The 60,948-nt window shown below is 37.7% G+C and overlaps 7 protein-coding genes, 3 long non-coding RNA genes and 1 pseudogene across 47 annotated transcripts in view; 7 read left to right on the forward strand and 4 right to left on the reverse strand.

Moving 5' to 3' along the window:
• LOC103440782 (uncharacterized) overlaps positions 1-403 on the forward strand; it is a 4,580-nt gene extending 4,177 nt beyond the window's left edge. Inside the window, exon 12 of the mRNA XM_008379483.4 lies at positions 1-403. This exon is cut by the window's left edge and continues 147 nt beyond it. The gene's annotated coding sequence lies outside the window, so the exon portion shown is untranslated.
• Positions 404-2,885: 2,482 nt separating this feature from the next.
• LOC103440783 (protein phosphatase 2C 50-like) lies at positions 2,886-6,472 on the forward strand. 4 transcript variants are annotated; one of them, XM_070826666.1, is made up of 6 exons: positions 2,886-3,044; positions 3,169-3,241; positions 3,642-4,906; positions 5,024-5,341; positions 5,458-5,563; positions 5,792-6,472. In XM_070826666.1, the coding sequence occupies exons 3-6, from the start codon at positions 4,010-4,012 to the stop codon at positions 6,127-6,129; spliced, it is 1,659 nt and encodes a 552-aa protein (XP_070682767.1). In that variant the 5' UTR covers positions 2,886-3,044; positions 3,169-3,241; positions 3,642-4,009; the 3' UTR covers positions 6,130-6,472. The 4 variants fall into 4 exon arrangements, with proteins under 4 accessions (XP_070682767.1, XP_008377708.3, XP_070682766.1 ...); XM_070826665.1 differs by having other exon boundaries at positions 2,960-3,044; positions 3,620-4,906; XM_008379486.4 differs by lacking the exon at positions 3,169-3,241 and having other exon boundaries at positions 2,953-3,112; positions 3,620-4,906.
• A 659-nt stretch (positions 6,473-7,131) lies between these two features.
• On the reverse strand, positions 7,132-12,479 carry LOC103440784 (aminopeptidase M1-like). 2 transcript variants are annotated; one of them, XM_008379489.3, is made up of 19 exons: positions 12,195-12,479; positions 11,676-11,821; positions 11,464-11,566; positions 11,014-11,203; positions 10,835-10,928; positions 10,519-10,672; positions 10,296-10,400; positions 10,095-10,211; positions 9,766-9,879; positions 9,470-9,652; positions 8,984-9,302; positions 8,783-8,904; positions 8,608-8,705; positions 8,301-8,478; positions 8,095-8,209; positions 7,945-8,012; positions 7,761-7,835; positions 7,565-7,642; positions 7,132-7,457 (listed from the first exon to the last, which is right to left on the reverse strand). In XM_008379489.3, exons 1-19 carry the CDS (start codon positions 12,408-12,410, stop codon positions 7,272-7,274), a joined length of 2,661 nt encoding a protein of 886 aa, XP_008377711.3. In that variant the 5' UTR covers positions 12,411-12,479; the 3' UTR covers positions 7,132-7,271. The 2 variants fall into 2 exon arrangements, with proteins under 2 accessions (XP_008377711.3, XP_028962608.2); XM_029106775.2 differs by having other exon boundaries at positions 11,676-11,830.
• Positions 12,480-19,413: 6,934 nt separating this feature from the next.
• Positions 19,414-22,117, forward strand: LOC139198354 (uncharacterized). Of its 4 annotated transcripts, XR_011583780.1 has the most exons (6): positions 19,414-19,775; positions 19,877-19,969; positions 20,036-20,144; positions 20,244-20,310; positions 21,156-21,235; positions 21,639-22,117. It is a non-coding gene; the product is annotated as an uncharacterized lncRNA (long non-coding RNA). The 4 variants fall into 4 exon arrangements; XR_011583778.1 differs by lacking the exon at positions 21,639-22,117 and having other exon boundaries at positions 19,416-19,775; positions 21,156-21,372; XR_011583781.1 differs by lacking the exons at positions 20,036-20,144; positions 21,639-22,117 and having other exon boundaries at positions 19,418-19,775; positions 20,229-20,310; positions 21,156-21,372.
• Positions 22,118-24,208: 2,091 nt separating this feature from the next.
• On the forward strand, positions 24,209-51,451 carry LOC114826474 (aminopeptidase M1-like). 2 transcript variants are annotated; one of them, XM_070826667.1, is made up of 19 exons: positions 24,209-24,534; positions 24,909-25,054; positions 25,164-25,266; positions 25,588-25,777; positions 25,863-25,956; positions 27,199-27,352; positions 27,475-27,579; positions 27,657-27,773; positions 27,987-28,100; positions 28,214-28,396; positions 28,564-28,882; positions 28,960-29,081; positions 29,159-29,256; positions 29,384-29,561; positions 29,648-29,762; positions 29,844-29,911; positions 30,021-30,095; positions 30,214-30,290; positions 51,145-51,451. In XM_070826667.1, the coding sequence occupies exons 1-19, from the start codon at positions 24,319-24,321 to the stop codon at positions 51,329-51,331; spliced, it is 2,661 nt and encodes an 886-aa protein (XP_070682768.1). In that variant the 5' UTR covers positions 24,209-24,318; the 3' UTR covers positions 51,332-51,451. The 2 variants fall into 2 exon arrangements, with proteins under 2 accessions (XP_070682768.1, XP_028962612.2); XM_029106779.2 differs by lacking the exon at positions 51,145-51,451 and adding an exon at positions 30,398-30,702 and having other exon boundaries at positions 30,214-30,291.
• LOC114826477 (uncharacterized) lies at positions 31,579-33,699 on the reverse strand (annotated as a pseudogene).
• On the reverse strand, positions 31,579-39,671 carry LOC114826475 (pentatricopeptide repeat-containing protein At3g06920). 25 transcript variants are annotated; one of them, XR_011583554.1, is made up of 10 exons: positions 39,539-39,666; positions 37,808-37,885; positions 37,365-37,426; positions 36,534-36,607; positions 33,557-36,381; positions 33,060-33,114; positions 32,867-32,973; positions 32,636-32,783; positions 32,328-32,522; positions 31,579-32,031 (listed from the first exon to the last, which is right to left on the reverse strand). XR_011583554.1 is itself a non-coding variant. In XM_070826668.1 (5 exons), the coding sequence occupies exons 4-5, from the start codon at positions 36,550-36,552 to the stop codon at positions 33,749-33,751; spliced, it is 2,652 nt and encodes an 883-aa protein (XP_070682769.1). In that variant the 5' UTR covers positions 36,553-36,607; positions 37,365-37,426; positions 37,808-37,885; positions 39,539-39,666; the 3' UTR covers positions 33,377-33,748. The 25 variants fall into 25 exon arrangements, 5 of the variants coding, with proteins under 5 accessions (XP_070682769.1, XP_070682771.1, XP_070682770.1 ...); XR_011583548.1 differs by having other exon boundaries at positions 32,137-32,522; positions 33,060-33,172; XR_011583565.1 differs by having other exon boundaries at positions 31,579-31,976; positions 32,137-32,522; positions 37,338-37,426.
• LOC114826476 (uncharacterized) lies at positions 43,477-51,451 on the forward strand. 6 transcript variants are annotated; one of them, XR_011583567.1, is made up of 15 exons: positions 43,511-43,955; positions 44,284-44,467; positions 44,586-44,654; positions 44,746-44,844; positions 45,336-45,415; positions 45,503-46,337; positions 46,827-47,506; positions 47,846-47,930; positions 48,055-48,106; positions 48,221-48,270; positions 48,457-48,504; positions 48,607-48,801; positions 48,881-49,134; positions 49,332-49,442; positions 51,164-51,451. XR_011583567.1 is itself a non-coding variant. In XM_029106787.2 (13 exons), the coding sequence occupies exons 1-12, from the start codon at positions 43,699-43,701 to the stop codon at positions 48,781-48,783; spliced, it is 2,616 nt and encodes an 871-aa protein (XP_028962620.2). In that variant the 5' UTR covers positions 43,477-43,698; the 3' UTR covers positions 48,784-48,801; positions 48,881-49,266. The 6 variants fall into 6 exon arrangements, 1 of the variants encoding a protein (XP_028962620.2); XR_011583569.1 differs by having other exon boundaries at positions 43,516-43,955; positions 48,881-48,921; XR_011583570.1 differs by lacking the exon at positions 51,164-51,451 and adding an exon at positions 49,590-49,722 and having other exon boundaries at positions 43,516-43,955; positions 48,881-48,921.
• A 744-nt stretch (positions 51,452-52,195) lies between these two features.
• LOC139198196 (uncharacterized) lies at positions 52,196-52,721 on the forward strand. The gene is made up of 2 exons (XR_011583469.1): positions 52,196-52,304; positions 52,432-52,721. It is a non-coding gene; the product is annotated as an uncharacterized lncRNA (long non-coding RNA).
• A 1,783-nt stretch (positions 52,722-54,504) lies between these two features.
• On the reverse strand, positions 54,505-56,525 carry LOC139198236 (uncharacterized). The gene is made up of 2 exons (XR_011583571.1): positions 56,400-56,525; positions 54,505-54,692 (listed from the first exon to the last, which is right to left on the reverse strand). It is a non-coding gene; the product is annotated as an uncharacterized lncRNA (long non-coding RNA).
• LOC114826478 (uncharacterized) lies at positions 55,838-57,631 on the forward strand. Its single transcript, XM_070826673.1, has 4 exons — positions 55,838-56,168; positions 56,727-56,951; positions 57,082-57,166; positions 57,293-57,631. The coding sequence occupies exons 1-4, from the start codon at positions 55,896-55,898 to the stop codon at positions 57,307-57,309; spliced, it is 600 nt and encodes a 199-aa protein (XP_070682774.1). The 5' UTR covers positions 55,838-55,895; the 3' UTR covers positions 57,310-57,631.
• The last annotated feature ends 3,317 nt before the right edge of the window (positions 57,632-60,948 follow it).

Genomic DNA, 60,948 nt, shown 5'->3' on the forward strand with positions numbered 1-60,948 from the left:
GGTTCATATTCAAAGAAACTTGGCATATCTTTCAAATTGGCTGCCGCGTAGCTTGCAATATAAACATTTTAAGTGTACAGTAACTGTAACTATTGAAGAACTTCATAAAAGCCCGGAAAAAGAGGCGAGTGAGAGACTTCAGTAATTAGGTCTTGTGAATTAGAATTTTAGAATTAATGTAGCCTGAGAATTCTGGGAACCGGCTGTCCTGACTGCCCAGGTTGGCAGTATTGTGCAATGCCTTCTCTCGTGGCAGTTTCTGGTTGAAGTACCAAGTATTCATGGCCAAATTACCAAGAAACTCAGTAGCCATTTGACAAGTAACTTTTCTCTCTGTTGTGTTTGTTTAAGGCTTTTAAGGGATGGACTTGAAATTTGCTATGAAATGAAATATTTGTGTAAATATATTGCTTCAATTTTCATACCTCCATATTATATATCATATGCCTCTTACTCTGGCCAAAATGGAATTTTACAAATGTATGTATAAGGTTTTTTTGTTGTTGTTGTTAAATATGTCAATTCCTTGAACTTCGAGGTTGTTACAAGTGGGAGAGACTGTACTGCGGTGACATGACAGATTTTCTCCGCTGGAGTGTCTTGGGGCATGTTTGGGTGAGGGAATTCCAAATTCCAAGGGATTTAGACAAAGTGAGGCAGAAAATTGGTCACAAAAAGTTGCACATGAGGGATTAGAAATGCACCGTATGAGCAGTACAATGGAGTGTAAGAGGGATTTGTAGGACTCATGTAGTTATTTCTAATTCCTCCTATCTAACTTTTTATGATCCATTTCTTCATCACTATGCCTAAATCCCTCACTCAAATATACCCTTGAAGAATTTCGAGCCTTCTTTTCTCTCCTAGCTTTCCTGTTCTGTTTTTATTTATTTGACCGATATTCTAACTGAACTTAAATTAGAGAAGAGGTGTCAAACCAAGATGTTTTGTAAAAAGACATTGTGTAAACCAACTTGGTTACGCTTAAGTTTGCTACTTTCATTTTTCTGTTTAAAATTGGAGATTTTCACACATAAAAATGGGAAGCCTTTTGTTGCCTTTTTTTAAAATATTCTTGAAAATCCAACATGTTCTTCCAATCGTAGAAAAAGATAAATCACAACGAATTTTCAGTACCAAAAAAATAAATAAATAAATAAAAGGAAAATTAATGAAAATGGTTTGAAAATTTTGAGTTTTAACGATAAGGTTAAGTGAATAGTACTAGGATTGACTTTTTAGTGTAAAAATGTGATTTTTTGTTAAAGTGAACAGTACCTAAAGCTTTTCGTTAAAATTTCCAATAAATAAAAGCCATTTGGGCTCAGCAGGCTATAACTCTCTCTGGCCCACTAAAATCTGAGACCCAATAGGAATTCACTAGACAAAGTCCACCAAGTGGGCCTTAATTTTAAGCTCTGTAATTCGCGTCAGTCAGTGACGTCGTTTTATTACACAGGTCAGCAGTTATCCGGATTGGGACATCATCCCTTTAGGTTTCAGGATGTTTTTGTCAAGAAAAAATAAAAAATTTACACTGGACATTATTTTAATTTTCCATCTGTTTTCAGATCAATATTTATGGAGAAACCTTTTCCAAATCGATATTTTTTTAATCAACTTACATAAATTGGGATTTTCCGTTATTTTAACGTTTCAGTTCAATATTATGTATCTCTATATGAGACCGAATGATCGTTAATTATTTAGTTAATTATTTGCTTTAGTCAACTAGATACAGCAAACTCTGAATAATTAAGCTCAAAATTGTCAGCCTCCTCCCAACCTAATAATACAGTTAGCAAGTTGAAAGGAAATATAATGAAAATAAAAATTAAATCTAAGTTTGGATGGACGGTTTCACTTTTCATAAGACGTGAAAGTTTTTCACAATTTTGGATTAACCAAACACACGAAGGGAAGTGATTTCTCACCTCGAACTCATTTCTTTAAAAACCAAGTGCAAATCTTAGAAGAGGTTCTAAGTTCGAATATCCATTATCACTAATCCACGCAATATATTTTAAATTTGTATATAACCACTATGTATTTAGGCCTAAAATTTGAAGCATATTTTCTCAAAGTTGGTATTCAGATCATATCGTGATTTACTATGGCTACCGTAGGATAATTTGTTTTTCCTCTTCCTTTTTTGGTTTGTTTGTTAAATCAGATGTTGGAATTTAGAAAATGAAAAGCCTTTTCTTAAATGCATTGCGTAAATGCTCTCAATTACTCAAACTACAAACCCCTTGCGATTTTCATATGCTTCTTTTTAATGTTTTACAAAATAATTAACCCACCTTCCATAAAGGTAAGATGGAGTTTGTTGGTAATACAAAATTTTAAACCAAGTGAGTGCTTCATTTTATAAACCAATACAAATACTTACAACTTTAAGTCTTTTTTTTTTTAATTTTTATAAATTTATTATTATTAAAGAAGCGAAAAAAGTTCGAAACTATTATAACCCAACACTCTATTAAAATTTTTGTCTACACTTTATAAGATCTATATGAGTATTAAACATTACCGATCTATCAAGATAAAAGAATAAATTATGATAAGTTTGTTGCAATTCCTAATCATTGTTGCGTATAATATCCGCCAACATTAATAATGAGATTTCTGCCATTTATAAAAACATATTAAAACATTGGAAGAAACAAAAGAAATTTATAACAAAATTTTTTAATTAGGACAACAAGTACACAAGATAAGACTGTCTAGGCAGGATACCAGAGAAAGATCCTCCCTCTTATTAACAAAAATTTATAGACTTATAAAAATAAAAAAATTAAAAAAAATCCTTTGAAGCATTTTCCTTTTGATAATAATTTAGGATTAGAGAATTAAAAGGGAAGGATCATGGGATGGGTGGAGATGCTTTAATATGCTCTTCAGGATTTGACATGTGTAACCTTTTTCTCACTCTTCAAATTCACTCCCCTGTCTGTCTCTTGTCCTTTTTAACTCCATTATTTCTTATTATTTTTACTTTTTCTGGTATATTTCTCTCTCCACTCCCTTTCTTGCGTTTGCAGGTCTCAACTCTCTCCAGCTACATTTATTAATATTAAAGCAGTCATCTTTGAGCTGGGTTTTTTAATTGGTAAGCTTCCCATATCTTGTTTTCTTGATTTCTTTGATACTTTTCATGGATTTCAGCTGTTTAAATAAAGTTTAGAGAGAGGGAGGGAAAGGAGGGAGGGAAGGAAAGACTACACGGTTGACAAATAAGGTAGTGATTCTTCTTCTTTTACCTTCTTGCCTTTTCCTGCTTGATAATTGTCATAATTATTTGTAGAGAGAGAGGGAGGGGAGAAGAGAGAGAGAGAGAGAGAGAGAGAGAGTTGAATTACGAGAGGCAGAGATAGGTTGCCCCAGATCCAGGGAAGTCTAAGTTAATATTGATGGGAAAAAGTTGCTTTCTTTGATAGGGTTGGGTTTTCATGTGACCCTTGGGGCTTTGCCTTAGTTGGGTTTCTTTCTCATGACCTCCTTTTCTGTCTTTTTTCTTTCTTGTGCTTTGATAAGTGGTTGGTTCTAAATTTAATCTGATTTTTGTACTTTTTTCTAATTTTACAGTTTTTTTTTCTTTTCATTTGTGCATTTAAAGCTTGTATCTTTCTGGGTTGTAGTTGATGAGAAGAGTGAAGAGAAGAAGTTGAAAAGGGCTCACAACCTGTCAATTTAGTAATATTAAAGTCCAATTTCCAAAAATGGAAGTGTGGATCCATTGTTGATGACCAGATCTGACTACTCATTTCATTTTCCACCACCCTTTTTAGCTCATCCATACGTTCACATCTCCTGAATTTTGAACCGTCTTTTCGCCTTTATTCGGGTGCCCTCAGGCATGGAAAATGGCCCGTTAGAACCCACCGTTCACATTCCGAAATCATTCTCAATAGGGGGAGAAAGTCTTCGATTAATTGAGAAATGACAGGTTGTGTGATGTTGGAGGGATTGGAGGGTAACTTTTTGTACTGCCCAGATAAGGATTTTCATGGAGGATATGTCTCCGGCGGTCGCGTTGCCATTTAGAGTAGGTAACTCAGTCTGTGATAACCCAACCATAGCTGCCCACATCGATATCACAAGCCTTAAGCTAATGAAAAACACGGCGGGGTTTTTATCTGGTTCTGTCACCATGGGTTCCAGTGAGACAGTTGCAGCTGGTGAAGAGGATTGTAATTGTAGTTGCTCAGGTAATGATAATTTTGGAACAGTTTCTGCGCCGAAAGAGGACAAGGGAGGGGGAGCTCCTTTGTTGGATATGATATCTCAAGACGAACGCAATTGGGTTTCTTCTGCTGATTTGGTAGGCCGTGAGAGTGAGGACGATGATTCTTTATCATTGGAAGGCGATCAGGTTCTTGATAGCTTTTGTTCAGTCTCAGTGGCGAGTGAGTCAAGTAGCTTGTGTTTAGAGGACTTCCTTGTCTACGAGATTGGTCCTGATGCAGGCACACTGAGTTCTGTAGACACGGAGCAGAGCATTTGCTGTGTTGATGTTGTCGATAAGGCTACAGATTTAGGTGATTCAAATTTTGAGACAGAGATCACAAGTGACCCCCTTGCTGTGACAGGGAACCCTGAGGAAGAAATTGGCGATGGGTCTGATCCAAAGCCATCTGCAGTTGTTGATCAATTACCTGTGGAAACGGGGGCCAAAGAAACAGTCAGCCGCAGTGTTTTTGAGGTAGACTATGTGCCGCTTTGGGGGTTTACATCCGTGATTGGAAGAAGACCAGAGATGGAAGATGCACTTGCCGCTATACCACAATTTTTGAAGATTCCAATTCAAATGCTGATTGGTGACCGCATACTTGATGGCTTGAGCAAGTGTTTACACCAAACTGTGCATTTCTTTGGAGTCTATGATGGTCATGGAGGCTCTCAGGTACCATTTCCTAATCCTTACGTGTTCCATGGGCAACTTTTTCCTTCTGCATAACATGCGCATAATGTCTTTCTACCGGTATTTTATTTTCATGGAATCGGCTTTAATTTTGTTTAGGTTGCAAACTATTGTCGTGATCGCGTTCATTTGGCTTTGGTTGAAGAGATAGAATCTGTTAAGGAAGGCCTAGTTAGTGTAAGTATCAAAGACAATTGCCAAGCGCAATGGACAAATGCATTTACGAATTGTTTTCTTAAGGTTGATACTGAGGTTGGAGGGAAGGCTGGTGTTGAGCCCATTGCCCCAGAAACTGTTGGTTCCACTGCTGTTGTTGCCCTTATTTGCTCGTCTCATATCATAGTAGCAAACTGTGGAGATTCGAGAGCAGTTCTGTGTCGTGGTAAAGAACCCATGGCATTGTCGGTGGATCATAAAGTAAGACATTGTCTAACCGAAGTCTTGTATCTTATAGTTTATTACTGATTGTGGAAACTGATCTGCATTTGTTGTATTTTGTCGTAAATTCTTGTGTATGGAACAATCGGTTGTAGCCAATTCGGGAAGATGAATATGCAAGGATTGAAGCAGCTGGAGGCAAGGTCATACAATGGAATGGCCATCGTGTGTTTGGAGTTCTTGCTATGTCAAGGTCTATAGGTATGTGCTTCACCATGGTTTTTTCTTCTGTTCTCGTAGAAACCTTTGTAGTACTTCACCGAATGCTATATATACAATAGATTTGATGCTAGGTCCCAAATATGATGGTACGTTTAGATGCACAAAGACGTTTCGGTGACCAAAGTACATAGAAAAGCTTTGTCCTACTCTAAAGCTTGAGCAGTTCAACAGTAAAGTTGAATTTCAACTTTTGTTTTGGGTTTGCAGGCGATAGATATTTAAAACCGTGGATCATTCCAGAACCAGAAGTGATGTTTATTCCCCGGACAAAAGACGACGAATGCCTAATTTTAGCCAGTGATGGTCTATGGGACGTTATGTCAAACGAAGAAGTGTGTGACCTTGCTCGGAGAAGAATACTCCTCTGGCACAAGAAGAATGGCGCAGATGGACTTCCGCAGGAAAGAGGCGAAGGAATTGATCCCGCTGCCCAGGCAGCTGCGGAGTTTCTTTCAAACCGTGCCCTTCAAAAAGGAAGCAAGGACAACATTACTGTGATTGTGGTAGATTTGAAAGCTCAAAGGAAGTTTAAAAGCAAAACATGATCGGTTCCTTCATCTCCCATTTGATCTGTAGCTGTATGATATAAGAACTTTCGTATGATCTGATTTATCGTGTTGCCCGTTTGTTTTTCGCCCGGGCTTCATTGCTTAATCCGAACCGCACGCAGTCTGTATGTACCATAGAACATCTGCTGTACACTGCCGAGCTGTGGCTGTGTAAATCTCAGCTGCTTTGTAGAAGGAAAAAAATATAGGAATATGGTGGCAGTGTGATGCTTTTAAATTGTATTCATTATGCCTCCGAGTTAAAAGAAAAAGCTCAGTGGGGGTATTTACTTAGTCTATTATTTCAATCTTAGTGCTTATAAAATTACTAAATTTGGAACTTGCTTGCCACCTGTAATGATCTTGCATGAACAAAAAGGAATCCGGATCCTCGTCGGGTCCTCTTTGTGAGGATCTCAGGGATACGTCAATCCCGTTCGTTCATCGTACATCGTGTGGTCAGAAATTATTTTAATTTTTTTATTTAAAATTAAACACAAATAATATTTGACAAAAATTGACCGCACGATGTACGACGAACAGACACGATTCACGGATTCTCGGGATCCTCACCGAAAGGATCCTGTTGGAACAAAAAGGGATTTTCATGTTGCTGTTTTCTCCTTCTGCACTCATCTCATTGTTTTTATTATCTTATCGTTGATTTTTCTTAAATTTACTCGAGAAGAATGAGGGCAGGGGAAAATGATAGTGCGGCAATCACCGCTTAAACAAAAAAGTAAGCAGAAAGAACCATAACAATTACCTATCCAATCAAGCGGAGTAACCTAATGTGATTAAAATGAGATTCAAGTAATGGAGAAATTTTTAAGTGAAGACGACATGGTGGTACACTAAGTGTCACAATAAAAGTGGTTATAATTTTTTTTTTCAAGTATCCAACCACTTATGAGACTTGGTATACCAAGACATGTACCCGGTGCATTTAAAAATCTCTCCGAGTAATGGTTGCATTTTTCATGAGAGTGCAAGTCATAATCAAGGCAAACCAGGTACTTTTATTATTTACATTATGTCTCTTTATTCTTTGTTTTGGCAAATTTAAGTTACATAAGCTTTGGAAATACATTCCCAGAGATGATCTTCGTTAGAAAACAGCAGCAGCCAAACGTGGAATCCTAGTATTTCCGGCGTGCCAACTCCGTCACGACGTCGGCAAGGTCTTTCTCGCTCTGAACACTCTGAACCCAATTGGCGTTGATTTGCACCCGCTCAATGCTCTGCTTCAAGGTTCTGGTTATCGCAGGGTTGGGACGGGGTTTGAAGAACTCATCTACTTCCTTAACCTTGTCAAACGAAGCAAACTGCATGGGAATGTAGGAGGAAATGATAAGGCATTAGTAATCTAAGTTGCAAAACAAAAAGACCTCGAGGATAAGAAGGAAAGTTTGTAGAGAAAGAAAGAACGAACCGGTGAAACAATTGAACTGACAAAGCGAGTGATTAGAAATCCAGACCCCCAGGTCTTTGAGATGTGCTCCCAGTTATCCTGTGTTTCGGGCAATCCAAATGAAAAAATGAATCACAGTAACGAAAGTGGGAAGAAAGATAAAATCTATGAAAGTGGAAACATTTCGTAGCATGTTGTAAATTGGTGAGAGAGGTACCTTCATCCACGTCCAAGCTGTTTCCCGACCTTCATTACTAACAGCAAGGCCAAAGACAGCATCCTGACTGCGAACCTGCGTAGACGGGCATTAAAGTCATATATCATCAAGCTTTGAATTCTCAAAATTATTACTAATAAGTAAAACTTCAACCTCCAATTAAGAGAAAGAAAATCTGAAGTACCTCAGGAGTCAATATAAAGTTGAGAACCTCCAGTGTAATATTGGGATCGGGACAAGACGCTAATGAACCTACAGGCACAGACACATCGATTACTGCTACAATCTAACAGCCTCTACGTTCAGCAATATTTTCCTATTTTCTTATATTTACCTAGAATGCGGGTTTTCTCCTGGCTTAGATCACTCTCTCTGTAGACTCTAAGAAGAGATTCGTAGCCTGATCGGTTAGATAAGCTTGTTCTTTGCATTACAGCCACATATGCTGCCTGCAACAGTAGTCCATAATTAACATCAACGATGAACTTAAAAGGTTAATTGTGTATGTGTAATTTAATTAACGATTTACATCAAAGCAACCTTTCTAATGTCAGGGGGAAGGAGGGGCGTGTTTCTGTCTTCTAAAAACGCATGAAAACGCCTACTTGCTTCATCTAACGTCAGGTCATGACCAAAAACAGCAAGTGCATTCAAAACGTCTCCTCTCAACATTGCATCTAAATGGCTTTCGCCGGGTTTAGGCTGCCAACCAAGCCTCCTGTAAAGAAATTCCATCATAAATGATAAACTTTAAACAAAATTAAAGAAAAAGACAGAAGCAAATCTTGTGGATCCTGATAGTTTATCTACGTAGGCATTTGAGTTGTTAAGAAAAGAGCAAGCTTACTCTGCGGAATACTGGAAAAGTCCAATAAAGAATTGTTTAATGTGATCCAGTAGTCCGGGTACAGCATCAGCTGCAATTCTTGCCAGATAATAACTTATCTGTGAAAAGTGAGGACCGGAATCAGGCTAAGGCTATAAATGCAGTGACATAAACACAATGCAGGGAAGATCATTACAGTAATCAAATTTGACAGAACGATATAGTCAAGGTCCTCTCTGTAAGCACTCAACAAGGTAAGCAATGAAGCAAAAGACTGCTTGCGAGACATTGACAGGGCAAATGAATCATCCAAAATGCCTGTTAAAGGAAAAAAAAAATTGAGGAAAAATTTCACTATCAAAGAGTTAAACAAGCACATGTACGAAATGATGGTTACCAAATCTGTCAGTTTCAGACAATTGTTTCTTTTCAATAGCGTTTCTAAGTGCAGCTGCAAGTTCATCCTCATATTTCACTCTGTAAAAACCAGTCTGATCCACATTGACTTTTATCCAACTGAATAATGCGTTGTCTTTGTTGCTTGTGCCTCCACATCCAGCCTTTCCTACTGAGCAACCCAGAAATTCCTTTATGTCAAGAGTTTCAGACTTCGATTGTAGTAGGAAATTCTTGCGCACATCGTACGAGCCACAGGATAATGTGATCGGCACAATCCATTGCCCATCGCCTTGGGAACCGCTTGAGTAGAATTGTGTCTGCCATACATTAATTTACTTATTAGATCTTTGTTTGTGTCCTTGTACCATGGAATAAAACCTAAACTAATGACTGAACAGCTTATATATGCAATAGAGCTCGAGAGGTTCTTTCAGAAGTTCCTTTGATAATCAAACAACTTTGAAAGAAGCAAACATAAGGATACCTGATCAAACTCCAATTTCTGATCTTTGATTTTGACAGAAATAACCGGGTAACCTTTTTGCTGTGTCCATGAATTCATTAGCTTGTTTACAGGTTCACCAGATCCCTCCTCAAGGGCAGCCCACAAATCTTCTGTCTTCGCATTTGAGTAAGCATGCTTTTTGATATACGAAGCAAGTGACCTCTGGATGCATTAAAAAGTAGCATGCAATTAACTCTGTAACTTTTTTATATCCTAGAAAATAAGATAGTTCCTTCAACCTTCAAGCACACTAACTGACAAATCAAAGAACATACCTGGAAGACTTCAGCACCTAGATAGCTTTGCAGCATCCGAATAACAGAAGCACCTTTTTTATAGCTTATCGCATCGAATATTTCATCAACCTCAGCAGCATGATTGATCTCCACCTGGCCAAAAAGAAAACGATTAAACCATAATATACCAGAGATACATGTATACATAAATACTCTCCAATTATTAACACCTTGAAAACTATAGTGGTGAATAATACCATTTAAAGCCTTCTATGTAGATGATCAAGATTCGATGCTAGGAAACAGTAAACTTCAGGAAAAAAAAATTAAAATGAAACCCATGAAAAACCAGGTCCACAAATAAGTACCTCAATGGGGTGAGATTCTTCAAGCCCATCCAGCTTAAGACCAGCAGTGAGTTCATCAAGAAACTGAGTCCATATTTTCCACTCTGGGAACAAGCTATCAGTAGCTAAATAGCTCACCTAATGACATTAAAATACTTTCTTTTAAGTACAAAAGCATGGAAACTAACAACTAACAATTATAGCAATGATATGAAGTGATACCCATGTTGCAAATCCCTCATTCAGCCATAAATGCGTCCACCATTCCATAGTTACAAGATTGCCAAACCACTGGTGTGCCAATTCATGTGCCACGACAGTCGCAACCTTTTACCAAAACCAAATAGAGTGATTAAACGTATCATTGGGTGCAAAAACTATACTCCCCTACCATATTAACCAAGATAAATTCTGAAAGCAGTAACATTCAGGATTCGCATTTTACCCTTTGCTTGTTGGCAGCTGCAGAATGTTTTTCATCAAAAAGCAAAGCTGTTTCTCGGTATGTAACTAAACCATAATTCTCCATGGCGCCGGAAGAAAAATCAGGTATTGCAATCATATCCAATTTGGGCAACAGATATGGCATGGCAAAGTAACTGCAGAACTTATCATCAATAAGTTCATATTGAATGGAATGTAATGCAGCATAAGTATGAAAAGGAAAAAAAAATCTAGAGAAACTGCTACTTTTAGTTGATAACACGCATCAAGAGCAATTGCCAACTTGGATATGAATGATTGGTAACTTTCACACATACTCTTTGTACAATTCAAGTGTCTTGACAGCAACGTGCAAAGCAAACTTCCCTTGGTCTGCCTTACCAACTTGACAATATACCCGCACTTTGACCCCTATAATGACATCAAATGTGACATCATCAAGAAAAAGGTTGCATTGACATACAGATGAAACGAGGGATATTGTGTAGGAGTTTACCATCAGAAGTATGATCTTCAACGTAATCAAACAATCCGACAACAACAGCCACCAAATATGTAGACATAATTGGTGTTTCTGCATATGAAACTGTCTTCAGATGTCCATTCACTTTTTCTTCTTGAATCGGCATGTTGGAAAGGGCTACTAGTTCAGACGGAACACCATCAAGGGTAATCTTGAATGTAGCCTGCCAATCAAATAGCCAGTAAGTCATAAATTCTAGATTTGAACAATTTAACCAGAACGGGAAGATTGATTTCTCATCTATAATACCATCATAAACAACAGATAACTTTTTTCCTATTCTCAAAAAATGCATTTATAACAATGTATTTACAGAACGGTGTAAACAATATCACTTGATACTGATGAAAATCAACATCTTAACTCAACTGTGTGCGTGAGAGAGAGAGAGAGAGAGAGAGAGAGAGAGAGAGAGAGGATAACCTTGCAAGCAGGTTCATCCCAGCACGGAAAGCACCGCCTGGCATCAACAGGCTCAAACTGTGTAACTGCCATATTTTTCTTCTCACCGTTGTGCTCATATGTACTGCACGAAACAAATCAAATCTTAGACATATCTATACCATTAGGACAAGATAATACTGAACGAACAATCGAAGATGGACTGCGCAAAAGTTCCTGCATTCAAAAACTACCTTCTGTAGAAACCCTTCATCTTGTCATTCAAAATTCCTTCAAATTCAATAGCCAAAACTCCAGACCCAATCGGAAGCGTCTCGCCAAATTCCAAAACCAAAATTCCATCCTCTTCGAACGTCTCGGCCTTCGAAGGCTTGAAAACCTGCTCAAACTGTCAAACATTCATTTACTCAGTCAGTAAAGACACAAGTAGCCAAACAACGCACGAAATGAATTCCAAATAATCTTTCCATTTCCTACATTATCCGTGCAGCCATACAAGGCAGCAAAGTTGACAAACATCCTATCAATTCGAATCCATTCACTTGCTCACAAATCATTAACAGAGCAGTGATTAAACCAAAATTAAAACTAATCAACGATTGATTAATTGAACTTAGTTTTACTAATCAAGTATTAATTAACAAATCAACCTAAAAACAATGAAATTTCATCAGCCAAACACCTCAATCTCCTTTCTATTTTCTTTTTTTTCCTCAGTTCCACAAATTTGAAGAGCAAAGCGCATCGATTACCTTGAACAAGCCTCCGTGAGTGAAAGAGACGGAGCCCGCATTGACGGAAAGCTCGGCGGCGTTGAGGACGATGAATTTGGTATCGGCGACGACATCGAGGTCGATGTCGACGGAGCCGCCGAATTTGCAGGCGGCGAGGTCCGGCTTCAGCCTTACATCGTACCGTTTCGGGACGGCGAATTTCGGAAGCCGGGGCTGGCCTTTGAACTGCTCCATGGCAGCGACGACGACTGTGATACTTGCAAGCTGCGAGAGTTTTTCGAGTTCAGACTTCGAAAGTGTGTGAGCGGGACTCGTCAGTTGTTACGATTTTATAACTTGCAACGTACGAATATTTTCTGAGAAAATTTTACACGTGGACTTTTTATTTTGTTTTTACCAAAGTTTAAAAAAAACGCTAGGCGCTAGTCGAACGGTAGGTTAGGCGGGACCTAGCAGGCACTTAAGCAGATAAGCGGATTTAAGTAAATCTGTTATATTTTGTATAAATAAATATTTGTTTATACTTAAAATATATATAATTATCATGAATTACAAAATAGAATGACATATATATTATGAAGTATTGAAACATAATGAAAACATGGGGAACAAGCATATAATTTGTGTTCATTTTAGTATTTAACAAGTTTCTTTCAATTTATTAAAAAAAAAATTGCAAAATGATAATTATCTATTTTCTGTCTAAATGAGTTGCAACCTAAACAAGTGTCTAGGCGTGTCTGAGCAGGCTAGGCTGGCGCCTAAGAAGGTCTAGGCGCGATTAGGGGCGGTGGCCAACCGTCTAACTCCTAAGCAGGGCATAGGCAGAGATTTTTAGAACAATGATTTTTACACGTTTCGGTCCGCACACTTTTTTCTTTTTCTATTACGATATGATCCACAATTAATTTAGGGTAGATTATATTTTGCGAGAAATGCGAAAGGCTATCTCAAAAGTATGATTCTTTATATATTTTTTGTCAATTTATTTTTTACACAATGTTTTATAATATTGGTAAAAAATTGATGTTAATTACGAGGTGACATAGTTTACGAAAAGTACAATTTTTGAGAGAATCCCCTTATCATTTCTCATTTGCTAATTGATTGTAATATTTAAATGTATTTACTACAATCAACATCTCACGATTAGAGTATACATTTGGTGGAAAGGTACTTGAGGGTCCGTTTGGTACGCAAACGGGACGGGACGGGACGGAACATGACGGAACGGATGATGTAAATATTGAAAAAGATAAGGAGAAATTTTGTCATAAAATGTTATAAATTTGTGTTCCACGGATGTGGAACGGGTCGTTCTAGGGGGAAGAGGTGGAATGAAAAATCATCCAAATTTCGTCCCATGAGACAACCCGTTCCCTAGTTTTTAAGCGCACCAAACGTGGGACGGAACGACTCGTTCCGTTCTGTCCCGTCCCGTCCCACGTACCAAACGGTACCTGAAGGAACGAAAAATGAAAGCTCGAAAACAAAGAGAATAAGTCTTTTCCAAAGTGTTGCTCCATGCTCCAGCTTTTCCACTCCCTTTGATTTTTATACGCAAAATAATCTCTTTCACTTTTTTAACCAAATCTCTCTTTATTCTGGCACTTAAATGAAGAGATCGAAGAGATTATGACATATGATGTTCATCATAGTTGTATTTATTTAAGACTATTCATAGCAATTCTACTTGGTAAGCTCTATTTTAGTCTATCGAAGAAAGATTTGATTGAAATTGTCCATTTGAAAATTTCCCATAAAAACTAAGGAGTTTTAACAAAACACTTCCAGTACTGTTCACTTTTAAAGAAAAACCACATTTGTACTATTCACTATACCTTTAAAAATGACTTTTTATTAAAAGGGAAGTTTTTTTGAACTTTTCGTTAGTTTTCCTTAAAAACTAATCATAGGTTTTTATAAAGAAAAACTAATGAAAATGGTTTGAAAACTTTGATTTCTAACGAATATGACAAAAATGTGTTGTAAGTGAATAGTATCAGGATTGACTTTTTAGAGTAAAAATATGATTTTTCGTTAAAGTGAACGGTACCAGAAGTGTTTCATGTTCTTATAATTCATGCTTCAAAAGATTCTCTTTGCAGTTTTTCATCAAACTTCTTTTCCCTCTTGCTTAGCTTTGGAGTACAAACTTGATCAGAGCCGTCCATTTCTTAAATCTGTTGTTGGATTAACATATAAGCAAAGAATTAATGCGTGACTTAACTTTAAATGCTCACCCAGGTGAGGCTTAACTCCCAAGTCTAACATATTACTTTTTTTTTCTTGGCAAGAATTATTATTATTTTGTCACGAAACTAATTATGTTGGTGTTGAGGATGCATGTGATGCTATATTTATTTACAGTATGTGTAATGCATTCAACAAACTAGTTTGATTGTCACACGCATGTGGTTTAACATCCTAGTCAATATAGTTTTGGATTTCTACCTATATGCTCGGGGTTCGAAACACTCTTTTAAATTAATGTAATAGTTTTGAACTCTCTCTCATCCCCTTAATAATAATATTTGTTTTAAAAAAAACCTAGTATAAATATGTTAATGTATTTCTCAAAGCGTCAACTATATGCAATCAAAAGCATCTATATACAAAATCTTGTCAAAATGAATATGGTGTTCTATCAATCCCAAAGCTTGAAAATTAGCTACACATGAAGAGGCTTGTTATCAATCTTGCATCAAGGGACCTTGAAAATTAGCTATATATGGTATTCTAAAAATCTCCGTGTAGCGCCGCATGGGCGTTAGGCGGTTGACCACCACCCAGATTAATCCCTGGGTGTTTGAAAATTAAGAAATGACACCTAAACCTATTTAGGCGCCCACCTAACTCATCCAAACCCGCTTAGGCACGCGCTTAGATCGCGACTCACTTAGACATAAAATATATAACTTTCATTTTGCATTTTATTTTTTTAATAAATTTTAAGTATAAGCAAACACTTATTTATACGATATATAATGGATTTACTTAAATCGGCCTAGGCCCCTGCCTAGATCCCGCCTAACCACCTAGACGTTAGGCCCCAGCTTGCCACCTGACTAGCGCCTAACGTCTTTTAGAACCATGCTTGCATGTACTTATAAGCAAGTGAGCTACTCCTCATATTGCAATTTGTTTTTATGGTAAAATTCCAATTTTCTTCATGGTATCAAAGCAGTTTGTCTTGCGTGCTAACAACCACACATACTCCACGTCACACCACAGTTTACGTTGTCCACGTGTTAGGTTTAGAAATTTGCACATGTGAGAGGACGCATTGAGAGTATCAATCTTATATCGATTTGCCACACGCGAGGAGCGTTTTGAGAGTGTCATTCCCACATCGAACTTCAACTCTCTATATTGCTAATTGATTTTATAATAAAACTCTTTCTTAACAAGATACTGACAAGTACTGTAAATTCATGAAAATATGTCGCGATGAAACATGAAATTTTTCGGAAGCTATTGCATAATAAGGAAGATAGCATTTGGGTTTTCCAAGTTCCTCATCCAAATCCCATGTTCAAGGGACTCGCAACGCACACACAAAGGGAATCGGGAAAACCTACGACAAAAAGTAAACACTGTAGGTAAGTTAGGTCTGTCACATTCGAATTAGATACACTAATAGAGTAAAAATTATGCCTAATCGCTTGGAATAATTTCATAAGCGAAGGACAATTGGTTCCCATGGAATATAAAAGAGGAATTCCTAAGCAAGCTTCTTAAAACTGTACTTTAATCTTTTCGCAAGCAAAGTTCTTAAGCAAAGGACAATTGTCCTTCCTTCTTTTTTATGTTCTTTTTTTGTTGTATCATGAGGAGTTAGATTTATGCTTTCTGATTAGATGTAATTTTTTATTTGATATCAATAAAATTCTCTTCGTACCGTAGAGGTTTTTCCAAAAAAAAAAAAACCCCCTTAATACGAAGGTAAGTTCTTAATAACATTATACTATAATCTTTTCATAGACTTATTTAATCATTTCTTTGGTAGCATAATACCGATCCTCCCCTTCTTCAAATTTCTTTTGATGTTGGTTTTTGCCTTATTTTTGTTTTCTTTCCCTTGCAACATCAAATTATCGTCTTTATATTCTACAAAATATAATTTTTGGTGCAAAATCTCTTATAATTCAGGTTTAAACAATTGAAAAATGACAACGTAAAACCTAAAGAACTTTTTTATCTAAACCAATTGGGACGATGCTCGCCTTCGCGCAATTGGTGGTTGGCTGTAGTTGGACACACACTAAAATTAGCTCATGCATACTTCTCAATCCTCATGAGTTGGAATTTCATATGGATTGTAATTTTATTTTGAATTTTTGCATTGGAAACTGGTTAATGCAAAAAACCAAGGCTATGTTGAGGCACATTCAATCATAAAACTAGATTCTCTTTGAAAGTTAAATATTGTTCACGTAAATTTTGTTGCCTTTCACTAACTTGTGTCTCCATCAATTTAAGGTTCTCTTCAAAGTGAACTTACCGAAATGCTCATTTTCAACTAATCACTTTTGAAATATAGATTTAAAAACATAGCTTAGGATTTTTATTTTATTTTTTAACTCCACCGAAACTAATAGCCCTTTGCTTATGAAGTTATTCCAAGCCATTAGGCCCGTTAGTGTCACAAATTAACGAATATATGCATGACTGCCCCATTGGTGAACAATCTCTACTTTACTAGTGCATCGGATTCGAATGTGACAGACAGAACTTACTTACAATGTTTACTTTTTGTCATAGGTTTTCCCGATTCCTTGTAGTGTAAGTTGTACGAGTCACTTGAACATGGGATTTGGATGAGAAACATGGACAACCCAAATGCTACACACATGCTATCAGTATCGTCTGACAAAAGTTGAGATCTTATTATAAAATTAATTGGTAATATGTAGAGTAGTTTAACTACTTCTAAACATATGTAAGGTTCCCCATTTCTTCGACGTGAGATTGATACTCTCAACACGTCACCTCATGTATGACGAATTTTTAAGCCTAACAAGTTAACAACACAAATTAGGTGGCATGAAACATGTGTGGCCATTAGGCTTAAACAGGACAACCTGCTCTGATATCATAAAGAAAGTTGAGTTTCCACTATAAAATCAATTGACAATATGGAGAGCAACTCAACTATTTATAAGTATATATAAGTATATATAAGGTCCCTCTTTTTTTTTATATGGTATTGATACTCTCAACATTTCATTAACACATACTGTAAATAAATATAGCATCACAAGCATCCTCACCACCAACAAAATTAGATTCATAACAAATATAATAAATTTTGACAAAAATATAAAATAATAATTAAAAAAAAAACTAGTTTAAATATGTTAATGTATTTCTCAAAGTGTGAACTCTATGCAAGCAAAAGCGTCTATCTACAAGATCATGTCACAATGAAAATGGTCTTCTATCGATTCGTCACACGTGAGGGGACGTATTTAGAGTAATCTCATATAAAAGAAATAAGAGACATTGCATGTGCTTATAAGTAGTTGAGCTACTCCTCATATTGCTAATTGATTTTATGGTGAAACCCCAACTTTCTTTATGATATCAAGGCAAATTGTCCAGCGTGCTAACAACCATACATACTCCAAGTCATCCTATAATTTATGGTGTTCACGTATTAGGCTTGGAAATTTGCACGCATAAGAGAACGTGTTGAGAGTACTAATTCTACATTGATTTGACACACGTGAGGATGCATGTTGGAGTGTCAATCCCACGTCGAGCTTCAACTTTCCATAGTACTAATTTATTGTATAGAGGAATCCCAACTTTCTCGAGAAGATACTGACAAATACTGTAAATTCATGAAAATATGTTGCGATGAAACAGGAAATTTTTCGGAAGCTATTGTATATTAAGGAAGATATAGCTTGTGTGTAGCATTTGGGTTTTCCAAGTTCCTCATCCAAATCCCATGTTCAAGTGACTCGCAACACACACACAAAGGGAATCGGGAAAACCTACGACAAAAAGTAAACACTGTAGGTAAGTTATGTCTGTCGCATTCGAATTAGATATACTAATATAGTAAAAATTGTGCCTAATCGCTTGGAATAATTTCATAACAAAGGACAATTGGTTCCAATGGAATATAAAAGAGGAATTCCTAAGTAAGCTTCTTAAAACTATACTATAATCTTTTCCCAAGCAAAGTTGAGCAAAGGACAATTGTCCCGCCTTCTTTTTTATGTTCATTTTTTGTTGTATCATGAAGGATTATGTTTATGTTCCATCTGACTAGGTGTATTCTTTCCTTTTTTTGATATCAATAAAAAATTTCTAGTACTATCGAGATTTTCCCAAAAAAAAAAGGTTCTTAATAACATGGTACTTTAATCATACTTTGGTAGCATAATCATTTCTTTGGTAGCATAATACCGATCCTCCCCTTCTTCAAATTTCTTTTGATGTTGGGTTTTGCCTTATTTTTGTTTTTTTTCCCTTGCAACATCAAATTATCGTCTTTATATTCTACAAAATATATTTTTGTGTGCAAATTCTCTTATAATTCAGGTTTAAACAATCGAAAAACGACAACGTAAAACTTAAAGAACTTTTTTATCTAAACCAATTCGGACGATGCCCGCCTTCACGCAATTGGTGGATGGCTTTAGTTGGACACGCACTAAAATCACCTCATGCATACTTCTCAGTCCTCATTAGTTGGAATTTCATATGGATTGTAATTTTATTTTGAATTTTTGCATTGGAAACTGGTTAATGCCGAAAACCAAGGCTATGTTAAGGCACATTCAATCATAAAACTAGATTCTCTTCGAAAATTAAATATTGTTGACGTAAAATTTGTTGCCTTTCACCAACTTGCGTCTTCATCAATTTAAGGCTCTCTTCAAAATGAACTTACCGAAATGCTTATTTTCAACTAATCACTTTTGAAATATAGATTCAGAACCTTGCTTGGGATATTTTTTTTTAATTCCATCGGAACCAGTGGTGTCACAGCCCGTCCCGAAATATCTATTTCGACGGCATGAGATTACTTATTTACCCTTGGACGTTTTGTGTGGTCATGTGGGTAAAGTTTTATTTGGACCGATTCAAAGATTTTCCTAAGTTTTTGGAACACTTAGGACTTAGTTTTGTTGGTTGTGACCAACTAGGACCACACACAAGCACCCATACTTTTCTCTCTCCCGTTGAATCTCTCTCTCCCGTTGACTCTCTCTCTCTCTCCCTTCCCTCTCGAATTTCCTTCCATTTCCGTACAAACTGTACAGTCAACCTCAAACTCCTTCAACCAGTCACGGATCGACGTTAAAAAGGTGATGTTCTTGTTCCCTACAAGCTCTGAGTCCATTCATACTATTATTTGGATGTGAAACCTTGAAAAACCAAGGTACTGTTCATGCACACATAAATGTGTAGTTTTCCGAGAGTTTTGAAGCTATAGGGAGCTTTAGATCGTCTTCACAAGGCTCGGAGAAGAAAAATGAAGTGATTTGGACATCGGGAAGCTCGGGAATAGGGAGTTGCAGGTTTAGCCGGAATATCGAAGGATTTTTCGGTGAGTTCCGTCGGTTTTAGGACTTTTGAAAGGTAAGGTTTTGTTCTACTTGTCCTAAGCTTCAATTTGGTTCAAGTTTCGTGGAATTTGGTTGAGAATTGGACGAGATATGAAAGTTTTCATGATTTTCCAGTTTCCGATGAACGGCGACGGCAGTCGGAGAGGCTAACCGGAGAAGAAGATAAAATATTCCATCAGAGTTGATGGAATATTTTGACGCTGTCAGGTAGAATTAATTGTTTCTGTTACTTTTTAACGGAATATTCCTAACGACGTTAAGGGATTCCATTAGGGTCCCTGCGCGTGGCCGTGCGTGTTGCTGTGCCCATGCCTGCGTGTGGGACGTCGGAAATTTTTTCTAAAAATATGGGGATGTTCGTGAGGTTGTGTGGATCACGTTGGTATATTCAAACATCCAATTTGAGCAATGTATGAGAAGTTATTAGCTAGTATTGGTTATGTGCTTTAAATTAACGTTTTTATAGTTGTTTCGCATATAGGGGAGACTTATCCCTAGGACGAGCGTAGTCAATGGCGACTCGAGGGCTACGACCCTTCGACATACCAGTGAGTGGACTTTTGGTTTTAAGTGTATACGTATATGGTTGATATTTTCCCAGAAAATGCATTTAAATGAGTTATGCTTTGAATATGTCATGCCTATTGCTTTATGCTTAAACCATGAGTTAGAATTGTATGCATAAATGTGATTTGGTGTTGTGGGCGCTCAGGTAAGTTCCAGGTGAGTTTATGAATTGTGAATGTGTATTGAATGGCTGTGATTAATTGAGAAGCATAGAGGTCATAAACCTGCACCTCGGGTGATTGTGATTTAGCTAGAGATATAGTACATGCCTGTATATAATGTCACCTCCCGCACCATATGCTCACATTGGATCCAATTTAGGTGCACAGTCTTGTCGTACAGACCATTATAGGTGGTTCCGACTCGTAGGTGACTAGCGATTTATCGCACAACTATCATGAGAGCGTAGTATTGAGCATAATTATATTACACCCAGTCTTGTCGTACAGACCCTTTTCAGTGGTTCCGACTTGTGTGCAGTGTAGTGCTATATAGGTCATTTGTAGTGACTTCGGCTAGATTGACTAATGAGCTATGAATTCAGTCGTACAGACTTCTGCAGGGGTTCTAGCTAATGTGTTATTTTCCATGAATTTATTTTCACCTTGGTTACTTATCCTGTTTATATCTTGGCATGACATACTTATGATTATGAATATGTGAAGCATGATTTGAATATATATATATATATATATATATATTTATATTCTATTTCTGGGAAAATTATACATGTTTTACGACGAGGGGTTAGAGCATTTTGATGATGAAATGGTTTTGAAAACCTTTGTTTTTGCCCACTTACGTTTTCTGTTTTGCGCCCCTCCAGGTTTTAGGTAAACTTGTTGTTGGTGGCATTAAGGATCTCGGCGGTTTCGACAGAATAAAATATTCATAGGATATCTTATGGTACTGTATAACTAGTACTTGTCCTACTAGACTGCACCTAGACTTTCTATGCTCTGATTAGGAGTATTTACTCTTGTATCTCACTCCTAGCACTTTTTGCTTATTAGTGCATATTAGTAGCTTTTGGTTTTTATTTATTTGTATATTTCTTATCCTTATTGCTTCCGCACTGTGCACATGGTTACGTCAACCTCTCGTGACGGCCAGCATACCTCGATTTCGGTCGGGATGTGTCAAGTAGCCATTTTCTTATGAAATTATTCCAAGCCACTAGGCCCGTTAGTGTCACAAATCAACGAATATATGCATAAGTACCACTGCCCCATTGGTGAACAATTTTTACTTTGCTAATGCATCGGATTCGAATGTGACAGACACTTACAATGTTTACTTTTTGTCGTAGGTTTTCCCAATTACTTATAGTGTAAGTTGTACGAGTCACTTCAACATGGGATTTGAATGAGAAATTTGGACAACCCCAATGCTACACACATGCTATCAGTATCGTCTGACAAAAGTTGAGATCTTATCATAAAACTAATTGACAATATATAAAGTAGTACAACTACTTATAAGCATATGTAAGGTCCTTCATTTCCTCGACGTGAAATTGATACTCTCAATACGCCACCTCATGTATGACGAATTTTCAAGCCTAACACGCGGACAACACAAATAAGGTGGCATGGAGTATGTGTGGCCATTAGGCTTCACAAGCGGGACAACTTGCTCTGATACCATGAAGAAAGTTGGATTTCCACCATAAAACCAATTGACAATATGAAGAGTAACTCAACATGTAAGGTCCCTTCCTTGATGTGAGATTGATACTCTCAATATCTCATTGACACATACTGTAAATAAATATAGCATCACAAGCATCCTCACCACCAACATAAATAGATTCATAACAAATAATAATAAATTTTGACAAAAAAATAAAATAATAAACAATACCATGTAATATGTTACACCGGGACTTAAGTCTCACCTGGGTGAGCATTTGAAGTCAAGTCACGCATAAATTCTTAGGTTATATGTTAATCAACAATAGATTTTAAAAAAAATGAACTTTAACAAAAAACTTCTGGTACTGTTCACTTTAACGAAAAATCAACATTGGTATTTTTTACTTTATCCTTTATTTTATCTTTATCGTTAAAACTCAAAAATTTCAAGTCATTTTTATTAGTTTTTCTTTTAAAAAATGGACGGCTCTGATGAAGTTTGCACTACTAAGCAAAAGCAAGAGGAAAAGGAAGTGATGAAGAACTGCAAGAGAATCTTTTGATTTTCCAAATTATTCACTCATTATTCAAAAGCATAAAGTATAAGAACTTATGATTAGCTTTTTGAGAAATTTCCAAATGAACAATTTCAACGAAATTTTTCTTCGATAGATTAAAATAGAGTTATCAAGTAGAATTGCTATAAATACAACCTTAAATAAATACAACTATGGTGAATATGATCTGTCATAATCTCTTCAATCATTTTAGAGTAAATTGTAATAATGGTCTCTCAACTTTAATTAAATTGAAGCAATGATCCATCAACTAAAAATCTATTATCATTGATCCATTAACTCATCATAACATGTAACTATGGTCATTTTCATCAATTCTGTCAAAATGAGTTATGTTGAAAAGATCATTGCTACAATGGATTAAAGTTGAGGGATCATTACTCCAATTGAGTTAAAGTTAAAGGACCATTTCTCCCGTTGAATTAAAGTTGAGGGATCATTGATACAATTTTTCTTATTTGAATTTTCATATTTGCCCCTTGATTTATCCTCACATGCATGACACATGACTTATTTTAACGGAGTTAACGAAAATGACCATAGCGGCTTTGAAGAATTGAGGGACCTAATGGTAATAAATTTTTAGTTGATGGACCATTGCTCCAATTAAGTTAAAATTGAGAGACCATTGCTACAATTAGTCGATCACTTCATTATGTGTCAAGAGATATTTGGTAAGAAAGTGGAAAATATTTTTTGCATATGAAAATCAAAGGAAGTGGCTAAACTGCCTTAATTCTTTTAAAACGTCTGATTCTTTTTGTCGTCAAGCTTTCATTCCTCGTTTCGTTCCTCCCTATACTCCACAAATAGATACACTAATTGTTATATGTTGATTGTATTAAATACATGTAAATATTATAGTCATTTAACAAAATGTAATGTGCCCTAAATTAATTGCAGATCATATTGTCAAAAAATGAAGTCCAGACCGAAACGTAGATGGTGGCAATGCACCAAAAAATAAAAATAAAAAGTAAGAAGGTTTAGATATAGGTGTCTCATTTTTCAATTTCGTTGATTAAAAATCCGATCCTTTTAATAATTTGATTAAACATTTTTTCTACAATTTTATAAGAAGTACGGTTAATCATATTGGCAAGAGTACATTTGATTTTAAGATACATTTGAATTTCTTGTGAATTTTGTTTCTTGGTAAATTTAAAATCTAAACGTACTAAAAGTTAACATAATTTTAACAAATGAATGAAGTTTTCTTATGAAAGTATTAATGACTCTCTTTAACGGAGGAGGATAGTAATTAAATATAATAACAGAAATAAAAATTTATTATTTTTCAAGTGATATTCTTGATAAGGCAACAAATTTAATTTTTTTAATGGTAAGAAATTAGTTGTTAGCTTAGCTTAAGTGAATATATATCAAATAAATAGAAGATTGCTGAGTTGACAATTCATCAAAGCATTTTAATTAAATTTAAAAAAAAAATCACATGCTTAGGCTAAATAAGTTGGACAAAATGTAGAAGATTATCCACATATTTATTTTTACTTCTTACGCATTCTTCTAATTTTTTGTAGTCTGATGATTTAAAAAAAGATAAAATGACAAAAATTAAATAGAAGATGTGAAAAATAAAAAAAAGTGTGTGATAACCCATGCATAAAAAGTCGGCGTGTAAAATTTTGTCAGAAAAGAGCCGTGCGTTGCAAGTTATAAAATGGCGACAACTGATGAGTCCCACTCGCACACTTTCCCAATCTGAACTCGAAAAACTCTCGCGCAGCTCGCAAGTATCACACTCGTCGTCGCTACTATGGAGCAGTTCAAAGGCCAGCCCCGGCTTCCGAAATTCGCCGTCCCGAAACGCTACGACGTAAGGCTGAAGCCGGACCTCGCCGCCTGCAAATTCGGCGGCTCCGTCGACATCGACCTGGATATCGTCGCCGATACCAAATTCGTCGTCCTCAACGCCACCGAGCTCTTCGTCAATGCCGGCTCTGTCTCTTTCGCTCACGGAGGCTCGTCCAAGGTAATCGATGCGCATTTGCTTTTCAAATTTGTAGAACTGACTGAAAAAAGAAGTAGAATGGAGAGTGAGGTGTTTGGCTGATGAAAATTTTCATTCTTTTTATGTTGATTTGTTAATTAATACTCGATTAGTAAGTCTAAGTTCAATTAATCAATCGTTGATTAGTTTTAATTTTGGTTTGATTACTGCTCTGTTCATGATTTGTGGGCAAGTGAATGGATTGGAATTGATAAGATGATTGTAACGTTGTCGACTTTACTGCCTTGTTTGGCTGCACGGATAACGTAGGAAATGGAAAGATTATTTGGAATTCATTTAGTGCGTTGTTTGGCTACTTGTGTCTTTACTGAATGAGTAAATGAATGTTTGAGCAGGTTTTCAAGCCTTCGAAGGCCGAGACGTTCGAAGAGGATGGAATTTTGGTTTTGGAGTTTGTAGAGATGCTTCCGATTGGGTCTGGAGTTTTGGTTATTGAATTTGAAGGAATTTTGAATGACAAGATGAAGGGTTTCTACAGAAGGTAGTTTTTGAATGCAGGAACTTTTGCGGAGTCCATCTTCGATTGTTCGTTCAGTATTATCATGTTTCAATGGTATAGATATGTCTAAGATTTGATTTGTTTCGTGCAGTACATATGAGCACAACTGTGAGAAGAAAAATATGGCAGTTACACAGTTTGAACCCGTTGATGCCAGGCGGTGCTTTCCGTGTTGGGATGAACCTGCTTGCAAGGTTATTCTCTCTCTCTCTCTCTCTCTCTCTCTCTCTCTCTCTCTCTCTCTCTCTCTCTCTCTCACACACACACATACACACACACAAGCGCGCGCACACACGCACACACGCACACAGTTGACTTAAGATATTGATTTTCATCAGTATCAAGTGATTTTGTTTACACCATTCTGGATATACATTGTTATAAATGCATTTTTGAGACTAGGAAAAAAGAGATCTGTTGTTTATGGTGGTAGTATAGATGAGAAATCAATCTTCCCGTTCTGGTTAAATTGTTCAAATATAGAGTTTATGACTTGCTGGCTATTTGGTTGGCAGGCTACATTCAAGATTACACTTGATGGTGTTCCGTCTGAACTAGTAGCCCTTTCTAACATGCCAATTCAAGAAGAAAAATTGAATGGACATCAGAACACAGTTTCATATGTGGAAACACCAATTATGTCTACATATTTGGTGGCCATTGTTGTCGGATTGTTTGATTACGTTGAAGATCATACTTCTGATGGTAAACTCCTACACTATGGCCTTAGTTTCATGTGTATGTCAGTGCAACCTTTTTCTTGATGATGTCCCATTTCATGTTGTTACAGGGGTCAAAGTGCGGGTATATTGTCAAGTTGGTAAGGCAGACCAAGGGAAGTTTGCTTTGCACGTTGCTGTCAAGACACTTGAATTGTACACAGAGTATGTGTAAAAGTTACTAATCATTCATATTCAAGTTGGCAATTGCACTTGATGCATGTTATGGACTAATGTAGCAGTTTCTCAAGATTTTTTTTCCCTTTTCATTATAGAGATAAAAAAAGGATTTGCCATGGTCTTTATAGATTTGGAAAAAGCGTAAGATAGGGTCCCAAGAAAAATTGTTTGGAGGATTCTAGAGAAGAAAAAGTAGAGTAGCATATATCTAAGCAATAAAGGATATGGATGATGGAGCAAGAACTTCAGTAAGAACTCATGAAGGACAAAATGAAAGCTTTCCCATAACCATAGGGTTACACCAAGGCTCAGCTTTAAGTCCTTACCTTTTTGTGTTGGTTATGGACAAGCTTACGGGACATATTCAAGATGATATCACTTGGTGTATGCTTTGCTTAACCTTTGGCGGGAAATGTAGGAATCTAAAGGTCTTCGTCTAAGGTCAAAGACAGAGTATAAGGATTGCAAGTTTAGTGAAAATGGGGGTCCAGATGAGATAGGGTGAGGATTGGAAATCAGGAAGTACCAAAGAGTGAACGCTTTTGTTATCTTGGATCTATCTTGCAAAATAATGGAGAATTAAATGGAGATCTCCACCATAGAGTACGAGTTGGACAGATGAAGTGGAAGAGTGCATTGGGTGTGTTGTGCGATCGTCGTATGCCACTAAAGCTCAAGGGAAAATGTTATAGGACGACAATATGGCCAACAATGCTTTATGGCACGGAGTGTTGGGCTGTCAAAAAGCAACACGTGCAAAAAATGAGTAGTGAAGATGAGAATGCTTCATTGGATGTGTTGACACACAAGGAATGATATGAGTAAGAACGAGGATATCTGAGGTAAAGTAGCAGTGGCCGCAATTAAAGATAAGATGAGAGAAAATCGTTTAAAATGGTTTGGGCACGTGAACTGAAGATAAAAGAAACTTTAAGAAACTTTAAGAAATGATATGTTGTACTTGGAGCTAACGGAAGATGACTATGAGATGGAGCTTCAAGGCAAAATGGGTGGAGGAAGGCCTAGAAAGACTTGGAAAGAAACTTTAAAAAAAGATATATTGTACTTGGAGCTAACGGAAGACTTGTCGCAAAACCGAGCATAGTGGCATTCTAGGATTCATTAGCCGACCCCACTTAGTGGGATAGGGATAAGGCTTGGTTGTTGTTGTACTTATGCTGCATTACATTCCATTTAATATGAAATCATTGATGATCAGTTCTGCAGATACTTTGCTGTGCCATACCCGTTGCCCAAATTGGATATGGTTGCAATACCTGATTTTGCTTTCGGCGCCATGGAGAACTATGGTTTAGTTACATACCGAGAAACAGCTTTGCTTTTTGATGAACAACATTCAGCAGCTGCCAACAAGCAAAGGGTAAAATGCGCATCCTGAATGTCACTGCTTTCAGAATTATCTTGGTTAATATGGTAGGGAGGTATAGTTTAGTTTTAGCACTCAATGACACGTTTAATCATTTTCTTTGGTTTTGGTAAAAGGTTGCGACTGTCGTGGCACATGAATTGGCACACCAGTGGTTTGGCAATCTTGTAACAATGGAATGGTGGACGCATTTATGGCTGAATGAGGGATTTGCAACATGGGTATAACTTCATATCATTGTTATACTTGTTAGTTTCCATGCTTTTGTACTTATAAAGAAGTGTTTTAATGTCATTAGGTGAGCTATTTAGCTACTGATAGCTTATTCCCAGAGTGGAAAATATGGACTCAGTTTCTTGATGAAGTCACTGATGGTCTTAAGCTGGATGGGCTTGAAGAATCTCACCCCATTGAGGTACTTATTCGTGCACTTGGTCTTTCCTGGGTTTCATTTTAATTTTAATTTCCTAAAGTTTGCTGTTTCCTGGCATCGAATCTGGATCATCTGCACAGAAGGCTTTAAATAGTAATATTCACCACTATAGTTTTCAAGGCGTTATTAATGGAGAGTATTAGTGTATATAAGTCTCTCTGGTATATTATGTTTTAATCTGTTCTTTTTGGCCAGGTGGAGATCAATCATGCTGCTGAGATTGATGAAGTATTTGATGCGATAAGTTATAAAAAAGGTGCTACTGTTATTCGGATGCTACAAAGCTATCTAGGTGATGAAGTCTTCCAGGTATGTCCTTTGATTTGTCAACTAGCGTGCTTGAAGGTTGAAGGAACTATCTTATTTTCTATGATATAAAAAAGTTAGAGAGTTAAGTGCATGCTACTTTTTAATGCATCCAGAGGTCACTTGCTTCATATATCAAAAAGCATGCTTACTCAAATGCAAAGACAGAAGATTTGTGGGCTGCCCTTGAGGAGGGATCTGGTGAACCTGTAAACAAACTAATGAATTCATGGACACAGCAGAAGGGTTACCCGGTTATTTCTGTCAAAGTCAAAGATCAGAAATTGGAGTTTGATCAGGTTTCCTTATGTTTTGCTTCTTTCAAAGTTGTTTGGTTATCAAATGAAATTCTGAAAGATCCTCTCGAGCTCTAATGCAGTACAAGCTGTTAAGTCATTTGTTTAGGTTTTATTCCACGGTACAAGGACACGAACAAAGATCTAATAAGTAAATTAATGTATGGCAGACACAATTCTACTCAAGCGGTTCCCAAGGTGATGGGCAATGGATTGTGCCGATCACATTATCCTGTGGCTCGTATGATGTACGCAAGAATTTCCTACTACAAGCGAAGTCTGAAACTCTTGACATAAAGGAATTTCTGGGTTGCTCAGTAGGAAAGGCTGGATGTGGAGGCACAAGCAACAAAGACAATGCTTTATGCAGTTGGATAAAAGTCAATGTGGATCAGACTGGTTTTTACAGAGTGAAATATGAGGATGAACTTGCAGCTGCACTTAGAAACGCTATCGAAAAGAAGCAATTGTCTGAAACTGACAGATTTGGTAATCATCATTTCGTACACGTGCTTGTTTATCTCTTTGATAGTAAAAGTTTTCACCAATTTTTTTTCCTTTCACAGGCATTTTGGATGATTCCTTTGCCCTATCAATGGCTCGCAAACAGTCTTTTGCTTCATTGCTTACCTTGTTGAGTGCATACAGAGAGGAACTTGACTATATCGTGCTGTCAAATTTGATTACTGTAATGATCGCCCCTGCTTTGTGTTTATGTTGCTGCATTGATGACCTTGGCCTGATTCTGGTCCTCATGTTTCACAGATAAGTTATAATCTGGCAAGAATTGCAGCCGATGCTGTACCCGGACTACTGGATCACATTAAACAATTCTTTATTGGACTTTTCCAGTATTCTGCGGAGTAAGTTTGTTCTTTTCTTAACAACTCAAATGCCTATGTAGATAAACTATCAGGACACAAGATTTGCTTCTGTCTTTTTCTTTAATTTTGTTCAAAGTTTATCATTTATGATGGAATTTCTTTACAGGAGGCTTGGTTGGCAGCCTAAACCGGGCGAAAGCCATTTAGATGCAATGTTGAGAGGAGAAATTTTGACTGCACTTGCTGTTTTTGGTCATGACCTGACGTTAGATGAAGCAAGTAGGCGTTTTCATGCCTTCATAGAAGACAGAAACACGCCCCTCCTTCCCCCAGACATTAGAAAGGTTGCTTTGACGTAAATCATTAATTACACATATGTAATTAAACTTTTAAGTTCATCGTTGATGTTAATTATGGACTACCGTTGCAGGCGGCATATGTGGCTGTAATGCAAAGAACAAGCGTATCTGACCGATCAGGCTATGAATCTCTTGTTAGACTCTACAGAGAGAGTGATCTAAGCCAGGAGAAAACCCGCATTCTAGGTATATAAGTAATTAGTAAAATAATACTGAACGTATGAGGCTGTTAGATTGTAGCAGTAATTGATGTGTCTGTGCCTGTAGGTTCTTTAGCGTCTTGTCCCGATCCCAATATTACACTGGAAGTTCTCCAGTTTATATTGACTCCTGAGGTATTTCAGATTTTCTCTCTTAATTGGAGGTTGAAGTTTTACTTGCTAGTAATAGTTTTGAGAATCTTAAAGCTTGATGATATACTGCCTTTAATGCCTGTCTACGTAGGTTCGCAGTCAGGATGCTGTATTTGGACTTGCTGTTAGTCATGAAGGTCGGGAAACAGCTTGGACGTGGATGAAGGTATCTCTCACTAGTTTACGACATACTACGAAATGTTCCCACTTTCGTGGATTTTATCTTTCTTATCCCACTTTCGTTACTATGATTCATTTTTCCATTTGGATTATCCGAAACACAGGATAACTGGGAGCACATCTCAAAGACCTGGGGGTCCGGATATCTAATTACTCGCTTTGTCAGTGCAATTGTTTCACCGGTTCGTTCTTTCTTTCTCTAGAAACTTTCGTTCTTATGCTCGAGGTCTGTTGTTGTGCAACTTAGATTTCTAATACCTTGTTATTTCCTTCAACCTTTCTCTGCAGTTTGCTTCATTTGACAAGGTTAAGGAAGTAGATGAGTTCTTCAAAGCGCATCCCAACCCGAAGATAATTAGAACAGTGAAGCAGAGCATTGAGCGGGTGCAAATCAACGCCAAATGGGTTCAGAGTGTTCAGTGCGAGAGAAACCTTGCCGATGTCGCGACGGAGTTGGCATACCGGAAATACTAGGATTCCATGTTTGGCTGCTTCTGTTTTTTAACGAACATGATGTCTGGGACTGGATTTCCAAACTTATGTAACTTGAACTTGCCAAAACAAAGAATAAAGAGACATAAATAATTGCACTAGTATTCTCTCATGAAAAATGCAACCATTACTCGAATCTCCTGTGATCTTTTATAAGATGGGGACTGATAACACCACGGAACGTTGTTATGGTCACAAAAACAAGTTACTCCGCATGATTGCCGTATGTTTTCTGAACCGAATATAATGTACACAATTTACGTAGAATCTAAAATTCGGAAAACGTAAAATTGGGTCATGCATTATGGTGAATATTCATGCTATCAGGGTTGCAAAAATAACGAGAATGAAGAAGTTGAGACAGCGTTGCCCTCTCTGGTTGAACAAGAGTGAAGTGCTTAGACTTTTTTCCTCTTTCAGAGTTCTTCCGCCAATCAGGGTTGCTTTTGGTTTCAGAGTTGTGTCACATTCCTGATATTACGATGGCTTGGGTCTGCTGATCTCAAGTGAAGGTCTCCTCGTGGTTTTGGTAACATGCAAGGGAAGCGTTGAATGACCCCGTTGTAGGAAAATATAGTGAAATGCAGTTATAGAGATTTTCGTATTTCTGTCTCGTGATATTTCTCTTGTTTCAAATGAATAGGAAATAGTTCAAATGTAGGAATCCATGCATTCGGTCGTACTGAGAGACAATATATTTCTCTTGTTTCGATATTTGTTGAAATTATTTGCTGGCTTTTATCGCGGCACGTTCTAATGGCAGACACACCAGAACCCAGCTGAAAATTTCTTTACAGTGAAGTCTTTGAGTCGCCCTGTATGTAACCGCCCGCTTGCTTTCCTGTCCGGATGGGGATGGCACGCCGGCTCAGAAAGAGATCTAAACCCTAAAGATATGACAGTGACAGTAGATTTCAAAGATACTTGCATTGCTGGTACATTACCACCGTTCTGCAACTCTTTCGCTATTTCTGATATTATCAAGAACGAAAATTTTATTAAACGAAGAAATTCATCAACATAAAATTACGTAAAAACAGCTTTTAGACGAAGCTGGAAGATGTAAATTCATAGCACTCTCAAACTCTAACTGCAGCTAAAAGGCTACCAGCAGAATCACAAACCAAACTAGCACTCCCACTATAGCTTCTGCTACCAGCAAAACCCAACCCCTAATCCACCGTCTTCTTCTAATTTTTCTACTGAGAAGAAGTAATTTTGACCATGGACTGAGCATGAATTGTTGACAAATTAGACTGACAAAAGTTTTAGCCAAATCTGCTGCTTCTCCGGCTGCTCCTCATCATTTTCCCGCAACTTCTCTTCATTCTCCCGCAGCTGCTTCTCTCGCCTCAGGCAGCCGAATTCAACAAATCTGCAGCCATTTTCACCAAAGAAACCAGCCCATAATCATTCATTCCTTCAAGGCCCTGAAAATCGGTACCAAAATCCCATTTTCGGTAACAAGGTTAACAAGAAAAATGGCATGTCCAACGTCAAAACTCAAGAGAACATTTTGGTTTCATAGTATATACCATCTTGAGAGGTCGCACTTGGTGCGATGGCAAGTGCCTTCGCCCATAAACGGTAGGTCTCGGGTTCGAGACTTGGGAGCAGCCTCTCCATAAATTGGGGTAAGGTTAGCCGACATTCACCTCTCCCAGACCCTGCATAAAGCGGGAGCCTTGTGCACTGGGTACGACCTTTTTTTTTTTTTAGTATATACCATCTTGGCGACACAAGATGCGATGGCAATGGCAGCTTTGGCTCTGACTCTAGGGTTGCCATGGGAAGCGTAAGCTCGGAGCTTCTGAAGCAGAGGAAGAGGGGTCAAGGACTGCACCATTGAGCTTAGTGCCCTGTCTGCTTCTTCACACACAAAACGTTTGTCTTGAGATGCCTTGAGCAGCAATTGCAGCAGCTGTGAACCCATTGAACAATCCAAGCCGTTCATTAGAACATAAAAAAATGAAAATGAAATTGTTGTCAAACGATCCCTAAATTTAAGAAAACAAGAAAAGTTTGGGTACACACCAATTGGTCAAATGCATTAGAGGCTGCGGAGTCAAGTAAACCATCACCAAAGGCGATGAAGACGTCGGAAGAAGCCATAATCGAGGTCTTGATTAAGGCACTTCTCGGATTCTTCATTGCCTTCACCAGCACCACTACAACATTCTCTCTGTACAAACAAAAATGACGTCGTTTTAGTGGACTTGTTACAGCAGAGAATCGAATGTTGGAACTAAGAAGAAAAGCACTCACAGAGTAGGAGCCAGAAGAGCAGAGTGGTGGATTGCAAAATGCCTAACATTGTTCAGAGACTCACACACCTTCACCCAATCCTTTGATTCCAATCCCTCACTCAAGCTCTGAAATTTCAAATAAATTACTTTAATACACAGGTGAAGGGAGTCGAATTCGCATGCCAGGGACATCCAATGAGATAGAGAATTACCTGGATCTTGAGATCTGCGTCCTGCATCCACAAGTATCTAGTCAAATGCAAGTACCTGTGGAACTTGAAAAATTATGAGAAGGGATACGTATGAGTTGCAAATAGAACACTTGCTGCACAAGATCCTTACATGAATGTTTGTTTTGAGAATTCAGAATCACCGAAATCGAAAATCTGCCAGAAGCACATCAACAAGAAAAATGGAAAAGAAAAAAAGCCAATATCTGCCAGAAAAAAATGCATATTTCACCCAGCCATTGTGCATATCATGCATGCACGTCATTCACCCAGCTTTTGTTTACCTTACTATGTACAAGTACAACACAGTAGAATCCAATATTTTAAAAGTTACAACCCGAACATTCAATTCATCAAAACATTTTATCAAATGTGAATCAGAGGAATAACATGTTGGCATGCTCCCTAAAGTCATGACTCTTTTTGCAGATACATGTACAGAATTTCAGTAACTCCATTTGAAGTCATGAAGCTATTACCTCCACAGAGTGCCTTCAATCCTGTTAAGAAATTGATGGGACGAAGACCCTTCAGGAAAAAAAATCTCTTGTTGCCCAATATTTGCTCCATCAGCGTGAATGGATGAGAAGGCACCTTGTGTCAGTTGTGTGTCACCACTCATTGAGTACGACACATCTAAATCCCTCCAGTAAATTGCATGACACACGATTTTACCATGATCTTGATGCATGCTGAGACTTTGCAGTTTCTCGAAGAACAGCACCAACAATTCCTGCCTGCTCAAGGCATTCAGCCTTGTGCAAGGCATCCAACAGAACAACACATGTCTTGGAATGAATATTACAACCTTTCCGCCGAGTTTCCTCAAAAAGTGTATACGCGTCCATTGCCCTTTCTGCATTGCTCAACCCTTCTATCATAGCATTATAACAAGCAGAATCGGGAATGCCACCACTGGCCTTAAACTTCTCAAAAAGCCCACTAGCATCCCTTATGTTCCCAGCCCTTGTAAGTCCAGAGATCATGGTAGTGTAGGTGATTGTATTAGGGTTTAACCCTTGTTTCTTCATCTCTTGCCAGTATACAAAAGCCTTATTGAATTTTCTAACCCTACAAAGACCATTTATGAGAATGCTATACGTTACATGGTTGGGTGTACATTTCATATCTTTCATCGATTGAAAGCAGACAATTGCTTCATCAATTTCACCAGCTTTCACAAGTCCATCAAGCAAGCTATTATACGTGTAAACGTTAGGTGACAAACCTTTCTGCATCAACTCTTCCATGATTAGATATGCTTCATCTATTCTACCTACCTTCCCAAACCCATCAACAAGACTACTATAAATGATTACATTCAGTTCTACTCCTTTTGACTTAGCTTCTTCAAAAAGCATGTATGCTTCATCAAGCCTGTCAATCTTGGCAAGACCATCAATGACAGAACCATAAGTAACGACAGTGGGTTGGTGACCCTTAGTTTTCATTTCCTCCAGAAGCTGGTATGCTTTATTCACCTTTCCGCTTTTGCAGAATCCATCAATGATGGCGTTGTAAGCACGGGTGTCCAATACACAGCCTTGATCTTTCATCGCATAGTATAATTCATATGTTTGATGTGCAAAGCCTGCTTTTACAAGGCCATGAATTAAGATTGAATAACTCCGCACATCCGGAATGAATCCTTGAGTCTTAATCTCCTCAAACAAAGATCTACCTTTTTCAATTTCACCGGCCTTTAAAACACAATCCATATAGGTATTAAGAAGCATGAGATCAGGAGAACAGCCCCTACGCTGCATTTCTTTGTATATTTTGTGACCATCCTCCTTCCTGCCACATTTGAAGAAGTTCCTGATGAGGGATGTGTATACAATGGCATTTGGAGTCTGATCAGCGTCCAGCATCTTTTCATAAAGCCTATAGGCATCATCTACTCTTCCTTGTTTTCCCAAGCCATCTATAAGAGAACAAAATGTAACTGCATCTGGTGTGCAGACTTTGTGATCCATTCCTTCAAATATAGAAGAAGCATCATCAAGTTTTTGAGCTTTACAGAGTCGATCAATCATTATGTTTACAGTCATAACATTAGGATATAAGCCAGCTTCTTTCATGGCATCCCGAACCTGCAGAGCATCCTTGAGGTTACCAGCCTTACAAAGCATGTCTATTAGAATGTTATAAGTTGGAAGATTGGGAGCTGCATCTTTCTTCATCTCATCAAAAACCCTTAATGCTTCTACTGCTCGTCTCTTCTTCCCTAGGCAGGTGAGAACACAGTTATATGCAATCACACTCGGAATGCACCCCCTTCTTCTTTGCCTCTCAAACAAGCTGTATGCTTCCTCAAACCTTCCAGCAGAGCCATAGCCCATGATCATGGTGTTATACGCATACACACAAGGTACTTTCCTATGTCTGTCCATCTCCTCAAATAGCTCCACTGCTTCGTCTAGTCTCACAGCTTGGCAGAGAACTCCTATCATGCTAGTATATGTCACATCATCAGGCACCAAGCCATGCATTCTCATTTCATGAAAGAATTTCCAGGCCATATCCACCTTACCGACCTTGCCAAAGCAATCTATACAGACATTATAAAGGACAACATCTGCACTAAAAGAGTTGCTCTTCATCTCATCCAACAAGGAGAGGGCAGCATCAACTCGTCCTTCCTTGGCAAATACACGAATAATGGTTGTAAATAAATGCACAGTAACTTCATAACCTAGCTCCTGCATTTGATGAAAGAGAGTCAACATGAGATCAGATTCAGGAACTGTAGACAAAGCCCCAATAAGAGTTGTATAGGCTGAAAATGCTGGGCGGAATTTGAATTTCCTCATTGTTTGCAGTAGATTGAAACCATCTTTCAGCTTCTGTGACCTCATACAGCTCACAACTAACTCAATACATGTGGTATTAAATGGGCCAATTCCTGCTACACTCATTTCTTCCAGGACCTGTTCCAAATAATTAAGATTTCTACTCCTGGCCATGACCATGAGAAGTGAATTGTATGCTTCGGGACAGTGTGCTTGGTCAGTTTGTTTCTCACACCACCGAAAATAATTAAGTGCTAAACTGACATCTTTCAACCTCCTTAAAACTCCAATAACTGATTCTGATTGAGGTGTTTTGTCAAGCGCCGATAGAGCATTCTCAAGAGTGGGTCCCCAAGGACCACACTCCAAGACTCGGCACACATCATCAACTACTTGTCTCACATCAATCAAAGACACAACTTTCTCTTCAGACAGAGGCTCATTTGACAAGGATGAAAACCTTTTGGAAAATGTGTAAATGTTCAAATGAAAGCCACGTCGTATCCCTGCAACTGCAACAAGGAAAAAGATCAAGCAAACAGTAATAACTGACGAACATCATTTAAGCCAAAGAGACTTGTGAATCTATCTGATCAATGTATATACCAAAGTCCAAAAAACTTCACTCAATCAAGAATAAACAATCTATGCGAGTCAAGATTACCTTGTTGTCTTAGGAGCATCTTGACAAATGCATGCCCAATCTAACACCGTGTATGCTCTTTGCCTTCCAAATATCTAATTCAATAGGTTTAAGACATAACCCATGTCAGAAAACCGCTACTTAAACATCACACAGCGTAAGCTAAGTTGTGTAAACATTGGGACATAAATAGTAAACACCAAAAGCGCAATCCAGTAAGCAAATAAAAACAACATCTGCCAATAGTAAACACCAAAAGCGCAATCCAGTAAGCAAAGAACGTCCCACGCTTCCTAAAATTTTAACGTGCAAACCCATATGAATGCTTAGGAACTAGGAACCAATGATCTATATTTGAGATTTTGCATGCATTTTTCAAATTTGATGAGAAAGCATGAGAAAATTGGAATTAATTCATTGGTGAGGGCCGAGCTTTGATTGCCGAAACGCGAAATTCCGAACATTTCAGAGTACAAAATAGCACGCAATCAACCGAAGAACAAATTCTGACAGATGTAGAGTTCAGAAAAATTCATAGAAAATAGGGCAGATGTAGACTTGATAACCCAGTTGCTAGTTGACGGAATTTTCAATTTTTAACAGATGTAGAGTTCAGAAAAATTCATAGAAAATAGGGCAGGAACACAGAGCATAACTTTCAATGTTTTCAACTGTAGGGCAGGAACATACAAATATCAACAAGTAAAAACAATAAATTTTCTTCAAGCATAAGTTCGCATTGTATGATATAAATCTCCAGTACAAGCGGTCAAAAAAGAAGACACACAGCATAATAGACACATTTGACAAAAGTGTAATCCTCACTATAATGGTGATCTGTTAGACAGCTACCAAACCAAGTTTGCAGGAGAATTCTTGAAGAAGACGATGAAACGGCGTCGTAGAGGGGTGTGCTGAATCGCAAGAGACGAGGGAACGGCGCATGACAAATCAGAAGCACAGTTCACAGATCAGAAGCAGCGCAGAGCTTTATAAGAAATTATCCTTTACCTAAACCCTAAGATAAATCAGTAGCAGACCTTCTAAAAAAAATGAATAGAGAAGTAATCAAACTTCTCTCTCAATTTTTCTTGTTTCCTCCACAAACCCTAATTTTTTTCCCCAATTAATTTTTTCCCAATTAATTTTTTCCCCACCCTCCATCCCCAATTTTTTTCCCGACACCCATACCCTCATCCCTTTGCTCTTCCCACCCCTCTTTCCCTCTCAATCTCCCATCCCCAAATTTAAAAATCCAAACAGATAAATAACAAAATTTTACAAGAGAAGCTTACCAAAGGAAGGATGCCGAGCCGGAGAAACCTGGAGAACGAGAGAGATCGCTGGTTTTCTGGTTCACGTATTGCGAGAGTCTGCTGAAGGAGAGAGGAAAGGAGGGCAATTTTGGGTTATTGAAAAATTCATTAAACGCACCACTATTCACCCGTGTTTTAAAAAATAAGCTGGTTTTTGGAAGCTGCTATTTGCAGCTTCAGGTTTTGGGCTTATTTTCACCCCAAACTTTGAAATAAAGTTGATTTTGAAAGTTTACCAAACATAAAAAACCCTCCCGGTTTTTTTTCATACCAGCTTTTTTTTTAATCACCTCAATCCCAAACTGCACCTAAATCCTTTTTTTTTACCACATGAGCTATCTTCCAACTACCCTATCACCACGAAGACTATTAATCCAATTAAGTCTCTCTTTTTTTTTTTTGTATATACTCCATAATTTGTTAACCACAACACGTGCTTTATACGCCCCATATCTATCTTTTTTTAATTAAAATTTATCTTTACACATCACACTTATTTTCTAATACTACCCTCGCACTCCATACTCTTTGTCAATTATGGATTTTAAAGTTTGGTTTTCTATATATTTTGGGGTTCTTGTCAATTAGGGATCACTAGAAAGTGATGCCCGCACATTGCTGGGGGATTAGAAATTGTATGGATAATTATGTTTGAAAAACTACCAAAGTTAAATTTAGTAACTTTCCAGCAGTATATAAATGTGAGCTAATAAATGTATATCTAAGTTTCTAGATGTGTTTAAATTGAAACTAATAGATCCATAACTTAGGTTTCAAAATGCACTATAGCATTGATTAATCTGAACAGAAGCACCTCAGGAAAGCAAACAATTTTATTTCCTTTAGGAATATCATTGTTTTGTTACTTTACAAAGTGAATTTGTTCAAAAAGATTGAAAGTAAGTGGGCTTCAACTTTGAAATCCTACAGCATGAGTAGATTAAAGAATCAGTTTCTCCAATTATATTCAACACCACTAAACCACGCCATGACATTATCTTGTAAAAAAAGGTCGTACCCAGTGCACAAGGCTCCCGCTTTACGCAGGGTCTGGGAGAGGTAAATGTCGGCTAGCCTTACCCCCATTTATGGAGAGGCTGCTCCCAAGTCTCGAACCCGAGACCTACCGCTCATGGGCGAAGGCACTTGCCATCGCACCAAGTGCGACCTCCCATGACATTATCTTGTAAGGAGCAAAAAAGAAATCTATACAAACAATTAGAAAGAATATAATTGTAAATACAAAGTTACGTGATTTAATGGTTAAAAACTATGAAAACCACGTAGATGTTAAGAAATAAAAAGTATATGGAAACTGAGGACTTACTTTTTCAAATCTTCACATCTTTTTCATTCGGTTATCGTTTTCGACAAATATTATATCAAAATCTAAGCCTCATTAACTACGAAAATTGTGCAAAAGGTTGAGAAAATGTGAAATTCCCCCTATTCGTATTTTAGATAATATCCCAACTGATTTGAAAAGACTTTAACATTAGTGACTTTATATTCTTTTCTCCATCTTCTATGCAACCAAACAGAGGAAGTTGGAACAAAACATTAAATAATACAAAAAAGAAAACATGCTTCTCACATCTGCTTCAGGATGCAAAGTGAGCATAAACCTCAGGAGAAAAACGCAAGAGAGAGATTTCTTGGTAAACAAACGAAATTAAACAACCAGTTTCAAATCGAGAACAAAATTCTTACCACGCAAAGCAAATATGGAGATCGGAGTCGTAGAAGACGCGGGGGCAATAGCAGAAACCGTGTTGGAGAAAGAAGAGGGAAAGCCTGCGAATTTAGGGATTTGGAAGTGTGTCGAACTGAGGACGCACGCACGAACGAAAAAAGAGAGAGGGGCAAAACGGCCAATTCACCATACAACCCCACTAAAACTAAAAAACCATGAAGAGAATGAAGGGCAAAATCGGGTGGACACTGTTAGTGAACAGTGGTTTTCCACGGGGTTTTAGTAGAGAATAATTTTCCTTTCTTGCAGCGCAGTTACATAACGATGTGATATCCACACATCCTATTATACTTCTCACATATTTTTTTTATTTTTGGCCGTTGAATCATATGAATTGAAGAAGATCAACGGACAAAAACTATCAAGGGATATGTGGGAAGTAAAATAGGATGTGTGAATAGCACACCCTTTGCATAATACCTTGAATTTTTCAAATCCTTTTCAATCACATGGTAAGCAAGGTTGTTGGAAATAAGATGATTGATGAGTTCCTTCATCTTTCGACTGGTTGGTTTGAGAGTCCATCAGGATGATTGCATAAGTGTCATTGGGTGCAGAACATTAGGTTTCTCATCCACCGTATTTGCTTCCTTTGGTTTCATCTACAGTAACACAATTCAATAATTGTTACTAAGTTTGATGTGGTTGAATTGCCTCATGATAATATCATTTTTCTTAATGTTTGCGTATTTTCTCTTTTAAAGTCTTATTAGGCTTAAATAGTCATTTTGTAAAGGATTTTTATCACAAATGGTCTTTAAGATTGATCAAACTCATCATTTAGGTTCCTCACTTTCAAAATCAATCAATGTCGTCTCTGACATTCAGTACCGCACATCAATTTGGTCATTCCATTAAGATTCGTCACCTATTCTGTTAGTTTGTATGTGGAATCCATAAATCTAATGAAACGTTAACACATGAATTACACAAAATAAGGATTTTTATGGCAAATGGTCCTTGACATTTATCGAACTCCTCATTTTGGTCCTTGAGTTACAAAAATCAATAAATTTGATCATTGACTTTCAATACCACACGTCAATTTAATGATTTCGTTAAAGTTCCGTCAATATTTTTTGTCCCGCTAATCCAATCATCTGGCGTCACGTGAATTAACTATAATAAACTTTTTTTTTTAAGATTTAAAACTAAAAGTAAAATAAGAAACTAAAAACCAAAATTAAAAGAAAAGGAAGGCACCATGGCATCACTAAAGTACTTGGGCCCGACAACTCACCCCTCATTCTATGTAGTTAGTTATAATCCTATCAAATTTGATTTGAATTTGGATTTAATTTTATCGAATTTAGATTGAGTTTTTTTTTTCTTTCAATTGGGATGCAAGAAATGACAGTGTAAAATACTCATTCATTGGTTCACTCTTAAAAAATAGTTTATTATAGTTAATCTAAGTGGAGCCATATAATTGGATTAGTGAGACCATATCAGCACACAAACAAAAAATATTAATGAAATTTTTAAGGAATGACTAAATTGATGTGCGGTAGTGAAAGTCAGGGACCAAATTTATTGATTTTTGAAACTCAGGGACCAAAATGAGGAGTTTGATCAATGTCAAAGACCATTTGCGATAAAAACCTTATTTTGTGTAATACATGTGTCACAATTTCATTGAATTTGTGGGTACCACATACAAACTAACAAAATAGTTGACAGAATCTTAACGGAATGACCAAATTGAAGTGGAGTAGTGAATGTGAAGGATGACGTTGATTGATTTTGAAAGTAAGGAACCAAAATGATGAGTTTGATCAATCTAAATGACCATTTATGATAAAAACTCTTCTATAAAAAAGGTATGTAAGTTATTTAATATAGATTTTCAAGGTTTTTTTTTGTTGGTTAATAGAAAATTTCATTACAATAAAAACTAGTACAAGACCCAAAGGGTGCGTTTGATACGCAGACGGAACGAAACGGAACGGGACGGGACGGGACGGAACGGGACGGGACGGGACGGAACGAAGGTGTAATTTTTGAAAAAGACATGGGGTATATTTGTCTTAAAATGGTAAAATATTGCGTTCCACAAACGTGGAACAAACCCGTTCCAGGGGGGAGGTGGAACGCAAAAACACTCAAAATCTGTCCCGTGGAACAGCCCGTTCCACCCATTTTTGGCGCACCAAACGCGGGACGGAACGCCTCGTCCCGTTCCGTCCCGTCCCGTCCCACGTACCAAACGCACAAAGGAACTTGATAAACAACAACAGATAAAGTAAAATGCCCAAGCAAAGTGAGAGCAGTAACCCAAGATACAACGAGAAGCCCTTACAAACTTAGGCTGGTAGGCTGCGTTAACAAACAACAAAAAACCCTAGTCTCGAGCAACATAAACTAGACCACCACAACCGTCACATCTTCGGAGAAAGCCAAACTTTGAACCAAGAGAATAGACAACATATCCAATTCCCCTTCACAAACCCCTAGAAATGTAAACAAACAAAGTATCATACAAATAGAGAGTGAGGCTAAGGGGTATGTAAAATACCCAACACTTGACCTTGATGGGGATCCAGCATGCTGGTTGGAGGATAGAAAGTGAAGGAGGGTAGTGGATCTATAATCCAATTTCAGATCGGAGCTTGCCGATCCGAGTACATGGTGGGAAAGGGATGAAGTATCACTAAGGAGAGGAAGGAAATAAAATTAAAAGATAGAAAGCTGTAAAAGTAGGCGAAAAATGCCGAATAAGGGGCATGAGCCCAAATATGAGACAAGCTCAAGGGATAGTTGAGATCTGACTCCATGGAAACTGAGATAAACTCAGGGAAAAATTGGGAATAAAAACGAAGGAAAGAGATTGGAAATGGAAGAGAAATATGAGGTGGATGCAGGGAAGGGGATGGGGCAGAAGAGATGAGATAGGAGGAAAAAGATGGAAAAGGCAGAGGGGAGATGAGGGAATGAGGAAAAAAAGAGTAGTGGGCTGCCGCCTACCCCGAGCAAAAGCAAAGGGCGGCGGCTAAGCTTGAAGCTGGGGATGGAGCTTGTGGATCTGGGTTTTTAAAGAGAGAAACAAAGAGAGAGAGCCGCTGAATGACCCATGGTGTTGTATTTGATTTTCAAAGCGTTTATTCAACAATATGTGGAGTGCTAATAAAATATAAGTATTTTGGTGATAGCTTGGATGACCGTGAGACAGCCACGAAACAACCCACCATCTACAATGGTGGGTTGCTTTGGTTTAAGCTTGGACGATACGTACCATTAAAGCCTTACCTTTTTTTATTAGGCATTTGGTTTTAGCTTCATAAAAAAAAAGAACCAGATAGCAAAGCAAAGATGGACAAATCTTTAAACGACAACATTTTGTATTATAAGAAATATGACATATCATCATATTCCTCACTGAATTGTCGTCACTGACTCTGCATCTAAAGCGAATTCAAAATTTTGATGAATATATAAACCTAACCGGTAGTGTCTAACATACCGACTAATTATTATTCACCAAATTTGGGCTGGACTACAGCATAACCAATCCTATACATAACTCCTTGTAACTAATACTTCAAGTGCTTTTGAAAACTAAATTTTTTTTTTCCTTAAAAACGCTTTGAATTATGTTAACACGTCTAAACGAGTCATAGCATAAAGCTTTGTGAAAGAAAAAAGATATGTTAGCACAAGTTTAGTTCAACATGATTGATTTTCATCGTAGGTCATCATTGTTGAAAAAATTGTTGGAAAGGCCCACAAGTTTAATCATGTTCACCTTAGGTTATCATTTCACCATATGTTAGCACGAGTTTAATCAAAATTCAGAAGTGGATGGTATGTTACTATATTGACAGTCACATTAAAATAGGAGTGTGTGTGTAGGTGTGGAATTGCCAAAAATATCTTCCACGTGGTGTTTGTGCAATATACTGAAAGAAAAATATACGAAGATGGTTCGGGGCGAGCTAAACGGGTCAATTCAAGCGGATCCGACCCACGCCCATCCATGTCGCGTTTCTCGTGTACACCAAGTAACAACGGCAGCGCATCAACAAACTCTGTCTCTCTGATGCCTAACACCGTTCTCTCACTCCCATCGACACTCTCATAGGCTTCGCAATCGGAAAAATCCAGTGGTGCTGCGGCTCACATGGACCCGCAATACCCGACCAAGCCGGCACGGTCGCACGGGCCGCAGATGAAAATGACGATTCAGCCCTCGCAGCACTCCGACAACGACCGGTCCAGCGGCGAGCTGCGCGCGCTGGATTGCAACCTCACAGCCCTCTGCGACCACATACAGACGGAGGGCTTCAATTCCGGTGCCTTCTCCGATATGGTCGTCCACGCCACGGGCTCCACCTACCATCTCCACCGCCTCATTCTCTCCCGCAGCCCCTACTTCAGGTCCGTTGTCCCAAATTCCCCAAACCCCTTTTGTCAATTTACCAAAATGCAACTTGAATTCGCCCCCTCGCGCGGCTTCATCGGCGTTGTTGGATGATGTTGAATTGATAATTATGGGGTTTTATTGTTAATTTGAATAGTTATGTGGATGTATGTATATATGGAGAGTACCTAGATTAGCATTTGCACTATTAAGCTTGAGCTTGGCAATGGGGAGTTGATGAAATTACTTTTGTTTTCGATAATGCACGCGTAATTATGAAGCAATTAGGTGCTTACTAATCACCTTGTGCAATCTTCATATGCTGGACTGTAATGTGTCTGGCAGGAACATGCTTCATGGACCTTGGAAAGAAGCCAGTGCCCCCGTTTTAACCTTACATATTGACGATAAGAATGTTAACGGAGAAGCAATTGCAATGGCTTTGGCGTACCTATACGGTCACCACCCCAAGCTTAATGATAACAATGCATTTCGTGTTTTGGCTGCCGCTTCTTTTCTTGACCTTCAGGTATCATTTTCTCGTTTTGATGTCTTCTTTTACTTTGCGTGACTATTTTCTTTTCCACTCTAGAAGTCCCATCCCTTTATGTGCATTTAGGTTACGGCTTGATGTTCTTTTGATGCAGGATTTATGTGCAATATGCACAGACTTCATTATATCTGAATTATGGACTTCAAACTTCTTAGCCAATCAGGTTCGAAATGCTTGTGCCGCTTCTTTGTTTATGTATGACCCACATGCTACCATTTTCTTTTGTAATTGAGAATGTCTACTTGTGCTTTTAGGTGTTCGCGGAGAGCCAAGATTATGGCCTACATGGAGAACGAGTAAGAAATGCTTGCTGGGGCTACCTTTGTCAAAGTGGTTCCATGGAGTTGAAAGAGGTAAAAGATGGTGTGCTTATTTTGTAGTAATCACTTGTGGGTTTTGCGCACATTTTCTTCTTCCTTCTATTTTCCTTTGAGATCATATAACATGACAACATGAGAAAAGATGAGAGAGAAGGACAAAACAGTGGATGCCGAAGGAACATATTTGTATTTCTTTGTAATATTAGCATACTTAACCTTGCCCGGTCTAGAAAAATATGGCTTAAGCTCTGTTATTTCATTTAATTATGATAGCATAGCTCAATTTTTTCTTCTCTCTTGGATCTATCCATTGTTAATGACTCAGTATATTTGATTTTATAAGGATTAAGTATATTTTAAGGTTTTTCAGTTTTGTTAATGCAAACCTACTGCTACATATTCTATTTCCTGACATGACTCAGTATATTTGATTTTATAAGGATTAAGTATATTTTAAGGTTTTTCAGTTTTGTTAATGCAAACCTACTGCTACATATTCTATTTCCTGACATGTTCATGGACAGGTGCTTCCAAAACTTTCAGCTCAAACCCTGCTTGCATTACTGACCTCTGATGAGCTCTGGGTACCCAGTGAAGAGAAACGGTAAGGAGCATTGACGGCCTAACTCGGGTTTATTAATCACAGCTTGAGTTCCTTTTGATGTGTTCTTTATTTTTCCTTTGTGGAAAGGTTTGAGCTGGCATTCTATGCATTCCTTGCAAAAGGTGCTCAAAGCAAACAGGAAGACTATGATCATGGAAGTTCCAGTTCTGAGGCAGGAACGGATACTCCATCTGATTCTTCTAACGCAAAGGGAAAGAATCTGATTGATAGATTCGCTAACAAAAGGTTGGAGTCTGAAGTCGGGCGCTTAACTCTAAAAGATGATGTAGAGGGCCATAATACTGCTCGTAGTCTTTTGATAGAGCTTGCAGACTGTGTGGTTGATTTCCAAACAGGAGTTTCAAATTCCAAACAGCAAGTCCAACAAGTTGCGGACCCTCAATCCAATTTGGAGCCAGGATACAACTGCAGCATGGGTGGTCCTTCATCATTAAAAAATTCACTATCGGAAATAGATGTGATGAGAACCTCATGTTATGCTGAAATGCCAGTTGGTGTTGGAGCAAGTAGACTGGGGGCGAATGGAGTGGCTATGGAAGGGCCATCTGATGAAGGATCATGCTTTCACTTAAATAACAACAGTTGGTTTGCCAGGGACCAGTCAAGGCAATGCTCTTCAATGAACTCTTCCACTCGTGAGCTCATGCCAAATGATTGGGGAAGATGTGGCATGCCTCCTCTTTCATGGGGTGGCAGGGTTGTAGGGAGAAGACAGGTTAAAGGTTATGCTAAAGGGAACTTTGGGGTTGGTGGGGAGGAATATGATGCATTTGTTAATATATTTGAGGGCGGATCTCTTTTATACTGCAACATGTCTTTTGAGGCACTTTTGAATGTACGAAAGCAACTTGAGGAACTGGGGTTCCCCTGCAAAGCTGTAAACGATGGTCTTTGGCTGCAGGTTTCTTTCTATATCTGTTTTCTTTTTAATTCCATCTTTCTTTTGCTATACAAGTGTGGGGGAAATGAAAGAGCAATCATTACAGTTACTTTGGTTAATGTTTTGGTTGTGCACACAAACAAGGTGCATCTAGTTTTTATAGCAATTTTGATTGGTATGCAATTTATATGTCTTACATGGTATCCCTATTAACTGGTATAGTTAACCATTTGGAAAAATATCTTATAAACCATAGTGCTGATAAATTGATTCAGTCGATGAAACTATTTTTACAGGCCCTGGCAGACTGACTGCAAGGGCTCTCTGCCCACCTCTCACCATGAGAAAGCTAGTCATCTCTTTCTTCCATACACACATTGTTGCCCGCGGTTATGCTTTTGAAGAGATGTCTTATTTGTTTATTTGTGTGTTTAAATATCAAAATGTCGCAAAGAAACCCTATCTGTTTATTTTTTTACTAACTTAATTGTTTGGTGTGCAATCATGTAGATGCTTTTAAGCCAGAGAGTCCAAGAAGTTGGTGCTGATACATGCAAAAATTGCTGTCTTACAAGTATAGCGTGCAGTTGCAGACAGCAATTTTCATTCTCACAAGGAGTTACTACTGGATACTACATGCAAGAGCATAATCAGAATAATTCTCCTGGTGTATATGTTGCTGAGTCTGCCCCAGGTGAAGGAAATGGTCTCTTTAGGCCTGTACGTGTGCATGTCAGGGGTCCTATTGATGGGCTTGCTGGTATCGGACGCGGAACTACATTTGTACCAGCAACTGCCTGGCCTCCAACTCGGTTTGTCTTTTCCCGTGTGCCATTTGGCATGGGCAACAGAAATTGCCAGCAGTCTCTTGCTAATGATGATTCAGAGGCTAGAGCTGACCATAATGGGGACCTGTCTGGAGATGGATTAACAGCTTTAGTTGGGCTAAGCCAAGGAGGGAACAATGTAGCTAATGCTCATGGGGAGCAAACAGAGAGAGGCTATGAGATGGATATGCAAAGCAGAATGGCTGGAACGTCCATGTCAGTGCCAAGTACTAGTGGTGTACCCATTCAGATGGTAGAGTCGTCAGACCATGCGCTTGGGATTGAGTGGGATAATGCAAGCAGTTCTTCCATCTCATTGGATATGAAAACACCTTTAAGTCACTTCCCTCCTTTCCGCTTTGGGTATGTGAGCTCTTTCCATTACTCCTTTCCACCTGCGCTTTAGCTTTTGAACTCTCTTTGGAAAATAAGAATCATACATTCTTTTTAGGATGCTGTCCTATGATCTACTAGCTCAGAAGTCTCCTTTACAAATTGATTACCTAATTATACAAGTGCTTTTGCACATCCACTTATGCAAGTCCTTTCTGCTTGGGACTGGATTTTGTGTGTGTGAGGATGGTTGAGTTCGAATCTGCTCAAGTCTGAATGTCATTAACAATATTATAATGTGGATGTAATGATTGATCATCATGCTTAATTGTCTATCCTACTAATTACAAGTCGCCCTTTTTTTTACAGGGTGCAATTTGAGGATGTGCACAGGCTTAGTGATGGCCAAGTGAAGCACTCTTCAGAAGTCTTTTATGCTGGTTCTTTATGGAAGGTGTTTGAGTACAAACTTATTGTTCTTTTCAATATAAGATTTACATATGTGGTGATGCTTTTCCGATTTCCGATTTCCAATTTCCATGCTCTCAGACAGATGGGTTTTCTGTTCCAATTTATAGGTTAGCGTTCAGGCTTTTAATGATGAAGATCCTCAAGGACGTCGAACACTTGGTACTGTTCCTGGCTTAATGATATATACCTTGGAAGCATGTTGTTTTGCTTTCCTGAATTATATTTTAAATTTGTTGCTTAAGCTGAATGCATATCATATATTTGTTATTTCAGGATTATTTATTCACCGACGTAAGGCAGAGATTACTGATTCATTCAGAAAGGTTAGCCAGCCTTCCCTTGATTGTTTGAGCATGATTGGGTTATTTTGGTTATGGAGAAGAATGCTTCTTATCTTCACATTTAAAGGATCACCCTTTTTCATTGTGTTTTGCTGACGAGTATGTTTTGTCAGCATTTGTGACTCATATAGTTGTTAATTGATACTGTTCGGTTTATGCCCAAAACAGGTGCAGATGTATGTTGATTCTCGTGAAAAGGTTACAGCCCGCTATCAGGTAACATTCCAAAGTGACCAAACATTGTCAGCTTAGCCCATTTTCATGTTACGCCAGAACCTTATATATTGAATCCGTGCTTCATATACCTGTATGATGCAGTTAATTTGCCCATCAAAGAGGGAAGTCATGGTGTTTGGGAGTTTCAAGCAAACAGGCACGCTTTTACCAAAAGCTCCCAAGGGCTGGGGATGGCGATCGGCTCTGCTGTTTGACGAGCTTGCTGATCTTCTCCAAAGCGGGACCCTAAGAGTGGCTGCTGTTGTACAGCTTGTATGAATAATGAATTATACAGAGGTAGTTTCGGTGGTAAATTTATCTGGAACATGATGGTAACTATCCTCCTTGCTGACACAGATATTTTCTTATTTTTCAGATAAAAGCCACAACCGAATAAGTTGGCTTTCGACATACGAGGTGACAATTGGACCGTGTTGACAAGTAGTTGTCTTTTGTTTATTTAAGGATTCTCTTGCGAAGAAATACTGTATTGAGGGAAAGAAAGAGGGAAATGTTTACACACCATTTTTCTCCATTTGCATCCTCTGTTTGGTTTTGTTCGTTGATTTTCTGTATTCGTTTGATCAAACAGTCGGTAACAGGCGTGGGGTGTGCATGTGGAGAAAAATGGTGTGTTAAAGTCATCTCCCATGAAAAATCGTCTTTGTATTATTTTTCTAATGTTTGAGTAAACAATGCGTGCAGTGGATTTGGTTAAGCTCGCACCTCAACTGCTATGCTAGCTAGTCAAATATTTACCCATATCGTCTTATGTGTGGTGTTGCCCTAAGTGGACTATGTAATGTATTTTATCTGCTGGCTTACAGGTGGGCATTTGAGACATCTTTCGATCTTTGTTACGTGCTTATACTCGCGCTGCGCTTCGAGAACAGCGAAGGCTTACAATCTTTACGTTCACTGATGCAAAAAGGGTACTGGTGAGTTCTGTAGCATTCGATGTTTGTTTTAGTAGCAGTCTTGTTCGGCTGCTAGAAGTCTATGCAAACCTATGGCTATATCTATTGAGCAACATTCAACCAAATTTCTCGTCTCACCTTTCTCGTCTTCTTTCACATGAGGAACAGGGTAAGTCTTCAATATTTCGAGGTTTTCGGACTACTGGGTAGCACGATTTTATATCAATTAGATTGACAAGCAAAAATATTTGTCAAAAATAATATTTCTCCAATTCAATCATGACTGTTCATTTTTGTAGTACTAATAGTTTTGACTACAAGGAAACATTGTTTTCCTTGCATATATTGAGATACATGCCTCGTGTTTCGACAAAAAAAAAAAAAAAACATCTTGTGTCCTTGAAAATAATAGATAAAATTAGGCTCAAATGTTTGAATGGTCCTTTGCGTTTTAGAACTCTTTTGGATGTGTTTTTAAAATGACTGAAAGCATTTTTAGTGAAAATGTTTTTGGAATCAATTCTTAGTAAAAATGCAATTAAATTATGGAAAAACATTTTAAGTGTTTTTGGAACAAAAAAAACATTTTCTCTAAAATCATTTTCAATCATTTTAAAACCAAATCCAAACGAGTCCTTAGTCATTGGGTCAATTTAGTCCTTGTGTTTTCAACTTGGCTAATTTGGTCTTTGTGTTTATTTCTACTAGCCAATTAAGGACATTTTTATCTAATTTCTGTAAAAAAAAAAAATTGTATAAATTATTATAAACTTATTTATAAAATAATTTACTTGATTTAAAATATCTAAAATTAAAAAATTAAAAGAAAATTTATTCTCCTCCCAACTCCCGACCTCCTCCCTAACGTTACCCCCTCTCTTTTCTATATCACAACCTTAATCATTTTTTCAGATTGGAAGTTTTATCTTTTATATGTTTTATTTCTCAAATCATTTTTCTGTAAAGAGAAAAGGTAATTATATTTCTTATAATTTTTTTTATGAATTTTTTAACAGAGATGAAATGAAATGTCATTAATTGGCTAACAGAGACAAACACGATGACTAAATTACCCAAATCTAAAACATGGAGACTAAATTGACCATATGACTATAACACATTGATCATTTTGACATTCAAGCCAAAAAATTATGTTTATCACATTAAGAAAGTCACAACGAAAGTAGTTAAAACCTTATGCATAGTAATGGGTCAATCGTTTTTTTTTTTTTTTTTTTTTGCATAAAAAAATCGTTTTTTTTTCCCTTAATGCATAGCTTATTTGGAAATATTTATAAAATAGCTGAAAGCGTTTTTAGTGGAAATATTTTTAAAATCAATTATAACTAAAAATATAAGTGGATATTTGAAAAGCACTTTAAATGATTCATGCAAAAAATACATATTTAATGATTCTTCTGAATCAATTTCACAAAAAACTTTTCAATTATTTTAAAAATAATTAAAATATTATCAATCTACTAAAAAAAATAAAAAATAAAAAAGTAATTCTACCAAACCGCGAAAGCCCAAGCGTTTCTTAAAAAAACGCACACGAGCAAAATTGGGAAATGCAGATCCCAACTCGAACTGCGTCAAAATTAAAATTGTTTCACCAGTTCGTTCTTTCTTTCTCTAGAAACTTTCGTTCTTATGCTCGAGGTCTGTTGTTGTGCAACTTAGATTTCTAATACCTTGTTATTTCCTTCTACCTTCCTCTGCTGTTTGCCTCATTTGACAAGGTTAAGGAAGTAGATGAGTTCTTCAAAGCGCATCCCAACCCGAAGATAACTAGAACAGTGACGCAGAGCATTGAGCGGGTGCAAATCAACGCCAAATGGGTTCAGAGTGTTCAGTGCGAGAGAAAACTCGCCGATGTCGCAACGGAGTTGGCATACCGGAAATACTAGGATTCCATGTTTGGCTGCTTCTGTTTTTTTAACGAAGATTATGTCTGGGACTGGATTTCCAAACTAATGTAACTTGAACTTGCCAAAACAAAGAATAAAGAGACATAAATAATTGCACTAGTATTCTCTCATGAAAAATGCAACCATTACTTGAATCTCCTGTGATCTTTTATAAGATGGGGACTGATAACACCACGGAACGCACTTACGGTCACAAAAACAAGTTACTCCGCTTGATTGCCGTATGTTTGTTTGAATCAAATACCTTTCTTTGTCATCTATGGTCTGTCTTTTTTGGAAGAAGATTGTCTATTATCTATTGTCTATCCCGCCAAACAATATTTCTACTCTAAACTACACTAAGAGAGGAGAGAGAGTTTGAACTTGGAATATGAGTGTAGATAATTATCTCAAAAGAATCGATTATAGATGATTGGATGGTGTATTGGTAATTTTCATTTACAAGGCCCGTTAATAAGAGGTCTAGCACAGTCAACACTTTCCCCTTCCTTCCGAAACGACCCAATATCTACCCAAGAAATATATAAACCGGCCCAAAACACCTCATTAGAGAGTGAAAAACTCGACCTTCGCCCCTCCCCTCTGAACCGGTTTGCGAGACATGGGGATCATCACCGATTCACATAACAAGAAGAAACCTTCTTCTTCTTCCACTTCTCCCTGTGCAAAACTTAGAGACGCCTACCACAATTGCTTCATCAGGTCCTTTCAGCACAAAATTAGTTTCCATTGTTGCCCTTAAACCCTAATCTCACTCCCCCCTCTCTCTCTCTCTCTCTCTCTCTCTCTCTCTCTCTCTCCTCTCTCTCTAAAATCCATTTTTCGTTTTCTGAAAAGGGTATAATGGGTATTGTATTTGTGTGCAGGTGGTACACAGAGAAGTTTGTGAAGGGGCCAATGAGACAAGGAGGATTGCGTTTCAGAATGACAGAAATACAAGGCCTGCCTCGCCGTGCGTTTCCAAATCTTACCCTTCTCCTAAATGCTCATCCAAATCACAATTAATAATTTTATAATAAATATTTTGCTTATTTTATTTTCTGGGTTTTTTAAATTATTTTAATTTTGGTTTTGCTCAGGAACATTTGGAAGATAAGCAGTTGAGTCGCTTCTTAGAGGCGGAATGCAATGTGAACTCAACCACCACTGACGTTGGCTAACGAAAACCGGCAGCGGCGGAGACGGTAATATTGGTCTTGGTTAGGTGTTTTTTTGTTAGTCTGAGAATGAATTAGAGAAATGATTTTTAGTCAAAATGGTTTCTGATTTGTATAACTCCTCACTTTGATCACCTTCGATAAAAGTGGTCGTTTGAACTCAATCATTTTGGTTAGTTTATGAAAAATATCCAGTATTTTTATCTAATCAACCCCTCCACTTACTTTTCAGGACCATTTGGTTAAAAAGCCTTAGAGAAATCGTAAACTGAGAATATCGAGTCGGGTCCGAAATGTGTAACATTAGGCATTAATATTCTGTGAAATTGTACGTTTTTGGTTAGTTTTCTGTTAGAGTTTTGTGTGATCAACCAGCAAAACTGTTTGATAATTTGAAGGGTCACATTATTTGAACAGCAAACGTACCTTCGATTTTTGACATTGCTGACTGCTTTTACACTTCATTTTCCATTGGCATTGCTTCGTACGCAAACGGAGCTTTGATTGCTTCGTTTCTTCTTGAATAGGAATTGAACAACCATCGACTCTTCTCCATTGTTGTACGCAAACAGAGCTTTGGCTGCTTCATTGCTTCGTACGCAAACAGAGCTTTAGCATTGCCACCGAAATGAAGAATGTAGGCCAATATACTGTCCATTTCACGGCTGAATCCATAACTGGTTTTATGGAGCAGGAAGCCTCTGTTTCAAACGTGCTGATATCTCCGACAACGTCTCTACATTCTGCAGCTCTAGATCCATACACACCTTAACAAAAATGAATCAATATCACGGCACATAGTCCAGCGACTCAATGTGATAAAGAATTAATCGCTTACGCACAGACATTGCTCTTCTATGGAAGCTTTTTGTGTCGTCGAGCTGCAGATCCCGGTAACTTTGCAGTTGCTATATCTCTGTGCAATGCACATGTAAACACGGAAATTCTTGAAACAAAAGAGACAAGAACACGTGTACAAAATAATATTTGTATTAATGATTTAGGGGTTACAATCTCTCTCAAATTTGATCATCTGATTCGATCTCCGTAAGATGTTGATTTGTGGATTGTGATGCTGATCCAAGGGCCGTCGAGGCTTGATCTCGGACGAACGGTTGGAAGTTTCTTCAAGAGACCTTTTGGGCTTGATCTTGAAGGTTGATGGATGAACGGATCTTCAAGGCCTTTTGGGCTTAATCTTGAAGAACTGTTGATGAACGGATCTTCAAGGGCCTTTGGGACTTGATCTTGATGAACAGTTAATGGATGGATCTTTAAGGGCTTTTGGGCTTGATCTTGAAAAATGGTTGGATGTGTGGATTTGTTGATGTTGTTGATCCAAAAAGCCGTTGGGGCTTGATCTTAGGATGAACGGATGATGAACAATGAACACTTTCTTCAAGGGCCGTTGGGGCTTGATCTTGAATTGGTGGAAGTTCCTTCAAAGGGCCGTTGGGGCTTGGTCTTGAAGGTTGAGTTGACGAAGAACGAAGAGAGCTTTCTTGAGCTTCGGGGAGCTTCGGGATTTGCTTGGGAGCTTTGGAGTTTTAAAGCTTCAAGGTTTTGGTGTGAGGTGAATTGGTTATGAATAGGTTATGAATTGGTCCCTTAAATGAATGTATTGGCTTCCTATTTATAGAATTCCAAAATTTGATTTTTGGGTTTAAATAATCAGATGAAATAAATCATTTCTGCCAAGCGTTGACACGTGTCATGTTTGATGACTTTCATGATGATTCTCGATTTTTTGTTGAGTCACATGCTATGTGTAAAATTTATGTGACACATGAACGTTGAAATTCTAATTATTGATCAACATTTATTTCACCGAAATTTCGATGTCTACAGTACAATGACAAAGATTCCCAGCCACACCCAAAATCAAGTGTGACCATCTTTTATCCATGACCTTTCACAGTAGAGCTCCAACACTACTTTCTCAACATCCTCTACTTGAGTTCTCACGCAAGTGTGAATCTAGAAAAACATTTAAAGTGCTTTCTGAAAGAAGCATATAATTAGTGCTTCTTATAATAAGCAATTCAAGTTCTTTTACAACCCAAAAATATTTTCAATAGCGTTTTCAGTCAATAGCAATAGGCGTCATCTTCAAGCAATCAGAGGATGAGTCAAACATGACTCTCAAACTATCCAACCCACCACCGCAGACATGAAATCCACAACTATAGGAAGGATTGAGAGGAGCACCAACATCAAACGGATACAAAAAGACATCAAAAGCAGTTAGTCCAAAAATAAAAACAGCTGATAAAACCTTAATCCCCATTAAAAAGAAGCAACCCATAGCCAAATCAAACCAAAAATGGCAAGCAAAACCAAAGCAAAAATCAAATCTTAAAGTGCAGCAATTGAAATTCCATATCGGGTCTAAAACTTTAAGATCTAATTTTTGGTTAAGGGATAGGGAAGATGGTGGGGAAGAGCACGGTTGACAAGGACTGATGTGTGGGGTGGTGATGGAAATATGGAAGGGCAGGGTTTGAGGGAGGGAAAAAGGTGAGGAAAGAAAGCAAAATATAAAAGGAGAAAACCCAGGCCTCCGACTCTCAAAACGGCAATCATAAGGAGAAACTGAAGAAAGGGAAGAAAAACGGGAGAGAGGGTGAGAAAGCTGGAAAAATTATCTCGCATAGGAGAAAGAACCCCCACAAAATGGGAAGAACTCTCACAGAGGAGAGAGAAGTTCATTTACACATGTTTTGCTAAGAACAAAATTAACCGTACTACGAAACTTTAAATTGCTACGTTTGAAACTATAAGGATAAGTAAAATTTTAGTTAGAGTATAAGGTTAAAATTAATATGGTAGTGATCTTGATGCTCTTGTTTTTTACCCAAATAATGTTAGGTAAGTTATATTTTAAAATCATATTGATGTACTCACACGTGGCAAATAATGGATACAACTAACATTTAATCAGATAGATTTATTAACTAACGAGACATATATACGTCACTTAACACGTCATTGATAAGCCAATGTGATATAAAAATACAGTCTCTCTAACATTAATCTTTTTACGTAAGCAATAATTTTTTTTTTGTTTCTCTCTCCTAAGTTTCATTAGTTAAAAGAGATAGTAGACACAGAAAAGAAAACGAAAGTCGGAAAATCATTATTTTTTAGACGATCCAAAAGCATGGATTTGGATCCTCTCTTGAGCAGAGGGTCCAAATCTTGCTGACTAAAAACACGGATCGTTGGATCAAAATCTAACTACTACAAACAGAAAAACCTTCTAAAGTTATAATAATTGTAACTGTTAGATTTTGATCCAACGGTCTGTTTTCTTGATCAGCCGGATCAGCTCAGGAGAGGATCCAAATCCCCAAAAGCATATTATCGTTCACGAAATACAAATTACAATGACTATTATAACAGCCAAACTGGTATCGGTCTACCGGGACGACTCTCTAATCGCTCCACCGTCCCACACACAGAAGACAAAACTTCTATTTTCAATCGCCTTTAAAATTCGTCACGGTAAAGTTTTTCCCGGAAAATCTTCACACGATTCCCGAGAAAATACCCAAAACCAACCACACGGCTCGCTCGACCAAGCCATCCATCTGCACGGTGTTCATCGGCTGAGACCCCGAGCGACGTTCCTCCGGCTAATAGACGCTCGGTCCTTGCTGGTACTGTACAGTTGCAGTTTTTTTTCTTTCATATTTTCAGCATTTCTCATTCGATTAATCAGTTCCAGTTTTTGGATTGTTTTTTCAAAAGAATCTGTAGGGGGTTTTAGAGAAAAGTTGAATTATTTACAAGTTTCCATGGTGGGTTTGGTTGGATATGGTGTAATTAGATTAATTTGTATGCAAATATAAGATATCATGTTGCAGAAAAATGAGAGTAGGGAGGATTACAGTGGTGGGAATTCCAACAACGGTGAATTGTTGCGTGACATCGAAGAACTAAGCAAAGCCCTTTACTTTCAGAAGCCCCACAGAAGGTTTTGCTTTACTCTTCTGATGGAAGATCCAAATCTGCTGGGAAAACCCGTTTTTCGGATTCGAACCCGAGATTTGTGAGGGAAGATTTGTTGCACAAGGACAAGAAATCGTCTTCGGTGTGGAATTGGAAGAAGCCCTTGAAGTCATAGGAATCGGAAATTTAGTTGTTGTTTTTACCTTCATGTGCATTCTGTTGAAGGGTTGCCTCTGAGTTTTAATAATCTTAGTGTATGTGCGCAGTGGAAGAGGAAGGGTGAGGTGCTGCAGACTCGGTCTTCGAAGGTTGTGGAAGGCGTAGCTGAGTTTGTGGAAGGGAGTGAAAAACTCGGACTTCGCCTCCCGCCTCTGAACCGGTTTGCAACACATGGGGATCATCACCGATTCACGGAACAAGAAGAAATCTTCTTCTTCTTCCACTTCTCCCTGTGCAAAACTCAGAGACGCCTACCACAATTGCTTCACCAGGTCCTCTTAGCGCAAAATTAATTTCCATTACTACCCTTAAACCTAATCTCTCTCTCTCCCCCCCCCTCTCTCTAAAATCCGATTTTTCGTTTTCTGAAAAGGGTATAATGGGCATTGTCACTGTGTGCAGGTGGTACTCGGAGAAGTTTGTGAAGGGCCAATGGGACAAGGAGGATTGCGTTTCAGAGTGGCAGAAATACAAGGCCTGCCTCGCCGTGCGTTTCCAAATCTTACCTTTCTCCCAAATTTTCATCCAAATCACAATTAATAATTTTATATAAATATTTTGCTTATTTTATTTTCTGGGGTTTTTAAATTATTTTAACTTTGGTTTTGCGCAGGAACATTTGGAAGATAAGCAGCTGAGTCGCTTCTTAGAGGCTAAAGGCAATGTGAACTCCACCACCACTGACGGTGGCTAACGAAAGCTGGCAGCGGCGGAGACAGTAATGTCGGTCTTGGTTAGGAGGTTTTTTGTTAGTCTGAGAACGAATTAGAGAAATGCGTTTTGGTCAAAATGGTTTCTGATATAACTTCTCAATTTGGTCTAAAAAGCGGTCGTTTGTACACTGTCAATCATTTTGCGAAATTGTATGTTTTTGGTTAGTTTTTCTGTTAGAGTTTTGTGTGATCAACCAGCAAAACTGTTTGATAATTTGAAGGGTTTATACTTTTTACAATTTCTCAACCGTCTCATTATTTTGAACAGCAAATATGCACTTTGATTTTTGACAGTGCTGACTGCTTTTTACACTTGATTTTCCATCGGCATTTGCTTCGTACGCAAACGGAGCTTTGATTGCTTCATTTCTTCTGTTCCGTTCTTTTGAGCAACTCTTCACTGCAACACAAAAGGGTCTTCAATTTCTCGGTTAGAGTTTTGCATTCGGTTACAAAAGGGGTGAGAGGGTTCAACCTAACCTTGTTTGCGCATAGTGCTTCCCGTTTGCGAGGCAATGATTGACGATGGAAACATCATCTTGCACAAAGAAATATCACCAAGACGAATCCTTCCTCGATGCCTAGTAATCCGGTCATCTTCACTTTTGTCCTGCATCAGATTAACGCATGAGAGTTCTTTAGGCGAGCAGGAGTTTCTGACCATTGCTGGCCGGATATGGGCTTTGGCGTGGACCATTTTTACATGGTTTTCACGGGAAGATTACTAGAAAGTCCAACTTTTGAGCCCAACCCAAGTAGGGCGGAGTATGCTTTTGGTCTTGTAGTGGTAATTTAAGTGATGTAGTTTATTAGAAAAAAGGGATAACTGGTGGCAAGACATAGTTATCCATCCATTTTGAAGGCTAGGAAAACTCACAAAGGCATTTTAGCTTTCGCCTGGTCACAATCAAGCAGACTCACCAGCTTGAAGCCTCGAACCTAGGATCTCCCTGTTTTTTGTATTTTGGGAGCCAGAATTCGTGCTGTTACCACTAAGCCACTTGCTTTGGTTTGTCATAATACAATTGGTTGGAAATATTTTTTTTTTCAACTTTCCAACTAATTATATTATAATACTTAGTGTAATGGCCATGTGTCGGACACATTGAAATGGTCCCTTAACATTCCTCTTTCTACATATGCACTATTTTTTTTTTGTTTTTCTTAATTTTACAGTAATTATTCAAAATAAAAAACTACAAAACAGACCGTAGACACATAAAAGAAAAAGAATTACCTAAAAACAATATTTTTTATAATTGTTATTAACACTCTAAAATTCTCATTTTTTACTTTAGCTTTTTATATTTAGAAATAAAAATATACGAGAAATGTAAAATGAGAGTGAAACTGTGTTAAAGTGACAATAACATTTCCATTTTTTTTTAAGATCCAAAATCATATTTTCGTTCACGCAATACAATGACGATTATAACCTTGTAAGGCTGGTATTAGTCCACCATTGGACACCGGCCAGGTCGGGTCCAAATTTGGAGGGACTGGACCATACTGGTTTTAAAATGTAACGGGCTGGGTATAAGAAATTTGAACTTTGAAACAGGACCTAACCCGGCCTAGAAAAAACGGGCCGGTTCGGAGCCAGTCCACGGGTCCTTTTTTTTTTTTTTTGAAAAAAACAGTTTTAACAATTTATTACTCTTGCAACAAAAAAACCTCCTCGATTACGAAGTTTCGTTTCCATATATAGCTATATATAAGTATATTTCCAGCCAACTCCCCTTGCATATATCGTTGCGGCAAACTTACTGATTGATGTTTATGATCTTTAGTGTGTTTGTTTTTTTTTTTTTTTGGTGTGTTTATTTAATTTTATTTGGTGTTTTTTTTTCAGTTCATTTAGTGAGTTTTTTTATTATTTGGTATGTTTATATAATTTTATTTGGTGTGTTTAAATGTCTTTTGAATAAAGATTCTCTTAGTATAAATAAATTACCAAATTAAATAAATATACTATTAGTTTAAATAAAGTACTAAAATCAATAAATTGGAAACAACATAAAGTACTCTATTCAATAAATAAAAAATTACAACCCAAAGTGATTGGAAAATTATGGGCTCCGATTACAAAAAGTACTCTATTCACTAACCAATTTGTGGTGCTAGGATGATATTCTCTTGTCGCGCTAGGACCATCTCTTCTTGCTCTCGCTTCTCTTGCACGCCTCATTCGCACCACTTCCGCTTTCTCCGACTTCCAAAAATATTTAGAATTTGGAGACCTTTCCTTCTAAAGGGGTGGCCATAATGTCACGATCTCGTTGAGCCATTATTTCTTCTTTAACCTGTTTCATTTCTTGCCTAACTAGCTCTCTTTCTCTCTCATTAGCTTGAAATGCTATCTCAACATCTGCAACTTTTGCCTCCTGTAGCCTTATTAGCCTCAAATTTTGCCATTTCCCGCACCAAAGTCAATTTACCTTAGTGAGCAAGTTCTTCCATATACTTTGCATAATCATTCTTGGACGCACTCCCTTTTCTCTTTGAAGTCTTCTTACCTCGAGACCTAATTAGATAACGGGTCGATCCTGACGCTTGTTCAGGGGGACGTTTCGGGCACTTCTTCTGCTTCATCTTCGTGAACATGCAAGGCATGATCGATTGTAGAGTGTAAATGGGTGCTGTTCATGAGAACTTCTTGACTGACAAGCACAACTTTGAATTTAGGACAATCTTTGACAATATTCCAACATTCCAACTGGTTTAATGATTTATTTTTGCTTTTGGTTTTGGCACCATACCAAGCTTGTGCTTGAAGTTGCTACACAATGCGGGATAAGAAATAATTATAATGAAAGTAGGTAACAAATAAATAATACAAAGAAATAATTATAATGTAAATTTGGGTATAGTACAAACATATAAATAATATATTGTTACCTGATCCGCGTAATTTTTCCCACTTCAAAGATTAGTACTAGCTTGTGCCAAGGCATCTCTCCACGTACTAAACGATTGGCTAAGTAATTTCCAACGATTGGACATCAATTATTTGGTTCTTTTCTCACCCATTTTCTCAAGATAATTGGTATGAATAAGACTCCACATTTCTCGCAACTGCATCTCATTACCCGTAAGCAAACTATGAGTAGCTTCAACCCAGCTAGTACACAACGCAACATCTTCAAAAAGCGTCCAATTTGTACATGCATCAGTAATCATTTTGTTGAAAAAGATTGGATTGAAACTTTGAGACAAAGATAGGAATGTGGTTGAAAGTAGTTGAGAAAATATGAAATTGTGGTGCAAGGTAAATGATAATGAGAAGGTATTTATAGAAAAGTAAAAACAATTTTTTTTTCTTCTGATTTTTATTCATTTTTTTACAATTTTTAAATTTTTTTTATTCAACTAATTAATCTCTGCCATTGGATTTTAAAAAATTAAATTCCAACACTCCAGATTGTGCCACGTGGCACAACGGCAACATTTCTGAATTTTAAAACTATTTTTTTTTATTTATTTATAAAAGAGAATAATATCAACTGTTGATCTCAGATCAAACGGTTGATATTAAATAAGAGTCGTTGAGATCCAA

This window comes from Malus domestica, chromosome 08, assembly GCF_042453785.1.
Source record: "Malus domestica chromosome 08, GDT2T_hap1".
NCBI classification, from domain to species: Eukaryota; Viridiplantae; Streptophyta; class Magnoliopsida; order Rosales; family Rosaceae; genus Malus; species Malus domestica.

Excerpts from the sequence above, each read along its gene's own strand:
- LOC103440784 (XM_029106775.2), bottom strand. The coding sequence starts at position 12,410 with ATGGAGCAGTTCAAAGGCCAGCCCCGGCTTCCGAAATTCGCCGTCCCG. Across the intron at positions 11,567-11,675 it reads ATGAAGGGTTTCTACAGAAG|TACATATGAGCACAACGGTG; the intron begins GTAGTTTTTGAA and ends TGTTTCGTGCAG. Across the intron at positions 7,836-7,944 it reads ACTTTATATTGACTCCTGAG|GTTCGCAGTCAGGATGCTGT; the intron begins GTACTTCAGATT and ends CCGTCTACGCAG.
- LOC114826476 (XM_029106787.2), top strand. The coding sequence starts at position 43,699 with ATGGACCCGCAATACCCGACCAAGCCGGCACGGTCGCACGGGCCGCAG. Across the intron at positions 43,956-44,283 it reads TCCCGCAGCCCCTACTTCAG|GAACATGCTTCATGGACCTT; the intron begins GTCCGTTGTCCC and ends TGTGTCTGGCAG. Across the intron at positions 44,655-44,745 it reads CAAACTTCTTAGCCAATCAG|GTGTTCGCGGAGAGCCAAGA; the intron begins GTTCGAAATGCT and ends TTGTGCTTTTAG.
- LOC103440783 (XM_070826666.1), top strand. The coding sequence starts at position 4,010 with ATGGAGGATATGTCTCCGGCGGTCGCGTTGCCATTTAGAGTAGGTAAC. Across the intron at positions 4,907-5,023 it reads ATGGTCATGGAGGCTCTCAG|GTTGCAAACTATTGTCGTGA; the intron begins GTACCATTTCCT and ends AATTTTGTTTAG. Across the intron at positions 5,342-5,457 it reads CATTGTCGGTGGATCATAAA|CCAATTCGGGAAGATGAATA; the intron begins GTAAGACATTGT and ends AATCGGTTGTAG.
- LOC114826478 (XM_070826673.1), top strand. The coding sequence starts at position 55,896 with ATGACTATTATAACAGCCAAACTGGTATCGGTCTACCGGGACGACTCT. Across the intron at positions 56,169-56,726 it reads TAGACGCTCGGTCCTTGCTG|TGGAAGAGGAAGGGTGAGGT; the intron begins GTACTGTACAGT and ends GTATGTGCGCAG. Across the intron at positions 56,952-57,081 it reads TACCACAATTGCTTCACCAG|GTGGTACTCGGAGAAGTTTG; the intron begins GTCCTCTTAGCG and ends CACTGTGTGCAG.
- LOC114826474 (XM_070826667.1), top strand. The coding sequence starts at position 24,319 with ATGGAGCAGTTCAAAGGCCAGCCCCGGCTTCCGAAATTCGCCGTCCCG. Across the intron at positions 27,580-27,656 it reads ATGAGGGATTTGCAACATGG|GTGAGCTATTTAGCTACTGA; the intron begins GTATAACTTCAT and ends TAATGTCATTAG. Across the intron at positions 28,883-28,959 it reads GTCTGAAACTGACAGATTTG|GCATTTTGGATGATTCCTTT; the intron begins GTAATCATCATT and ends TTCCTTTCACAG.